This window comes from Centruroides vittatus, unplaced genomic scaffold (genome assembly GCF_030686945.1).
Source record: "Centruroides vittatus isolate TY-2023 unplaced genomic scaffold, ASM3068694v2 scaffold_769, whole genome shotgun sequence".
Classification (NCBI taxonomy): Eukaryota; Metazoa; Arthropoda; class Arachnida; order Scorpiones; family Buthidae; genus Centruroides; species Centruroides vittatus.
In genome coordinates, this window is record NW_027122717.1 from 1,672,557 (window position 1) to 1,730,750 (window position 58,194).

General features: G+C 30.8%; 3 protein-coding genes across 3 annotated transcripts; 1 reads left to right on the forward strand and 2 right to left on the reverse strand.

Moving 5' to 3' along the window:
* The first annotated feature begins 7,582 nt into the window (after window positions 1-7,582).
* Window positions 7,583-46,893, forward strand: Cpr (Cytochrome P450 reductase). The gene is made up of 14 exons (XM_067288162.1): window positions 7,583-7,743; window positions 23,694-23,916; window positions 31,626-31,680; window positions 34,312-34,440; window positions 36,741-36,890; window positions 36,965-37,089; window positions 37,172-37,360; window positions 40,246-40,359; window positions 40,442-40,560; window positions 41,288-41,469; window positions 42,327-42,476; window positions 42,546-42,810; window positions 42,880-43,111; window positions 46,378-46,893. Exons 2-14 carry the CDS (start codon window positions 23,723-23,725, stop codon window positions 46,520-46,522), a joined length of 2,049 nt encoding a protein of 682 aa, XP_067144263.1. The 5' UTR covers window positions 7,583-7,743; window positions 23,694-23,722; the 3' UTR covers window positions 46,523-46,893.
* Window positions 9,641-10,531, reverse strand: LOC136989843 (uncharacterized). Its single transcript, XM_067288126.1, has one exon. The coding sequence runs from the start codon at window positions 10,529-10,531 to the stop codon at window positions 9,641-9,643; it is 891 nt and encodes a 296-aa protein (XP_067144227.1).
* Window positions 46,881-54,076, reverse strand: LOC136989885 (DNA repair protein RAD51 homolog 3-like). The gene is made up of 7 exons (XM_067288179.1): window positions 53,925-54,076; window positions 52,644-52,878; window positions 52,427-52,578; window positions 52,229-52,350; window positions 51,591-51,725; window positions 47,078-47,269; window positions 46,881-47,006 (listed from the first exon to the last, which is right to left on the reverse strand). Exons 1-7 carry the CDS (start codon window positions 54,040-54,042, stop codon window positions 46,911-46,913), a joined length of 1,050 nt encoding a protein of 349 aa, XP_067144280.1. The 5' UTR covers window positions 54,043-54,076; the 3' UTR covers window positions 46,881-46,910.
* Between the last annotated feature and the right edge of the window lie 4,118 nt (window positions 54,077-58,194).

Here is a 58,194-nt window from a genome sequence, read left to right on the forward strand (position 1 = left end):
ATACACATATATACATACATTATATCTACATATAAATTTATACATAAAATAACTAAAAAAAATTATATTTTTCACAATTGTACTCGTATATCGAAAATACAATTACTGTATTTATATCCAGAAAAATTTATTATAAATATTGTTGTCCAATTATTTTACCAAATGCAATCATCTTACAATGGCTATATAAAGGCTTTTAATGGTCTTATTTGTTCCTTTACAGTTTTTTATGCATAAAATGTTCTAAAATGGGTTATTAATTTGTTGAAGATAATAATTGAATAGTTGAATAATTATTTTGAATAATAAATAGTTGAATAATTAATTAATAGTTGAATAAATATGTAATATGTAAGAGATGCTGTTATCTTTTATGATATTTTAACCAAATAATCAATATACTGTAATATGAATTCTTTTACTTAAAAATTATCATAATCACTTAAATCTTTTTTACATTTCAGCAACTATTACTGTAATTATTTAAAATACCTGTAATTTAAAGATTTCAAAGTACAGGATACGAACAGTAGCATAACTAGAACTGATATTAAAGAGACCAGTGGCCAAATGCATAAAACTACTGAACATGGTAGTCGGTCGCAGCTCACCAACGGGCTGGCCATATCGAGTTTTCCGAGTTTTTCATATGTCAATACTAACTAAGGGCCAGTTTCCCATAGAGAGTCTTTTGGGATGCATCCCCTTGAAGATCATTAATGTTGAGTTGCCTTCTTCCATTAATCCAACCCTTACATTAGTAAGATATTTCAAAAAGAGCATAATTTTATGAAACGAAATTGAACTCAAATTTTGATTTTTTAAATACAGTATATTTCATATGTATATTAATTTAATAAAATAATTACTATTAAAATATAATGAAGAAACTAGTCAAATATACATTTACAATAATGATAATAATAAACCAGAAATATAAATATATAATTAATATTTCTGGTTTATTGAAAAATCCACCCTAAAGGCATTTTCTATGAGAAAGCTAGCCAAACGGAAATAATCTTTCATTAAATTTTTTTATATTAATTAAATTAATTTAATCTTTCTGTTTGTGTTGAAGATTATAATATATTTATTAAATCTAATTATCTGCTTAAAATATTACATTATTATTAATTAAATAAGATAATTTCGAAAATATAATGACGTTCTTGTCTAATTATTCTCCGCTTTGAGGTTCATTCCTGTTTGTCATAGATCACTACACTATTGCATAAAAATAACTTTTAATTAAAATTAATTTTAAAAATCTATGTATTATTCGAAATTTTATTTGAAATTCTAAAAATATAATCTGTTAATTACTTTTATCTGTTACAAAGAAAACAAAAACTAAAACAGAATGATAATAGTGAGGTGAAGTGATGCGAAACGAAAATAACAGGAAGTTGAGACTCCAGATATAAAAATGGCTAGAATTATCAAGGATCCTAAATCTTTTCGCACGAGGTATCAGTCTCCAAATAAAGAAGAAAGAGATCACAAGTTTTCATGCACCTGGACGATCAGTATGTCGTTTATCTTTAGATGATCTTCCAATAAATCCAGATTCTTAGACAAAGCGATTATTCAGAAGGAAATATTATCAGCAATATCTCAAATACTTTGCTGGAAAAGTCAATAGAAAAATCAGAAAAAGTGCAACTATTTTGTTGAGACTCCAGTTATAAAAATGGCTAGAATCTTTGAATCTTAAGTCTTTTCTCACCAGGTAAATCACTGAACACTGGAAGTTGATAGCGGGTTCCTACCTCACCAACGGACTGGCCGCTTGTAGTTTTCGTGGTTTTATTCACGTGCCTAACTTAAATAGGGGTCAGTTTCCCAAAGAAAGTCCTCCCAGGAGGCATCCTTCTTTGGCAGATCGCCTACGTGTTGCGTGTTGTGTTGTCCCATCTGTTATCCAATCTTCCTTAGCACTTTCCAAATAAGCAAGTCAGTCTTCGCGATCCAGTATGTCGTTTATCTTTAATCTTCCAATAAATCCACATCCTTAGACAAAGTGATTATTCAAATGAAGGAAATTTAGTGAGAAATATCTCAAACACTTTATCTAAAGAGTCAATAGGAAAATCAGAAAAAAGTGCACCTGTGAAATGATGAGTGTAGAAATGAATAAAAATTTTGATCAGCTTTTTCTTTTATAATAATACTTTCCACACTTAAATAATTTATTATTATAAACATTGGAATGATCACTTTATCCTGTTTAATCTTATACGTGAAATTTGTGTCTTTGATATATATAATGAAATATTTCTATCAAGCAGAATTTTTGGAATATTAGTGGCTATTAGCGAATCATCATTCTACTTTTAAATACACAACGAATTAATCACTTCTGCTTACATTCCTGAAGCATTAACTGTGTTGTTATCTGCACTCTGGTGAAAATAGAGAAAAATTCGTTTGTCAAATATGCAAACCTTAATCCAGTGAAAATAAACATTAACATCGTTATAAGTATATCTTTTGAAGGACTCTTTCTGCTCTAATTGATAAAATTAAGCATAGAATACTAAGGGGATGGAATAAGATGTAACGTAAGTATGGAAGAGGAAAGACTTGATGGAATAAAGCAACGCAACTCAAAGATGATCTGCCAAACGGAAGGATGCCTTCCGGAAGAATTTTCTTTGCGTAACTGACCGTATTTAGGTGTTGACACGTGAAAAAACCCGGAAAACTATCGGACCAGTCCATTGGTAAGGCGCGAAACCGTGACTAGTTAAGTGATTTTATCCACAAGAGGAGAGACAATGTTATGCACATCAGTATCTAAGATTTATTGGGCTACAATTTGAAAAAAATTGTAGACATAAATTCTGTCGTTGTCTGTCTGACTGTCTGTCCTTCCTTCATCTCGACAACGAAGTTAGATACATGAAAGCCGAGACTAGACATGGAAAGATTAGGGGCAGGAGGCCGGATTAACTACATACGAACTTCCGATCTAGACTGGAAATCATGTGATTACTATTCAAAAATTTTCTCCTGAATGGGGTTACATAGATGACTGGCACAACTACATTGCTAACAGGGAAAGTGTAATATACAGGGGGGAAGACATTACTAATTTGAGGCGGAGAACATACATATTAAATTAAATAAATAAAAAATATGATTAACGAGCAATTCTTTATTATGACATCGTCACATTGCAATTTTTAATGATATTTTTAATATATTTAATTTAAAATATATGCTCTCCACCTCAAATTAGCTGTGGTTTGCCCTGTAAATTATACTTTTCCTGTTAGCAATGGAGTCGTGTCCGAAATCTATGTAATCCCATTTAGGGGAAATTTTTGAATTGTAATCACATGACTTCCAGTCTAGATCGGAAGTTCGTATATAGTTAATTGGGGCCCCTGCCCCTAAGGTTTCCATATCTGACATCGTCTTCCATCTATCTAACTCCGTTCTCGTGATTAAGGAAAGACAGACAATGGGAATTTATAGGTCTATAATTTTTTCAGATTTCAGTCCAAAAATTGCAGCCCGATATTGTGACGATGTCACAATACAATAATTGTGACAATTGCTCGTACTATATAAATTTGGTCAGTGATATATCGATTCTATAGCAAAAATTATCTTGCTATTATATTGAATTTAATATTTTCATATGTAAAATTACTTACGAAAAAAGAAATAAATTCTAAAATTAATTAGGTGAATGAAATGTAATGCTATTCTCACTTTGCACGAACAACATTTCATTTATGGTCTGAATATAGTTTATATTGAAAAGAAAAGAACAGCAATTATGAATTGTTTCTATCAAATAAAAACTGCTACAATTACATAAAAATTTTATCAGAAATGGAATAAAATGTCAATATAAATAGCTGCGTGCTCTTAGTAATCGATCGTAAAGCATCGGATTATTAGGAATATAATTATCTTATGAGAATCAGAAATCTAGATAATATGGAAACTATTAATATATACATAGGCCTATACATAATTTTAATAAATAAATAAAAATCAATAATCTTTAAAAAAAATTTACAGTGGATTCCCGTGTAACGTTATTAATTGGTCAAAATAGTTCAGATATCTACTAGCTAGACCCTTGCACAGAATTTTTTAAAGGGTAGGATTCATAACCTAGTTTATTAATACGCACTGTATATAGAATAATATAATACAATAAACTAAGATGTGAATGAATGTCGAGTGAATGAAATCACTGAACACTGATAACTACTGGTCGCGGGTTCGTGCGTAATCAACGGACCGGCCACGTGGAGTTTTCCAGGTTTTCTTCAAGCGTCAAAAACCTGAATAGGGGCCAGTTTCCCATAGAAAGTTCTTCAGAGAGACTCTCTCCCTTGACAGATCGCCTATGTGTTGCGTTGCCCTTATACCATCAATCTAATTCATATTACTCAAAGAGCAAGATTCAAGCTATTATTTATATATCTAGCTCCATTGATAATGAGTACATCAAGATTTCAAAGCTTATTTTATGAAGAAAAACCTGTAATATTTCAAAATATTGATCTTAATGAATAATCTTCAACTTTTTAAGATTTATTTGATACGAACAGGTTTTGATATAATCAATTCAAATTAAACTTTCATTGAATTTTTAAAATCAGAATAGAAATAGAACAAGTTCATTTTCATCTTTAGATAATTTGCAAACTAATTTCAATGCTTTTCATGAAAACAGTTTCTAAAATAACTTCTAACTACTACTTTCGCCATGCTCACAGCAGAAGGGCCGAATTGTGTGGTTTCAGGAATAACCCGCGAAGATAGATCAAGTTACGAATTCGGATCCTCTTATGACTCCAGACTGCCACCTCCATAGGATAAGATCTCCAGGATTAGATTAGACTGATAGAAAAAGACAATGCAGTACTTGGGCGATCTGCCAAGGATAACCACCCTGGAAAACTTTGGGAAATTGGTCCCTATTTAGGTATATTACAAATGTGAAGTAAATCCGGAAAACGTCGTGGCCATCCCCGAGACGGCCAAACCGGTAACCGATTATGTGCTCAGTGATTATATCCACTCGGCTGCTGGTGGACAATGTATTGATGAGGTTGTTAGGCCATACTAATAAAGGTCCAGTTACTCTGACTCTCCAGAATGGCTTAATCCTTGGATCCTGGAGATTCTATCCCACCAGTGGTCGAGTGGATAAAACTAACAAATTGTTGAGGTCGTAACGGGTTTACGCCGCAAAATCGGCTGGCCACATGTCTTCCGGTTTTCTTCACACTTGTAATAACCTAAATAGGAGCCAGTTTACCATAGAAAGTCCTACCAGGAAGCATTCTCTTGGCAAGATAACTCATGTGTTGTATTGCCGTATCCCACTAAAACCAACAGACCGATTATCAATATATTTTATTACATATACTTAAGTTTAATCATTCAGAATATGCAAGCCATTAAAACTTTTTGTTAAATCTCAAGAATATATTCACAAATTTGGCAATCCGTAAATTATTATTATTATTTTAATAAATAATTTAAATTTACTAAATTATTTATTCCTCACTATTGTTAGAGTAAATGAATGAGTTATTTTCGATGAAATTCTGTTTCACAATCATGCCTCTTTAGTATTACTACGTAATTCATAGTTTGCTTGATATATTAGATATTATTTACAGTTTTTACAAAATTTTTTAAGCTTATTAAACCTATTTTCAACATACTAGAGTAGGTTAAAACTATTAAGTATAACCTCAACATATTTTGTATAACATCAAAAATAATAACTCAGAATTCTGTTTCAAATTTAACTTATATTTATGAAAATTAATTAATATAAAGCCAATTATTCCTTATTAATTATAGTCATAAATTCTTATTGTTTTATTAATCGGGACAAGGACTTATTTATCATTAGTTAGTGTCATAAGACTATTAATTTATTAATTCATCGGTAATATTTAATGTTTACTTAATTTATCAACTGTATATTTATCATGTAGATTTAAAAATAATAATAACTTTAAGGATATAAAACAAAAATTTAGTTTTTCTTAATTAATATTATATAGGCCACACTTACTCAAATATGTGTTTATTTTTTGGACAAGATAGCTTTTCTCTGAGATGGCGCCCTTCGTGTTACAAATTTACTCCCTCTCTTTGATCAGAATTATTATAAGGCTATATTGAAAAAAATTTAATAACATAATCTATCAGTGCATCCTCATCAGCAGTACAGATTTCATCAACAGACTTTATTATATAAGTTCAATCATTAGAATATGCAAACCGTTTAAAATGTCTGTTACATCTAAACCATTATATTCATATATTAAAATATAAATTATTATTTTAATAAATGACTTATACGTTAGAAAAATAATTAAAACAATCTTACTTCATTATGCTAAAGGAAAAAAGAGGTAGAGAAATATCAATAAAAATTTGAGAAAGTTAAATGAGGATAAGGACATTAACATTATCTGCCCGTTCACTAATTTCACTGTTTTAAATTTCTTAATCATGTTTCTAGGTTCTGAACATTCAATATTAAAAAATAATAAATATTCATTGCAAAAGTTTTCATGATTATTTTTGTATTAGTCTGATTTACACATAATCTAAACAAGTTTTAGCTTAGGCATTCTAGTTTCAAAACAAATAAACATTTCTTTTCCTAATATCTCAATAAAAAATAAGTACAGATGAAACTTGAATATCACAATGATATCGAAGCATCTTCAGTAACGTAATCAGAGAGAAGTCCGGCCACTTTCTAAATAAAAACCTGAAGAAAAAGCACATATCAATAAATAGGCTGCGGTAAACGTATATAGGTTATGTAAGAGTTTACTCTTCATCCACAGCGCTAATGGCATCATCTACGATGGTGCAAGAGTGAATGTATGTTTGCACGTTCTAATTCGGGTCTCCTCTAATATCAGTTCTAGCAGTTATGCATACTGAGCATCTTATGAGTTTATAAACCGTCATCATAAGACACTGCACGAGTGTTCTTTCAACACTGTTACATCAGATTAGTCAAATCCTTTCATATATTTAATGTTCTAATGCACTGATCTTCTACATATTCACTTATTTTTGATTATGTAACCAATTCAATAATCATTGGCTAAATATATTTTTATTATGATTTGACGGAAATGGAAGGATCTTTAAAGCTATAATAAGCCAAAATCCAGATGAAAATATTACCACCGTTTCTTGAAATGATAGATACATATAGATAGTATAAAATTACATGATCGAGAACCAATCAAAATAATTAACAATGGTACAATTCGATAATATTTTTATACGGATTTCTATCAGTTACGTGTGACGTACTCCATACAACAATATGCCTCGTTATCGAGTTGTTTTTCTAGATGATATAATGGCCTTGAAAAATTATTATTTCTATTAGTTACAGTAATAGGTTAATGACTGTAGAGTTATACAAATTGTAACATTTTGTCGGGTGGGATAAAAACAACCCCCCGAAAAATTACGTTAACAATCCCCGATTTGCGTCACAGCATTTCGTTGGCGCTAGAGGTCGCAACCATCAAGGACTTTTAGTGACGTAATTGCATGTGTACATAGGCTGTATTACGACATACGGGAGTAAAGGGAAACAGCATTTCGTTCTGCCGATGCTGGAAAGGCGTTTGTGTTGATAACATTGTTGGATTATCGACGTTAATATAGATTATCTTTTGATTAAATACAGCCTTTCATTGCTAGGTACCAAAGCGAAAGGTAAGAGATTGTTAAAGCTAAAAATGTTTTCGGAATTTTTATAATTATCAAACACGATCTACTTCAAAAATACGTGTAATTGCGGTGTAAATTGGCATTTTCTTTCTTTAATTCTGTTATACATAAGTACAGTATGTTACAGTTAATTCTAGTATATCTGATCTAAAGTAACTGAGTTCCATATACTCTGTTATGACGAAATTCTTCTTCGATATTTAGTTTCTAAAAAAAGAAAACCGCATAAATCAGTCATTAGGTTAATATTTTTTCTCGTAGTAATCTGATTTCATAAGGATCTGTAATATCGTTTCCATTATCAAGGGTGAAACCTATTTCGATTTATCGTATATGATATATCTGTAAAAAAAAAAGAAAATCTGTATGTATGTATATAACACACATACACTCATATATATAGGTCATTAACAAATTACTGTCGATTTAAAAAGTAAAACAACCTCAACACAATGACCTAATGAAAATATAGGAAAAACTTATTTTTAAATATAATTATTTTTATTAAATTTGTAAATAGATAATTAAAATTATGTAGATTTTTTAATTGTTAAATATAAAATAATTAGTTCAATTAGATTTTATTGCTTATTATTTTAATATTATAATAAACTAAACATTTGTTTTCTATTTTTTAACTGAAATGATCATTCATATTTTTAGGAATTTTTCTCAAAATGTACATTTATACAATCGTGGTGCTTGATTGTCTTGTAAATGTAGAAGTTTATAGCATTATAACTTCTTCTTAGTGTAGTAAAAAGAAAATTTTTGTTGAATGCTTGAATCAAACACAAATATATTTATTATTTTAGAATTGTACTGCTTTCTTTGCTTTTATTCTATGTATTATGATGTTTGGTTGATATTTTCCACTTCCAGTAATAACTTTTACATAGGCTACATGGTAAATTTACTAATTTATTTATTTTATTTTATACATAATTAGGAACTGTCATCTGTCAAAAGATATTCACCCCAATTAACAAAAGCCCCAACAATGAATTATAGTTAAAACCAGAAAAATAACAAAGAATAAAAATCATGATTTATGAAATGATATAATATACATTAATGCATTAATGTATGAAAAAAATATAATGAAAACAAAAAAGTTAAAAAAAACATATTGGACTTAATATATCCAATAATCCAATTATATACACATATATATATTATTGGATTTATATACATAAGATAGTGTAGCTATTATAAAGATTAAACAAATATTGTATACAGGATTATAATAAAAGGATAAACAAAAGATCTTGCATACTAAAAGACCTAAAATCAAAACAAGTAAAATAAAATTTAAATACATCACTGATACTGATACAAAATATTTTGACATTTTCTTTAAAATGGTGAGACTTTCGTACAGTAAATGTTCTACTGGTTTTATACTTTCATCGATACAATAAAAAATAAGTGAGTTTGTTGTTCGGCAAATACCATAATATACATAGACAAATTTTATATGATATATTACTACTAATATAGGCTATATATATAAAAATTGTAAAATACTACTTAGATAGGTTTAGATTCATAAATACTTAACATAGAAAACATCTATACTTCTTCCTGTAGACTGGATGAAACTTAATTCTTTCTTACACGAAAAACCTTGACGATCCAGTGTTTTTATATACAACTGCTAACGTTTTCAACCCCTTCGGGGTCTTCATCAGGCACAGCACAAAGGTAGTTTCAAATGCCCGTGAATGGAACCAAGAAACCAAAGCGAGTTCTATTCCAATTTTTGAAATCAAAGAAATTGGAAGATAAAAATGGAACATTATGCACGAGCTATTATCTATTATCTACGCCTGCGTACTATTTACGTTCACCGCTCTTTAAATTTAAAACAATTAATGCAATATTAAGTTATTTGTGGGTGTGGGATTCCCTCATAGCAAAATTTCCATGCTTGCGAGATGTTGATTGCATCCTTGTAGTTGATGCACGTGTTGTGCAAACCCGCTTTATATATCTCTAGGGTCTCCAGCGTTCTGAGTTGGTCCGTGTGTTGTGACATTCTGATTATACGGGCGTTTTTGAGGTCGGCAGTGATTCCCTGCTGTGTGGCATACGTTGCCAGTGTGGTAGATAGTTTATTATTGGCAATGTCGTACCTGTGCTCTCGGAGTCGCTGATGGAGGGAGCGTTTGGTCGAACCCACGTAGACCAGACTTCTATTAAATCTGTCATCCCACAGGGGAACCTCATATACGCCCGGTGCGTGTTTCATGTCCAAATTGTCCTTCCCATTTCGAAGTAAGCTGTAAACTGATCGCGGTCTCCTGTAAGTTATTTTATTTCGGGTGCTGGATGCGATTTCTCTGTATATCGCATCTAAATGGTGGTTGTACTCAACTATTTTTCTTGCACTAATATCTGCGGATCTTACCCCAGCTTGTAGGTTGTTACGAGTATTTCCCCGTGCGTACTTGCGTGCCATGTTGTACACTATTTTTCTATCATAACCGTGTTGAGATGCCACTTCCTGGATACGGCCTAGCTCGGCCACTGTGTCTTCATACTTCGAGTTGTGCGTGAATGCGCGCTTAATTAGTGCCCTAAAAGCCGCTATCTTATACGAATATGGATCCTCCGAGGAAGCTGGAATGAACAGAGGTACATGGCATTGTTTGTAAAATACTTTATGAGTGATTTTATTATCTCTTATTTGAATGTCCAAGTCGAGGAAATGTGCGGAGGTGTTGCTTTTTTGTTCCAATTTAACTCTTAGCCCATACCCGTTGGTGTTCATTGCATTGATAAACTCATTTATGTCTGGTTCTGCCTTCCATATGATAAGGATGTCATCTACATACCTCCTGTAGAGGAGGATGTTGGTAAGGAATGACGGGATTATTTGTTGTTCAAGTCTCCTGATCACTAGCTCGCATAAGTCACCCGATAGTGGGCTACCCGTGGGATTGTCAAGGTTTTTCGTGTAAGAAAGAACATAGAAAACATACAGGCTGCTATGAATATTTCTGCTCCATTATAATCTTAAGTGGTGCATACCTGTATTTAAAAGAGCTTGTTTGCTGATCTAAAAGAATATTTTTATTGGATTTATATGACTACTTTTAAAACTTTTAAACAAATTACACAAATGATGTATAAATAAGCAATCAAACTTTGTTTCTAGATATATAATTTGGAAAATTCGGTTAATGTTACCTATGGTAGCGAACATGGCGGCTCATCTCTGAAACGGTGGGGACACAGTTCTAACCTAACCTAACCTATTCTAATAATTTGGTTGGCAATAATTATGGTAATTTATTAGAATAGATTAGGTTAGAACGTGCGTCCCCACTGTTTCAGAGACGAGCTGCCATGTTCTCTACCATAGGTAACATTAACCGAAAATTCAAGTAATGATTTCTTGATATAGAATATAAAAATTGCTAGATTTATTTGAATTGTTTAATATGTAAATTAATATCTATTTTATGTTTAAGTAAATGCAGATATGGAAATATTCATATCAGTATATAATTGTGTGCATATTATTTATACATTTGAAAGGAAATTGCAGTTGAATTGATGATAGGGAAAAAGAATTGCTTAAATTTTCAAATTGAATAAACACACATTTTTTACTATTTGATTACATAATTTAATATGATAATCTCTATAAACCTGTTTATTAATTTAAAAAAAATAATTTTTAGTTTATAATTTGTTACGTGAGCAATTTAACTAATGTAGTTTAATTATATTTTACAGATTAGTATTTCTACTTGTAAGGCATTAACAATCAATAAACAATATTTAATAATATAATTAAGATTTCAAATATATTTATAATAGTTAAACTTGTGGTTACAAATATCAAATATTGTTATGGTTACCTCACTATTGTGAAATTTATTAAATCAACACTCATGTTAAATGAATTTATCAAGTGAAGTTATCAGTACTAGTGATTAAAATTAAATCATTTTAAGTTGTTGAATAAAAAAAATATATATATACAAAATCAAGAAATTACCGAAAGTAAGTTGTAGAAAAATTTATGTATTAGAAATTATATCAAAGTAATGTATGATGTCTATAGTTAAAGTTCACCTATTCCAAGTAGTCTACAGCAAAAACTACTTATCAGAAGGTCACCAAATTTTCAATACATCTTAATAAGGCCATGGGAAGAAGAATGAGGACAAAAAAAATTAGTTTAAAATGTCACTACCAGGGGTAACTTATACTTTATTCTGAACATCACAAAGTAGTACAGAAATGATTTGCATAATCAGGGTGAAACATGTTCAATATGCTGTCCGCCATTCTCTGCTACTATTTGAAATCTTACAATAGCATGTTCAATTGTTGAACATAGTGTATCCCTTGAAATGTTGCATAAGTGGTCTGATATGCTTTTTTTAAGATACTGCACTCTTAGAACCTATAACTGGTGTGATATAAAAAAATAAAAATTAAAGGATGTTAATCACCACAAACGTTTTCGAACTGCTGGGAGTTCTTCAGGTGTGAGACTGAATTACTAATGGGACAGAGTGAACCGTTAAAGGAAAAAAAGGGGGGAAAACAGTAATAAGGTGTTACATGAGACGTGTGTGTGTTTGTCTTGTTGACCCAACATGATCTTAAAATTGATGCAGTTATCATTGAGAGACGATTTGTAGATTTGAATGGCCTTAAGGTCATGTTGGGTCAACAAGACTCCGACCTTTAAGGTCATGTTGGGTCAACAAGACGAACACGCACACGTCTCATGTAACACCTTATTATTGTTTTCCCCCTTTTTTCCTTTAACGGTTCGCTCTGTCCTATTAGTAATTCAGTCTCACACTTGAAGAAAGTTCTTCTTCAAGTGTCCCAGCAGTTTGAAAATGTTTGTGGTGATTAACATCCTTTAATTTTTATTTTTTTATATTACATCAGTTATAGGTTCTAAGAGTGCAGTATTTTACACATCCTGGTGTTCTCCAGTGCAGTTTAGTGTTTTTTTTTTAAGATTTGCCAAAGATGTTTTCACAGTAGACCAGTTCTTTCAGATAGTCCCAAAGAGAAAAATTGCATGGATTCAGATCTTGGAACAATGTAGCAACATGCTTTTGTCTTCTGGAGTTTCACAGTCCTGTTTGTTCAAATTCCAACAGTCCTGTTTGTTCAAATTCCACAATAATTTTTTGTAGACCATTAGCAGTGATTGAACCTGTTCGAAGACTGAAATCTCTGCCAAAACTTCTGGTGAATTATTGTTTTGGTAAAACAGTTTCACCAGTAAAGTGCATTCTTGTACTTGTAACATCATTTTCAATGGTGGTAGAATGTCAATGAAAATGGTTCTGTGGAAGATGTTTAAATATCCTATAATGATGTGTGAGCAGAATGTGCTTAGGAAAATGTCCCCAATGATGATATTTGGAACTAATTATTTTGCTCTTTCCTTCCCATGGCTTCATTAAGACACTGAAAATTTGGTGACCTTTTGATGAGTAATTTTTACTGTAGACTGCTCAGAATAGGTGAACTTTAATTATAGATACCTTGTATGTAATAATATTGGAAGAATTTAATTAATGTACTGAAAAATTTGGATTAACTCATATTTGCCCCAGAATAGATCAAAAGGAATGGATCTTTTTGGCTTCTGGAATGAATTCTGGATTTTTTGGCTTCATTTTTTGCAAACAGTTGTTTAATTATAAATCAGACATCACATTCTATGTCGTCACAACATTGCTAACAATATCTATTATATATCTATTAAATACAGTATATGACTTCAAATGTAAGTTGAAAAATATAAACTAATAATTATTTTGTTGATAATATGTATCAGAGCATACATACATATATGCATACAAGTCAAATATTGTCTGGATTACTTTAAATAAGATTATATATAATCATGAATATCGTGATTTTTTGTTAACTTTAAGTTATTCTAATTAATAAAATTATGTCGAGAAATGTTTAGAATATTTGATTTAATTGATTCTTTCAAATACAATCAAATCAGTCTGATTTTATTTTTGTCATAATGCAACTTTCATAAACTTAAAATACAAAGTTTGCATTTTATGTAATCTACTAAATCTATTGCATTTCAATGCAAATAAAAGCATGCTCTTACATGTGAAAATTACTTGTTTTTGTACTTTTGAAGCACTTTCTGCTTCTCTTATAAGATCATACCTTGCATGTAAGGGCGTACTATTATGTGTTACCGGCTTGTTTTCATTTATAAGAGAACTGCACTGCTGTGTCAATGTAAGATCTTGGTTCAGATAAGCAGGATTTCTGAGGAATGTAGTTACCACACAATTCCCATGCCAATTGCTATGGCATACTAATTTAGATGTAATAATTCACACCAATTGGAAAGTCTGTGGCTGTGGAATGTTGCTGCGTTGCCCTTAGCAGAATGGATGCCGCACAGTAGCTGTAGATTAGCTTTGGGTTGTTGCATCATATCAAATAATTCATATGAGCAGAAACGGCAGTTGTGTGTACACTATGTAGTTGATGTATATCTGGTGAATTAGAAAGTGTGATTCTAGCTGGATTCTCAATCTGACATGAATAATCTGGATGTAGAAAAGATAGATGTTGGAATATTTATTGAGTTTAGAAAAGACATGTTTTAGAGTATGTTACAATTTATCAAAGCTTGGAAATAACATTCTGAAGTAATTAAAACATTTTTATTTATCTTTGAAATGCTAGTTAAACAACATATAAAATGTTCCTCATAATAAATGACTCCTTACTACTGGCTGCCAATACTTTCTATTTTTCTTTTTAAAAAACAAAGTTTCAAGAACACTACTACTATCCACTAACTAATGCCGAATATTATCAGGCTAGAAATGGCTATAATATTAGTAATTTATAAGACAATTTGGCACTGTAGTTAGGCATTAGTCACCATCTCTTCCAGTAGTTCTAAATTATTTAATTAAAATTATAATTATTAAATTTATCAAGAGATGGCTAACTCTAGTGCCAGATTGTCTTATAAATTATTAATATTATAGCCATTTCTAGCCTGATAATATTCAGCATTAGTTGGTGGATAGCTTTAAATATATTGGTTTGATGATGATTGTTTATTTACACTACTACTGCATGGTAATGAGCATTTGTAGTGACTGGCCAACTCAAAACAAATTCTTCCATCTTCTGTTGACAGAAGATGGAAGAATTTACCTCACAGGGCATTGTTTTTCTGTGTACAGAAAAACAATGCCCTGTGAGGTAAATGCATAGATGCTGTTTCACAGAAAGTCTGTTCATGTAAACTGGGCCTAAATTAAATGTAAATGTACTAATACAGTAAGTATTCAATGACATTTTATTTTAATAATGGTTCCCATAGAAAAGCCAAATTAAAAAATGCTTCATATATTATAAAAGTTTTTATTAAATAATGGGTTTTTTTAGGTACTTTATTGAATATAGTGCTGATTTTGCCTCATCTATAAGAATATGCTCTAGTAATCTAATATGTGCAGAAATACTTTATTAATATGTGCAGAAATATGTGCAGAAAGTATTTATTTTTTAATAACTTTATATATATATAATTAAAATTGATTTATTGTAACTAAGTATACCAATCAAAACCTTGACAATCCCAGTAACTAATTTAATGTAAATTTGAAAGTAGAAACAAGAGGACTAACACATCAAATGTGCCAAATTTAAGATAAGTTGGTTCTTTAACATTTTGGAATAACCAGTTCCTTAGGGCATAATAACATTTTTGCAGCCTAAACAAAGGGTATAAGGAGATAAAGTCTAGTACAGTGATGTAAGCTTGTTTATTTAATTTGAGTTGCTTCAACTAAATTAATTGTCCAGTGTTAGATACTGTAAATCTGTAATTTTTTAATTGCTCATTAAGTAGATTATGTAATGCATCCTCCAATGTACAGTACATGTGAATGATTTTTGTCCTTTCATGCATATATTACAGGATGCATTACATAATTTACTTAATGAGCAATTAAAATATTACAGATTTACAGTATCTAACACTGTACAATTAATTTAGTTGAAGCAACTCAAATTAAATAAACAAGCTTACATCACTGTACTAGACTTTATTTCCTTATAACCTTTGTTTAGGCTGCAAAGATGTTTTTGTGCCCTAAGGAATTGGTTACTTCAAAATGCTAAGGAACAAGCATACCACCAACTTACATATCAAATTTACCAAATTTAAGATAACTTCTCTTTTTTCCAATATGATATTATCACATACGTCCAACTGTGAGAAGTCCATGAGCAGCCTCTTTTTGGGGGACTTCTGCAAGATGATAGTGCATATGTTAGAACAAAAGGTCTTGCCAACGTTCCTCCATTGCATTCAGACCTATAAAAGATAATATCTGCATCATCTGGAAAACTAAACTAAATATAGATGAGTTTATTCATTACATGAATAACAATCGATAAGGTCTAACTTGTAAGTCTCAAATTTGACCAGTCCAGTGATATGAATGCTCACTTCCTGGATCCTTATCACTACTTTGCTCCAGAGATGATGATAGACTGTTTAAGGGTTGTTACTAATTGCCTCCAGGAAGTTGTGTAGGGGTGGTTCACAACACCAAATTATCAAAATGTTGTTGACATAACTCAAATATAATAAGACATTGTTCTCAAAAGATGGTGGTATGTTCTCCTCCAATTGTCTAACATAAAGTCCCTGGTACTCTTCTGAATTGGAGATAAACAGTTCCTTCAAAAGTAAAGAACGAGGAATGACAGATCAAGTGCGACAATGCCAAGAAGAACGAATGGTACTTGTGATGGTGTTTGATATTTGTGAATAGAAAGTCTTGTAGTTCACAAAAACATGGTTCAATCATGAAAACATATTTGAAATCCAATACTGTAAAGAACACCCATGGTCCCATATTAAGATTGTGTAATCTCTGAAGTAACATGTCAGGGCCATTAACAACAAATGGGGAAGTTTCAAGGCAATCAGAGATAAAAAGATTGCAAATCCTCTCAATATAAATGGTGGGTGATGTGGTCTTATCCACTACTGGTTTCATTTGTATTCTTTTCTTATGTACCTTAGCAAACACAAAGATGTGAGGATTTTCAGGACTTGAAATTGTGGCATTCCACAAACAAATGACTCCAGCTAGAGATGTGTTAACAAAATGTAGGACTCTGGAGTGTAGCTTAAGGGCAAAAAGTACTACCCATAAACTAATGGGCAAAATGTACATTTCAGAGTTAATTAAAGAATAAAGAAGTTCTAATGTGGTCAGGTGTGATAAGTCTTGATTAAGAGCAAAATTGGTAGTTATGTTGATAGAAGAGAAAAATATAATAATCAAAGATCAAAAAGTTTTTATGTAATGTAAACACTATTATTACTTTTTAATGAGTGTATCAAGTTTGATATACTCATATTACATCCTAAGGGGACGGTTATGTGTTACTTTTGATGTATATATACTTTTGCATATATATATAGATGAGCAGTTTTGTATACATGTACAGTAGAACCCTGTTAAATAGTTTCTGAAGAGACCACTCTAAAAAAACTTCTTAGGTGGATAAACCTCTTATGCAGGAATTGTAAAAAAAATAATTTTTTTATCTGTATAATCAATTTTATTTCAATGTCAAGGTAATATAAAGTAGCATATAGTCAGTGGTGATATTCGAAATATTTAACAAAGGGTTTGCTAGCATAAAATTTTTCCCTAACAATCACTGACAGACAAAATGGAAGTTTTGGCTATAAATAAATACAATACTTTTCTTGCGATATATCTGATAATCAGTGGCGTATTTGGAACGTAAGGGACCCTGGGCAAAGACCAGATAACAATAGTATATTAGTGCTGTCAACCTTTTTTGTTTTTTTTTTCTTTTTCTTTTTTAGGCAGAGAAATTTTTCACCCCGAGTGGCACTGCTGATAATAGACAGATGTCATCACCTCTTGAAATACAATATCCTTTTTATTTTGCTGTCCATACCCTGACACGTGTTCCACAGCCATCTTGTTTTATCTCACACACATGAGATTGTGGGATCTCTCTTATGACTGGATCTAGTTTCAAGAACTCTCTTGAATCGATTGTGATTAAACCTCGTTTCAGTCGAGATTGAAACGGTCGAGAGAGATCGCACCAAGACATAGTCCCCGACCTTGCTCACAATCTAGATTGAAATGCTTGGTGCGAACGGGGTATAAGGCTCTAGTTTAGTAGTATTACAGAGTATAATACGTATATTTTAATATATTTTTTAAAAAACAAAACCACTGAGAAATGTTTCATGTGTTTAACAAGGTTCAGAAAACTGAAAATTTTAACAATGGTTTTGGGTGAACCTGTGCGAACCCGCTGAATATTACTACTGTATATAGTGTAACATAGTAGAATAGTAAGATGCACTGACCAGCAGGTGATGAAGTGACTAGTGTCAATATGATGTATCAATAGTTAATGGACAGCACTGGATAAAGAGTATGTCAAAACAATAAGACTCCAGTTAATTCAGCAACTATCTCAGGTGCAGGTGTTTGATATCCAATGTGATGAACATCTGGAGTCACTTCACTAAAACTTTATAATTTTTATAAGTGATAAAGTTATGATGAGGAAAAAGATTATGATTTGTCTTAAACAGAAACTTCTAATGGGTAAAATATTGACAATAGGACCAATATTTTGGAATTTCTTACTTGGAGAAAATGTGTTATGTGGGAAATTTTAACATACATCTTATAGTGTAAATACCTAGACTAGAGAAAAATTGGACTTATTATGTGGGAAAACCTTTCAGGCAGAACTTCTTAAACATGTTCTACTGTATATACACTGTATATCTGATAAATTATAAAAATAATAAAATACTTTTGCCTATTCAGTAAAATGTAACTAATATTACTGAAAATAAATTTAATAAGAAGTTTACCATCACAATGCATTATCATTGTGATTTACATAGGATTGTTTTCTATATACATGTATATGTACAGTACATGTACAAATATTCACATAAATTAAACCTAAATTTATATTAAATATTGTTTAGTTATAGCAAAATTATACAAAAGCAATCAAATATAATCTATATTATATATTTCAAAGTTTACAATAAAATAATAAAACAATTATATTTTTAATTAATATTGTCTCTTTAATTATAATGTTTATTTTTTTGTGTACTGATAAATATCTTATTTCAAGTAATTTTATTTTAAACTTTTTCAATGTATATGTCAATGGCTCATACATATTTTATCTAATACTTTAAAATTGTGATTTGAATGCGATGGGTACTAAAAGTATCAATAGCTGAAAAATTTTTGTTCTATAAATGCTTTGCTGGATATTAAAGAGTTGATATCAAAATTTTCGGACATTATCATCATAAAAATGAAATCTTCACCCATAGCCCCTCAAAAAAGTTTCTCTTGAGGTTCCAAAATCTCATCTCTGTACTTTTTTTCAATAATGGCACTCAGTGTAAAAAATGCTAGTGAGAGCTCTTGCACAACTTTCCTGACACACTAACAGGAACTTTCAGGAAGGATGTCTAATAATTATCAATTATGCTATAGTATACAATTTAAATAATAATACAACTTTTTAATTTTCCAGTTGTTTACTTTCCCTCTGTTATGTGTAACAGATGATGGTCATTCAAAAAATAACCCCTCGAGATTTTTACATTTTTGGACTTGAGACCTTGTAATATTGAAAAATGAAAAAAAAATAAATTGGAGGTTTTTCCTGGATGTTTGGATGGTTGTAAGTAAGTTGGCACAATTTTGTTCATCCACTTTGAAGCTCAATAACTCCTGTGTCTTTTGTTGAAAATTTCTAGTATTTTGCAGAGAGGTTGGTGTATTAGGGACATTGATGCTAATAAATTTTGGTGGTTAAAGGTCAAAGAGTTGAGGATATGGGGGGTCATGTGTCATATCTCAAGTAGGTCAAACTTAATGATTTTACTTATTATTAGCATTTACAATTTTTTTTATAAAACTCATCTCTATCTTAAAAACAAAGTTTTTTGCCATTCTATAATATGAGATTTTTATTTTTAAAATACTTTTTATAACAGAAGGCACCACACATAATTTTAATTCTTGCCAGGAAAGTTACTGTATATCTCGGCAGATAAGACGATAGTTGAATCATAAAAAAAGGTCCCTAAAATCTGGGGTCGTCTTATAGGACAGATACAAAAAAATTACATTGAAATTTATATAAATTAAAACCATTATAGTAAAACGGACAAACCATAATTATTTACTAATAGAGAGTAGAGTATGTTCACAAAATAGAATAGCCATATGATGTTTTTGTGAATAGTCAAGGTCATTACTTGAATGCCCGAATCAATGTGAATATTTGCAACAATCGCAAGGCAGTGCCGCCAGATGCAAGAAAATAAAATTTGATGTCCTTTCAAAAAATTACGAATAGGACATAATTCCGTTTATGCTATACAGTGTTATTATCCAGTGATGATCATTGCTCTAAATGAAATTCACAGGCCGTTGATAGTTTGGGGGTCGTCTTATAGGACAGATATATGCTAAAACAATAAAACTTCAAGAAAAATGTATACCTCATCTTATCTGAAGGTCATCTTATCCGCCGAGATATACAGTGGAGCATCGATTATCCGACCCCCGATTAACCGACTTATCGGTTAACCGACCGCGTTCTAGTCGGCAAATTCAAATGACCGCTAGTGATGTGGCGCTACAATATTTGGTTATGTTTTGGCTACTTTAATATTATTTTTGTTAAATTTTTGCATGTTTTAGCTGGCAGCACTGGCTTGACCATGAAAGAGAGGCTAGTATTTAAACCAGGCTTAATACACTATACTAATAATGTATTTTTTCATACTTTTCGGTCATCCGACTTTTCAGTTATCTGACCAACCCCAGTCCCCAATTAAGTCGGATAATCGATGCTCCACTGTATTAATTTTCGGTATATTAATTTTCTATTGGCTATTAACATGCCTTAAACCAAAACTTATCATAATGACTAAAAATGACTTTAATGCGACTTAAAGTTATTTGTGGTTGTTATAAGTTTTAGTTTTGAGGCATATTAATAGCCAATAAAAAATTAAAATAGTTATTCAAACAAGAAGCAATTTATATTAGAAAAGTTATGTGACTCATTGATGAATAAAATTGCAACCCAATAATAAAACTTACTTTTATTATTGGGTTGCAATTTGAAAAAAATCATGGCTATAAATTCTTATTGTCATCTCTGTCTATTTTTAATCTTGAGAACAGAGTTAGATAGATGGAAGACGAGACCAGATATGGAAACATTAGGGACAGGAGGTCTTGATTAACTATATACGAATTTCCAATGCAAACCAAAAGTCGTGTTATTTCAATTCAAAAATCTTCCCCTGAAAGGTGTTAGATGGATGATTGACATGACTCTATTGTTAAACGGAAAGTATGATATACAGGGGCAAGCCGCTACTAATTTGAGGCAAAAAGCATATACTGTATTTTAAATTAAAAAAATTAAAAATTGCAGCCTGGCATTGTGACAATGTCACAATTAATAAGTTGCTTGTCATTTTATAAAAATATAATTTTGTTAGATTATGATAATTTTTGTTTTTCAAAAAGTGTGTAAAAAAATTGTGTATGGTGCCATCTGTTATGGAATTTTATTAAAAATAATTTTTTTATATTATTGTTAAAAAGATAAAAGCCTTATTTTTGACATAGAAGTGAGTTTAAATAAGTTGTAAATGCCAATAATGAGTAAAATTTTCACTCTCTGTCCTATCAAGATATGACACATGACCCCCTCTATCTCTCTCTTGACTTATAATTCCCAAAATTAAATATATTAATGCCCCATATATAGAAACAATCCTGCCAAGTTTTAAAATGTTTAGTTCATCTAGCCCTGAGACATAATGCAAAATACATGCCAATACATACACAACAATTCTGTTTGAGGTTTTTTGCAGTTTTGATCTCATGGAATCATTAATCTTACTCATATGATAGTCATCATTTCCCCAGTTTGGGTATCAGAGTCATCCTTTCCCTGTGTAAACATCACAAGGAAAATGTTTCTTTAATTCAAAATATCAACACAGCATACATACATTGAAACAAACAATCAAAAAATAGAAATCATTACATAATTTTTGGCAAAATTTTTATAAATAAACTTTCAAGACAACTCGTCATTTAATGGAGTAGGGAAGCAGCTTACCTCCCAAACCCTCATGACAATTGTTTGCAAAAAGATCTTGAATTCAGTTTGCGGAGGTCTTGGTTTCTAATTAGGTGGTAGAGATCTGTGCTTGATGTGTTTTGATCCTCTTCTGTGAAAATTGTTTATTTGGTGTTCTAGACTTTGTGTTTTCTCTAAATTCACAGGCTGTGTTATGCTTTCTGCCTATTGTGAAATATTCATTGATATTACAGTGACCAAATATATTTCGGTCCTTAGGAAGGGGTTCATGGAGTGTAAAAAAATTGAAAAATTCAAAAAGATTGGGGCGGTCAAAATTTGATCAGTTATCATACTTTCCTCATGTTTTATATTCTATAACAGTACAAGAAAGTAAAATGTAGAGCTCAATGCTGCCATTAAAGTATAATGCTACTCCAGATTATGGTACCATCACTGCAAACTGGTATCTTTCCACAATGTTCATGGAGCTGCATTGAGTTTCTCATTCTCTCTACATTCTAATCTAACAAGAATCATTCAGAAGACAGTGCCTAGACTCCTATATATGGATTGGATGAATTTGCTTATTTTTTGGACATAAGTGTATAAAAACAACTCAAAATAAAATTAAACGTAGCTTTAAAGTCATCGTCTATAAATTTATATTTTTCACAATTTTCTTTAAAATAATCTGTTTTAATAAGTTTTAGTTAATATTTGTTAAATTGTATTCATTGAAAAAACAATGATAGATTGTAGGAATCCATGAAAAATTCTCAGAATTTATAGAATTCCCTTTCAAGATCACCATTTTGAGGATGCTTTGGAGTATGTACATATCACTTTGCATACTGGATCATAAAGGAAAATCACTGGATCATTTAAATAAGGACTTTCCACCACTGCTTTAGCATCTTATACATTTGTCTTTGAGGTGGGGCTTGGTATGGACAAAGTTAATTTGTCTGGTTTGTATTTAAAAGGAATGGAGTTATTAAAAATTTATAAATCCACTAGGAGAAATAATTGTATTAATGCATAGGATGAAGAGACCACAGCTAGTGCTTGAAAATTGTTTGAGATCCCTTAACTTGAAAGGGCAATGATATCCTGTATGACAGACATTGCATTTTTATTTCTATTTAGTTAACTTGTTATTGTCTCATATGTTTGACATTGCCTACTTAATTACATACTGTTCTATGAATGTTTAAATTTTTCACGTGAATTTGTGAAAACTGTTGATCTATTTATATGTTCTTTTGACATTTGTAATATTCCTAGTTGTAACCCATTTAAGATCATTAAATATGGTCAAAAATGTTAGCAGTAGATAAGTCTTGCTGGACTGATAATGGTGTTTTGTGTTATTTATATAAAAGTTCTTTCTTATTTCATATGAAAGAGAAAATAGTTATTTTTATGTGAAATTCAGTCATTAAATATACAAAATATTTTATAAAAATAAGGTTTTTTATATAAGTAACTAATACTTTTTCACTTAGTTTTGCTAGTATTACATGTTGTTATAATGAATGGAAGCTATAATAAAATTTCATCAGCAAATTATTATTATTATTTTTTAAAATAATTCATTAATATTCTCTAATCTTAAAATTTATAATTTGGAGGAAAACAAATTAACAAATTCTGTAAATATATGAGGAAACTAAACTAAACTAAAACAAATAATTAACAGGATAATATAAATTTCCTTATTTTTTCAGATATAAAGTGTGTACATAAACCAAGAAAAATGTTTCTCGCAGCATCAGAGATACCAAACTTAACGGCAGCAGAAAGACTAAAACCAACAGAAGCCAGTCAACCGATGTTTGGCATTGTCGACATAATGATATTAGTTAGTTTATTTGGTCTTGCAATCTATTGGATGTTTTTAAGAAAAAAGAAAACGTCTGATATGGAATCTTTCAAAACTTTTTCGATTGAGTAAGTAAGAAATTTATGAATTATTAAATTTAGTAATTTATTAGAATTGGATTTGATTCAATCCATTATATCAACAGTATACACATTATAAAAATTTTCCTCATAGAATTGGATATAATTAAATATGCTTTATAAAGTTTTACATTAACAACTTATAATTATAGCATATTGTTAATTTACAGAACATATATAATTATAATAATTATATTATATATATACAGCCATACATACACACTGGTGACCAAATGAAAAGTTTATTGTGAAGAGTAGAATTAGCATATCATAAACTTGCTACACATCATTAGAAACACTTGAATTTTAGACAATTATTTATTGCAGACTCTAGAGCTAACATTTAAAATTGCTCACTGTTAAGTGATTGTTTGTTGTACTTGAATCTGTTGGAAAATAAAGTACATCTATTGCATTTAGTTTTATTGGTTACACATGTATATAAAAACAAAGAATTGAATTGAATACAATGATGTAAAGTAATTCACAACACATGGATTGACCATCAACACAATTGGAATGTCAGTTAAGTGTTGAAGGTCAATGTAAGAATGATTACATCACAATTCAGTAGATACAACCTTGTGTAAAATTTTACTGCAGTAGAACTTCCAAAGTTTTTGTGCATATTATTTGTTATCTTAACATACAAAATTTTAACATCTTAACATTATTAATTGCAAAATATCAAATAAAAACTTTACAACTGCAAGTTTTTATTTGATCATCTTGTATAGATAATGACACAATTAAGTATCATTATAGTAAGTTAAACATTTGTTATTTTTCTAGCATTTCTAATTTTTCCTCTAATTATAATTATTTTAAAAATAATTTAGACAAGTAATCATTTCAGATATATATTCATTACCAAATTTCTAACTTATGTAAATATTATGTTCACAAACTTTAATTAAATTGGAGAGTGTATATTACTTTATGTATTGTTTGTTAATATATGTATAATTAAGAGAACAATTTGAAAATATTCAAAAGAAATGGATAGTACAATAAATTGAGATTTATGATTTAAACTAAAGATTATCAATACACTTAAATATAGCAATATATATATTTCTCCCAATATTGTGTAAATTTTTGTTGTTACTTTTTAGAAATTTTAAAAGCACATAACAGTATTTGAAGAAAATGGTGGTGAAATATTATACTAGTATTAATCTGCTGTAGTAGTCTCAAACATCTATTCTTCCTTTGGCTTTCTGTCAGTGCTAAGTGGTTATAGGATAATGAGATATATTTTTTGTTCAGATCTTCTTTTCTTTGAATGACTATGCAGTTTATATTTATAATTAATCATTTATTTTGGAAACAGTGTATATTTGATGTAAACCGTTACCTGACGCCTTTGTTGGTAAAACACCCCTATAATAGGTTCCAAAGTAGCTTCTGTCAGGATGATGTGAGAGGATGTGGATGTAAGGAGGTATGTGGCAGACACAGAGACATACACAAATGTACAATTATAATTGTGTTTATTTTTAAGGAAAAATTCTTACAATTAGTTGAAGGCTGATGCTCAAAATGGGTTGGAGTTCAGGTGGGAGACAATGTGAGGATATAGATTGTTGATATTATCGCTCTTGTTGGCAGAATGAGATGAAGATACTCTGGTCTTAGGGGTAGGATGTGTGAGTTTGGGTGATTGTCAGGCCCTTGATGGTTGATAAAATGACACTGGGTGGTCTGGTCAGAAAAGCATGGTGTTTATTGGAGAAGGTAAATCTCTCTTCCTAGTTGGATCAGCAGGTGTCTGTGAGAAGTCAATGATGACATGATCTGCTGTGATGACAGTGATGACCTGAGAGGTTCTCAATGTCAATGAACATGCTTTACAATTGTGGCAACTCATCTGGAGGCTCTTGACAGCAACAAACATACTTTGCAATGGCAGTGGCTCACCCTGACTTCAAGGGTGAGTCGCTGTCCTTGAAGTCAGTGATTTGGATTGATCAAGGTCTTCCTTTTTCATTCATTGGCTCCCTCTCATTGGACTGATTACCTAATTGTCATGTAAAGTGCTTCCCTCATCTTTCTTTTGTATATTTAAACTGGAAATTGCCTGTTTTATGAATCTCAACTTTTTCATCGATCACTTTCCCAGCTCAATTTCTCACCATGACACCGTCTCTCCACTTTGGGTTAAACAAATGCATTATCTTTTACAACTGTTTTCAAAAATCACAAAAAAGGAAAGATAAAAACATAAACAAGTGAGGGGGGCTTCGGATCTCAAATTGATTTAGGGGGAAAAAAGGAGAATTAAAGTAAGTTTTAACATAAACAAGTTAATAAAAATCTTATTGACAGTTGAAACTTTGCCAATTGAAAGCAATCATGAATGCATCAACAGTTTTGCTGTCAAATCATGTTTTGTAAATGTGAATTTGGAAAGAATTAGTATGAAAACTTACTATGCTATAATGAATCACATTATTTTTCACACACACTACTTATATGTTGTAATTATTTCAAAACCTTTCTTGTAGCACAACTGATAAGTAAAATGTATATAAAAAAAATTAGAATGAATAATTAATGTAACTATATTTCTATTTCATATAAATTCTCAATAATTAAGTAATATTAATATCATGTTTATCATCATTTTTGATGATTCGATTATTTTTGTTAGTGGTGTAAGTCCAATTATGATCAATAGTGATATTATTTCTACCAGTAATGTAATCTTGAAATTTTTGAAATAGCAGATATATATATATATATATCAGTGGCGTGCCGTGACATTTGATGACAGGGAAGCTGTGTTTCTGTAAGAAGCCGACTTCCAGGGGCAATCAGTTAACTGCGCGTCAGTGATGGTCTAGGGCAGTGGTTCTTAACCTTTTTATACTCGCCGCCCACCAAATATTTCATAATTTTTTTATGACCCCCATTTTTTAATAATAATTTATATTTGATAATTTGATAATTTATCTATAATAAATTGATTTTTTTATTATTGCTTTATTTTTTATATAATAAATGTAAATCATAACTTTATTATTTCATTATCTATTTAAATAACATTCAAACTTCACAATTAAACACGAAAACTCATTAATTTTTTACAGAAAATAAAATAAGAAACACGTCGATAAATCAATCCAAAGTCGATGCTAAAACTAAACTAAAACTAAAACGCCCACTTGTCGTAAGGATTTTGCATAACTTTTGCAAAAATATTTAAATTTTCAAAGCCTACTATTTTTCCTAATTATTTTTAAAATTCCAAGCATTAATAGTTTCTTAAAATTGCTTTGGAATAAAAGAAGTAAATACTGCGGTGTAAGTAGCATATTTACATTTATTTCTTCTGTACTAACAAAGTTGTATGTAGGAAGAAATACAAAATAAATAAATAAAAACTAAATAGGAAAACTTTATCTTTCTTATTTCACTTTTCAATACGATATTCGGATTATACATCAATTTTCTTTTTATTATATTCCGAAGGAAATTTTGCATAATTTGGCGGCCCCCGGCAAACTTCTTACGGACCCCCAGGGGCCGCGGCCCCCTGTTAAGAATCACTGGTCTAGGGTCCATTCGTATTCATTTGTTCGATAAGCCAGTAAAAACTGTAGACTTCTCTAAATGTATTTTTACTATCACAATTACATTCCGAATCGCTAGCCACGATATAAGGGCTAAAATTAAAAATAAATTATAAAAACTTACTCGGTGAAATAAAATGTGCGATGGATTTACATACCTGGTACAATGTATTGTTCGATTGTATTAATGTACTTTTAAAGAAAATTATAATTAAAATATAGCTTTGTAAAGAAACGTACATAAAAATAACATAAAATAGTCTTTACTTTTTAAATCTTAAAACAATCCACTTAGTCAAATATCTCGATACGAGTAGCTAATGGATGGAACTAGTGCCGGTCCAGGTAGGTGTGTAGTGAGTGTGTGCGTGCCAAATCCCGAGGGTGCCGATACCGGTCAATGTCAAATGCCTCTTTTGTCGCATCACTAGTATATCTCAAAGGACGCCACAGGGCTGTTGTAAATTTTAAACGTTTCTCACCGTAGCTGTAAAAATCTAACTATGTTAAACTTAATAGTCATTCGTTTTCTAACTAATTCGTTTTAATACCAGGTGTACACGGAAATCAGTTTCCCACTGTACTGAGCGAGTGATTGGTTCTGTTAAGCTTTTGTTGAAGTAAAATTCTGGCTCTTTCAACAGGGTTTTATTTATGTCCCCATTCCCTAATCTCTTAATTATTTACTCACTTCTTAAGTAGAAATAAGTCGAAACCGGTTACTTTGTACCTGAATATCTGTAGTCTTGGGAAAACAGTGGAAAGACAAATTTTTATGACAACGGATATATAAATCGTAAATTTAAGGAAAATAAATTCTAGAGCTTTTTTTTTGTACCATTGTATGTACTGTACGTCTCATTCATTAAATTTGGTTGTAAATGATGCTGCCAAAGTAACAGTTAATTTTTAACACTGTACTAGAATTGTACACGTTTTTTCTGCATCCCCTTACAGATGGGACGTACTAAATCGTAATATTACCGGTTTAACATCGAAATCCGTAAGTAATATAAGATGGGAAAGCGGAATAAACGCAGAATAAATATATCAAATATTTTAATGGAGTTTTTTTAAACTCCCGTCAACTATACAGAACTATCATAAAAACGTGCCAGTAAACTCCTATCGGTTGGGTTGTTATAAATCTAGTCTAGGGTGGGCAACCCTTTTTATAACACGGGCCAGAATAAATTTTACGTTTTTTTCCGCGCCGTAGTAGTTAATTGACGCCTTCTTGTGACTCGTAATTTTTTTAGTCTGCAAATATGAAATAAATAAATAAAAAGTTAATTACTACATTTATTTCTCTTATCGTTTTCGAAAATTACAAAGAATTGGAAAATTAACTATTAATTAGTTATTTTTCCAATTTAATAATCTATTAAAGATCTCGCGGGCCAGATAGAAACTTTTCGCCAGCCGTAGCTGGCCCGCGGGTTGCCCGCCGTTGATCTGGTCTGCTCGTGATTCACATAATCGGGCGAGAGTGGCCGAATATCTAGCAGGCGGCTAACAGCCCACAACCGCTCCGGGATATAAAGTCGCGTACTCTTTACGCGTGTGTCGCTTCTACCAGCTAAACCGTGACGTTTGTGCTATGTAAAGCGCATGCGCCAATGCCTATAATCTGGCTGCTTGGAAGTTGACAGGCAGGCGGATAACAGCCCACAACCGCTCCGGGATATAAAGCTGTACTCTTTACGAGTGTGTCGCTTCTACCAGCTAAACCGGGTGAGGTTGGTGCACTGTAAACCGCGTGTGCTAATGCCTATATAATCTGACTGATTGGAGACTGACCCGGTTTCGACATTCCTTCCGCCACCGAATTATTCGAATATACAATAGCAATCTTATCGTTTTTTTTCACATGTAGTATAGAAATTTGTAAAAGATACATAATGCAGTTATAATAAAATATTAATTTTAATTAATTCAAAGTACATTAAAATATGAAAATTTATATTTTATAAAATTCAAGGGAAGGTCATTGGAAGGTGGAATCGGCGCTTCCATCGCTTCCAATGACGGCACGCCACTGATATATATATTCTTTCCAAATCCTATATATATATATATATCAGCTATTTCAAAAATAAATAGCTATTTTCAATCAAAAAACATTATTATACTAATACTTACCAGTATTTTTGAGAACATCCAAATGCAAACTGTAATACAAACTGTCCTTAGTCTGTGGGCACCTTAAAACTTCAATTATGTAAATTCTATTCTACCCAAGATAAAATTATCTGGCTGCTTGGAAGTTGACAGGCAGGCGGATAACAGCCCACAACCGCTCCGGGATATAAAGCTGTACTCTTTACGAGTGTGCCCGCCGTTGATCTGGTCTGCTCGTGATTCATTGCCCGCCGTTTTTTTCCTACAAAACATTTCCTACAAAACATGAAGAATGCTTCTACTTCCCATCAAATGTGAGCAAGATGTTGGATTTCATTGCTGTAGCAACTGTTACTATCCACATTTTAAAACAAGACAACTATAACTAGGTTATCAGCTCCAACCGTACATCTCACTTTTTCTACTTTTTATCTATTAAAAAAAATAAATAAATAAGTAAAATCAGCAAAAGTTTAAAAATTTTTAAGCTTGATAGTCTAAGGATTTTTCCCCCCACTCTTTCTGCCATGTGGGCACTAAGGAAACCATTTTAATCATATCCATCCTGGGTTTGGCCAGGACCAGAATGGAGGCATTTGAATGACGAGGGACTGGGCTCGGTGCATTTGGAATAAATTACCTAAAAAATTCCTGGGATTGCCTGCAGGATTTGATCCTGGGTCTCCTAGAGTGATAGGCCAACATCTTAATCACCTTGGATCCAGTGTTTCTTCTTGTAATGTTATATTAAATGTTTTAAAAAAAATGGAATCAGTAAATGTAAACTCACGCTAAAGTTGTATATTCTTCTGATAAATATCACTGAGTTCAGCGTTAAAGTAAAGTTTTCTTTATGCTGCAAGCACTTTCGACGAAGTTATGTTCGTCGTTCTCAGGTGAAAAAGAAAAAGAAAAGAACAAAATTTGAAAGTGGCATGTGCCGAGTGTTCCAAGCAGACAATGGAAAAAGTTTCGTTGGCGAAATTTTAAAAATAGATTTTTAGCGTCAAAAGTGCTTGCAGCATAAAGAAAACTTTAACGCTGAACTCAGTGATATTTATCAGAAGAAAATGGAATCAAAAATTTAATTTTATTATGAATAAAATTTTATCAAATCCTTAAGGAAAAATTTAAGGAAGTAGATTTTTACGCTGCTTTTCAATAATTAGCAATTCAACAAATAATTTTGTTAAGTATTGACACAGCATTTTTAATCAAAAATTATATCTGTAAATAAAGAAATCACTGAATATATTGTAAAGTTTGTGTAGTAATTAATTAGCAAGCTTATTATTCTCTGTTGCAATGTATGAATTAATAATAATGTTTAGGTAATAGCTCTTAATATTGAGGCTTGACCTGCATTTTGTATGTTCCCCAAAATATTACTTAGCAATTTGCATGAATTTTTGTTAAAATTATTTAATGACCTGTTGCTATTTCTTTGTACATATCCAGAATAAGATGGAAAAGTTTCCAAGTAGGTTTTTCTCTTATCTGAAGACTGTTTAAAAACATTAAGACAGAGTTCTTGAATGTCTTTTATTCATCTTTTTTCTATTAGTTTAAAGATTAAATGCAGATAAGCAATAAACTACAAAAACTAAGGTAAAAACATTTGTTTTTATGTAGTTTATTGCTGGATATTGGTTGTATGTGTAGTGTTTAATCACATATACACAGTTTGAGTAGTTGGATTAAATTGAAAAATTTACTTAAATATGGATCTGGAATTCTTTCTTCTGTGCAATAATCTGACAATATCTGACAATATCTATACAAAATATTAGCAATAAGTTCCTACATTGTTCAGTTTTTATTTTAGAAGACTTCAACTTTAATTTTAACTTCTTCCAGCTTGGCTGAATTATTTTCAGCAAATAGTGGGTTGACTGGATTCACATTATTAACATTGTTTTTTCTTAATAGTAATTGTGTAACAATTGCAGTTAAATCTGAATTATAATTTTGTGAAATGTAAATATCAATTATTATTTTCAGACCAACGATGATGAGAATGGATGAATCAAGTTTCATTAGCAAAATGAAATCTTCAGTAAGTTTGTTTATTTATAAACTTTCCTTGATGAGTTTTTCCAATTTCATAAATATTAATCATTATGCTTTAATTAATTTTCATAATCTTAAAATGTTATGTAAATTTCATTTTCTTTCAGTATTCTTGTAGCTCTTCACTTTATTAGATCTTTATAGACACGAGTCTTATAAATGTTTACCTATTTAATATATATGCTCTTGCCATTTATTGGTATTATATAAATAATTTAATTTGTTTGTTGGAAAATATATTTACTAAATTTAATCTGCAGAAAGGATATATAAGAATATGTATAGGTTATACACCTTATATGAATAGTAGACTATATAATATAATGTTTAAGTCATGATGTTTGCTTAATGGCATAGTTCTTAGAATGTATTCCCTTCATTAAATGACACACATACAGATTGTCCAAAATTTAAATTTTATAAAAATAGTAACAATTCAAACAAATAGTTACATAATCGACAATCACTTGACACACAAACAAGGTACAGACCTCTTTTGTCCTTTCTTTGTATGTTATATTAAAGAGTTTAAAAAATAATTAAAAAAATCCTTAAAAAAGTTAAAAATTGTGGATATAGTGTTGAAATTAACAGAAATTAGGTATATTTATTTGAAATATTAATTGTTATTACAGTATTAATATATTATATATATTTTTTATTCAAATATATTTGGGTTTGCCATTAAGATACTTTATATAGAATTATTAGCTTTGAATAAACAAAGGAAAAATGCATTTTAAATAAGAATAAAGATATGGTTTGTTAGGCCAGTGATATTCAAACTGTGGTTTGCAAACAGTTTATTATTATACTGTGACAAGATTTCACTTAAAATTTCAGTTTTATGTATTATGTTTATAAAAACTATTTAAAAACATCCTTAAAAATATTTTCATAATTTTTGTCTTTCTTTGTAATTTAAATGTTTACTGTTAGGTAGCCTGGTAATAAAAATTTGCCCAGGCAGTTATTTGAAAACTGCCCACAAATCCATTTTTTCAAAATTTACAACTTTGAAATCAAGTTTTTTGTTGTAGTTTTCTTACTAACATGGTCTAAAAGTTCAATTTAAAAAACTCATTTGAGCAACATTTAAAATAATCCCTTTTATAACCAATTCAATTTCATGAAATTAGTTCTTGAGGGATTGGAATGAAAAAAAAAACTGGTCCATGAACACAAAGTTCAAGAAGCACTGCATTAGTAATAGTTTCCTTTACTTAAAAAAAAATAAATAAACTGAATTTAAACATGTCAAATTGATTATTATTAATTTTATAAATTTAACATACAGTATTAAAAAAGCTTTTTAAACATGCATGTACAGTGGAACCTCGCTTAACGAGCACCTTGCATAATGAGTGTTTCACGTAATGAGCAAATCAAACTTTTAAAAAATGACTCGCTTAACGAGCAAAGTTTTGCATAATGAGTGACGAGGAGAGGGGAAAGTCCTGGATTGTGGGCATGCTCCATCATGCTATTATCTACGATTTTTTTTTTTCTGCAAATTGAATTTGCATTCTAGGTTGGTTCATTCCATGCTAGAAGAAAAGATGATGATGATTCACTCTCCTTAACAATGTATATTGTATAATTTTCTTTGAATAAACATTATACATAAAATACCATATTTACTCGCATATAAGACGATCTCGCATATAGGACGAGGTGTGACTTTAAAGATCAAAATAAAGAAAATTAGATTTATTAATACAATTCTAATTTTATTTCGTTTAATCCCAAATAAATTATCATCAAATGCACGTATTAAGGCAAACAAACATGTTTTCTTGACGCTATCACTTTTGTCTACTCAGACCTGCCCTCTGAAGCTGCATTACAATTCTTTTCTTTTTCACTCTTACTCCACAAAGCGTCATTCTCTGATCGAGTGAATTTAAAATGCAGTATTTCTTGAATGACTGCTATCAGCTTTTGAAGATTGCTTTTCCACGCACCTGATATCCATGTAGCAAAACCAAAAGATTATAATGCACATGACAGGAAAAAGTTTATTTTTAATGATTCAGAATGTACAAATATTCATTAAGAATACCAATTTAACAAATATGAAATAACTACATTTATAATCATTGTTAAGTGACCAGCTATTTTTGGATCATCTCTTTAAAAGCAACATTCACCTTCACCTCAATAGCACCCTGCTATAATGGCAGCATGAACTATACACAGTTCACAAAAATTATTGCATATAGGAAATTGCGCATATAGGATGACCAAGGTTTTCAAAGCAGTGAAAAATGAATAAAAACCTCATCTTATATGCAAGTAAATACGGTATTTGAGTATTTTTTTCCGGCATGGTATACATCATCATATTTTGCATTAATTTCTATGGGAAAAATTGTTTTGTTTAACGAATATTTCACATTACGAGTAAGGTTCTGGAACAAATTATGCTTGTTAAGCGAGATTCCACTGTATTGGTCTGTAGTCCTTTTTTCACTTCCTGTTCTTTATACATAATCATGCTAATCCAAACATTCTTGTGTGATAATCACAGTAGTTCAGATTAGTGAGCATGTGCTGTATTTTATATTTTTCACTAGTAAATTATTCTCTGCATATTAATATCTAATTTTTCTTCTAGGGTCGTAACATTGTGGTATTCTATGGATCTCAGACAGGAACAGCAGAAGAATTTGCTGCTCGTCTGGCAAAAGAAGCACATCGCTACGGAATGAAAGCTATGGTGGCCGATCCTGAAGAATGTGATATGGTTAGTTGCAAAATGTGTTTTATTATATTATATACTGTATTTTATGGACTATAAGACGCACCTGCATTTTGGAGGCAATTTTTCGAAGAAAAAAGTGCATCTTATAGTCCATAAAATACGGTAATAAAATTATAACATTTATTACCAGCAATTTTTAACAATTCAGTTAGATTTCAGTTCAAAATTCTTTTTTAATGCTGCTCTATGATTTCCGAGAAATAATTTGCATCTTAAAGATTACTGATTTATGACTTAAAGCTATTACAGCGACTTTTAAGCTGAAGCAGAAAGTAAAAGAAGTGAGGAATTATGAAAAGTAGCAGTTAATAAGCAGATTCTAATGCACATATATAGAATACAATTAACATTTTTAGAAATCATACATTAGTAATAATGTTATGTTTTGTGAAACTGCTTTATCAGAATTATCATATCCTTAAGATATTTTAATTTAGTTTAGTTTTGATTAAGTTATCAATTATCACCTTCAGGTAAATAATACAAAAGTCGGCTTACATATGCCTATTTGCCTGAATATTTTGCTTAGGAGTTACAAGTTCACTGACCTTATTACTGGTAAAACAATGAATTTTTAAAATGTTATCAGTTTATAGGAAATTACCAGCAATTTTTAAATTTTGACTCCAAATGTAAAAATTAGTGGCACTAGCAATTGTTTAGTTGCCAACTCAATGACAAATCAGCAACTAAACTATCTTTGGTGCTCTATGGTCAATTTAATTCTCTTTTTTTCTGTTCTGGAAAGCAAAATTGCTTTCCAGAACAGAAAAAAAGAAAAATAGAGCTTTCTGTTGTTTTTTAGTTGCCACAAGTAAAAAGTGGATAGCATGAATGCACATCCAGATAAATGTATTCCATTTTGTCAACTAGAATTACTATTGAACTTTAGACATTACATGTTAAGAAACAAATTGCCAAACTATCCAGCATAATGCTGTAATACGATACTTCAAAAGTTTTAAATCATTATTTTACAGTTCTTTACAAGATAAATGACAAACTATTTTTATGGTTTAAATAAAACCATTTCATACTTATGTCTTTCATATATAAAAATATATATGAAAATGTATACAAATTAATATTTGGCTTCAAAACTTATGTATTGTACCTATCTATTTTTTACTGATTTTACCAGTAAAAAATATCAAATTACCAGTATATTTTACCAATTTATTTTTTTAAACCTGTTTACCAGTGATACATTCCCTAATGTGGCTGATAATGCACAATCATAATTAGTCTTAACAATTAAATTTTAACATTCAAAGCACTCATTGTTTACAAATATAAACACCAACCGAAATCTGGTATATGGCAAATAGATACTCATAACTGCCGTAAATAATCGGGCTATAATTTGGAAATAATGATTTTTGAATTACAAATGAATTTGACACTAGAGGGGAGTGTTAGGAGCTATCTCATATTAAAATTAATAATTATAATATTTAATTAAATAATTTAGATTAAACTGGAAGAAAACAATCAGCCCGAAGTGGTACTCGAACCCACAACTTTCGCTTACCGTGTGAATGTGTTACCAGTTATGCTACCCAGATCTCCGGTCCGATCCCATCTTCCAGTATATATATATAAGCATAAGATATAACCATTGTCCATTATATCACTCATTATTTGCTTGCAATATAGTAGTTATAAGTGAAATAAGTAATTTTAATTCTGATGAATTACTATTAAGAAATGCATAACTTGAAGATTCATTCATTGTTTTAATATGATTTTTAATGTCACAACGAACAAACTCAGAATTTTCACTAATTATGGTCTTTATTTATTCACTCCAGTTATTGTTATCACTCTGTCAGTCATCATCAGTATAAGCAAGTCCCAAAGCAATCAAATAAGTGGATTATATATATTATGTATATACATAGCAGAAAGGTTTTATTTGCAGATGTTTTCTGCATAAAAGAATTTTAAAAATTTTTGCTTTAACCATCTTTAAGTCTCTTTAAATTAATAAAAGTTTGTATATTCTAATAAATATTAGGATGTTAAAAATTGGAAAAATTTATCATCATATTGTCAATTAATTTGAAATCATCTTAAAGCAATACATTGTCATAATTAATTAATATACATTCAATAAATTTCTCTATAACAAAGTAGAATTCTAAATATTTCTGTGCATCCGAGATGTAATTTTACAACTTTCCAAAAACATGAAAATAATTAACTATGTTCTTATTTTCAGACTGTTTCATCCAGTTTAATTTATTTTACTTCTAATAATTTTATATTTTTATATTTTACAGGAAGACTTAACAAAATTGTCAGATATTGAAAATTCTCTTGCTATATTTTGTATGGCAACTTATGGAGAAGGAGATCCTACAGATAATGCCCAAGAATTTTATCAATGGTTACAAACTGGAGATGCAGATTTATCGGGCATTCGTTATGCGGTTAATATTTAAATTATACTGACTAATTGAATTTTTACTGTGAAGATCATTGTCTAAATTAAATTTCTAAATAGGTATTTGGACTTGGTAACAAAACTTACGAACATTACAATTCCATGGGAATTTATGTCGATCGCAGATTTGAAGAATTGGGAGCCACCAGAGTGGTTGATCTAGGACTGGGTGACGATGATGCCAAGTAAATAGCTATATAATTATAATATGAGTAAATTAAAAGGTGTACATTTTTAATTAATTTTAATTAAAAAATATTATTTCAGTATTGAAGAAGATTTCATTACTTGGAAAGAAAAATTCTGGACAGGAGTTTGTGAATACTTCCATATTGAAAAAACTGGTGATGATACTACTCTAAGACAGTATGAACTTATTGTTCATGATGATTTGCCTAAAGAGAAAATCTTTCATGGTGAAATTACTAGGTTGGGATCATTCAATATTCAAAAACCGTAAGTATTTAAAATGTCTGTATAAAACAATAAGATAATAAAGGGATATTATGTACATAAGTCATATTTGAAGTACAGTAGAGCATCGATTATCTGATCCCCGATCAACCGTCACATCAGTTAACTGACCGCGTTTTTGTCGGCTAGTGATGTGGTGCTACAATATTTAGCTATGTCTTGGCTACTTTAATATTATTTTTGCGTGTTTTAGCCAGTAACACTGGCTCGACCATGATAGGGAGGCCAGTATTTATTTTGTGCAAAATAAAGAAATAATTTTTAATGATACAATAGTGACGATTATTATTTTTTTTTTAAAAATTGTTAGGCTTAACATCAATGATAATGCAACGTGAAGTAAGTTAATAGCAATATACTAATATACTAATTACATGGGATATACTAATATATTATTAGTATAATATATTAATGTATTTTTTCATACTTTTCGGTTATCTGACCAACTCCAGTCTCCAATTGAGTTGGATAATCGATGCTCTACTGTACTTTGTATTCTAAACAAAAAAAATATACATTCAAACTTGATTAGAAGATGAGTCTTGCTAGATAAACATACAGTACTATTATGAACTGTGTACTATAATTCTTAGTTACTATACAAAAATATAGATAAACATTGCTCCAGACTATATTTTGCTTCTGCTACATATTAGCTAACTACAGGTGCATGAGAGTATAGGTAATTGGTAGTGGGCTATTCAATGCCATAGTCCTCAGCTCTTCCATAGAGCCAAATCCCATTTCAGTTCCAGTGAAAGATAGTGGCTCAGTTTAAATTTACAAACTTTCATAGGAGCCAACAAGATAGGATTTGGCCTGATGAAAGAGGAATCTGGATGCATTTAAGATTTCTGTAAAGCAATTACTATATTTATTTACAATAGTTGCATTACAATACTTACAGATAATGTTAAATTAATTTACACAAAATCTAACATAAGTAACGGGTCTTTCAACAAGAGGTATTATTTTAAATTTCATGCCATTTTTCAACTGTCAACATACAACTGTTATTGTGGTAACATTTGACAATTAAAAACTAGGTTTTCAGATATGGATCGATATACACTTGCACAATGCAATGAAATAGTGAAAATTCACTACAAAAATGGTGAAAATATTGCAGAGACGGTTTGTAAAGTTTGTACTGCTTTTGGTCAAGCGCCTTCTCACACATCTATAGCGAGTTTAATCAATAAATTTGAACATCTTGGACAAGTTAGTGATGTGAAGACTCCAATTTGTGCTCGTCTAGCCAGGTCGCTGCAAATATTGCTGCTGTAGCTGAATGTGTGGCTGAAAATCAAGGTTTGTTCATTTTGAGACAGTCACAAACCAGTTTGCACTGCATTTTGCATAAATATCTTGGCCTATATGCTTATAAGTTGCAGTTGACACAAGAATTGAAGCCAGTAGGTCATGCAAAATGTCGTACATTCGCTGATTGGGTGCTGGAAATGCACGAACAAGATCATGATTTTTTAAACAAAATTATTCTGAGTGATGAGGCTCATTTTCATCTATCTATGTACGAAAACACGAGAAATAGTCAAACAACCTCTCCACCACAAGTGAGTTTTTGGGCAGGCGGTGTAATTGGGCCATACTTTTTTGAAAATACTGCTGGTTCCACCATTACAGTGAATCGATTGTGTTACTGAATGATGTTGACCAGCTTTTTTGGCCTAAAATTGATGCTATGGATGCGGATGACGTTTATTTTCAGCAGGACAGTGCCACCTGCCCCACAGCTTGTGAAACAATGGCTCTATTGCGTGAAAAATTCCCTGAACGTGTGATTTCTCGAAATGGAGACTTCAATTGGTCACCGAGATCGTGCAATTTAACACCATTAGACTTTTTTCTTTGGGGCTATGTTAAAGATAAAGTCTATGCCAATGCTCCAGCAATGATTCAAGCACTCAAAAGACAATATTACAGCTGCTATTGGCGAAATACAACCGCTATTATGTGAAAACGTGATGAAAAATTTTATCAAAAGAATGACTGTTTGTAAGAAGAACCAAGGCAGACATTGTGTTCCATTACTAACCTCAGAGTTTGTACTTTGGATTAAAATAAAAATATCACTTTTCACAAAAATGTTTTTTTCTGTTGATTTAAAATGACACCTCTTGTTGAAAGACCCTGTATATGATCTAGTTTTGAGGCACTACAGTTGACAGTGAATGTAGTGATTTCCAGTTACATGGAGTTTGGTCTCTGCAGTATGCATAGCACTACTTTTCTTTAACATTTCAGATAATTGAATTTCCTCTGTAATTTTTTCAATTCTAAGACACAGAATTCAATTTCAAACTTGTAGTAAGATTTTTTAGATGGGGAAATTTTTAAGTAATCAATTTTATTAAGTTTGTATTATTTCTTTAATTTGTTACTTAACAAATGTTACCCATTTCATGGTATTTGTATGTACAGAAAAGCATGGAAACAAGCTATCAATGATTATTTATTTTAATGCTGCATCATAATGTCTCAAAGACTGTTTGAATTAAATACTCATAACCAATAAAGATGCATCTCTGTTTTGGACAAGTAAAAATGGGGTAAAGAAAGATTTTATGATGATGAAATATGGTATATGTTAACTCGGAATTTTAGTAACTAGACATTAAATCAATTTAATATTTATGGCTACTTAAGTTGCCAACATCAGGTTCAGAACATGAATTTTATTCTATTTAAATCTTATATTACAAAACCTGATAGTTAACCAACCAAATTGCCAATTATTGTGTAAATTAACGATTTTTCAACTTAATATTACAAGCAGAAGTTACACAAAAAACCCATACAAACTTAGTTTAATTTTTAATTGATTTCTTTCCATGTATATTTTGCAGGCCATTTGATGCTAAAAATCCTTATTTGTCTACTGTAACTGTGAACAGAGAATTGTATAAAGGAGACAGATCATGTATGCATATTGAACTTGATATAGGTGATGGAAAATTCAGGTAATAAAGTCAAACAATGATGATTACTTATTGTCATTCTTTAAAACAAAATAAATTTCAAAATATATGATTATTATTATAGGTATGATGCAGGTGACCATGTTGCAGTTTATCCAACTAATGATCCATCCTTGGTAGAAAAACTTGGAAATCTGTTAAATGTAGATCTGAATACAATTATTACTTTAAAAAATTTAGATGGTAAGTTAATTTCTAAAATATTTTTACATTTGTATGGATTGAAATTTTCAAGTATAATTTACAAATAAGCTTACTAAAATTATTTTATATAAAAAAATATATCATTAAGTTAATTGATTACTGTTATAATGAATTCGAAAAATATCAATATTCTTAAATTTTACAACACTCTTTGATGTTTCTGCTAATCTAAGAACAGGTAATTTCAATATTTATAAGTCAATAAAATACAATAATAAAGGTTTGTAATTTGAAATAAAAGAATTTTCACAAAATAAAAATGTGTATTTTTCATCCCTATATAATCTTCAAATATATTTAAGTATAGTATATTCTTACTAATTCCAACTGATTTGTTAATACTGTCTTTGGTTAGAATGTAACATTGTTTTGAAGCATCCTAATATGGAAGTAACTTATGCCAAATTTGTACTGAGAGGTAGTTCTTTGTAGTTTTCCATTTTATACAAGAAGTTATGACCCAATTGTAGAATTCTCAGAAAAGTAATGCCCTACTATCCCTGTCACAATGACATGGAGAGGGGGCACAATGTGTTAAAAAAAACTTCAAGATAATGTAATATATTCATGAGATTTTCCTGCAGTCAGTCTAAATTAATATTTTTTTGCTATTAATCAGAAATTTTTGTAGTTTTATATAAAATATAGTTTAATTTTTATGCTTACATTTTTTATTCCATTTAGTTTAATAGAATTATCATTTCAGAGGATAGCAGTAAGAAGCATCCATTCCCTTGCCCATGTTCTTATCGAACAGCTCTTCTCCATTATGTGGACATAACAAGTATCCCACGTACTCACGTCCTAAAAGAAATTGCAGATTATGCTAGTGACGAAGAGGAAAAGAAAAAGTTGAAACTTATGGGATCATCGTCAGAACAAGGAAAGGTAGTAACTCATATTTTGTATCTTATACCCTTCAGATTTGCTAAATAAATAATAAATTCAAACATAATTGAAAATAGTAATTTTAGCCATATCTGTTGGCTCCATTATTGTCAGAGATCAACAGAAATGAAAATTGGATATTTATTTTATTTACTGATGTTTTTGTATTCACAATCAAGAGTTAAAAGTTAACCAATAAACAAACATTTTTATCTACTCAATTTGGTCATCACCGAAGTAAGTCATAAATAGGTGGGCCACAAATATTTTGTAATTCCATACATATAAGTGGGCCTACTTTTAGTAAGTAATATGTCAAATCTATTCATGGGGGCCATAATTTGCTTTTAAGTATGTCAGTGGTATCCAAAGTGAATGGTAATTGGTTAACTCCTAAATCCAATTCTTGATTCTTTGGTTAAAAAAAAGAAAAAAAAAATTCTGTGGGTATGTGCATTTGTGTATGTTGTTGTCTATTTTGTTTAATATCTCATGATGAGATAAAGATTAAGAAACAAAATTTCAGATAACTTGGGTATAGAGCATTGATACTATTAAATTGAATATGGCTGTGGATAGTTTATTTAATAATAGTCAAAATAGCAGTATATAATAGATTTATGATCCCAAATGGAATTAAAACTCATTTAACACATTAGATTTCAAGAAGAATTCACATTTGTTGAACATTTCTTTTCTGTCTGGAATTTGGATGAGTGTATATTATTATACATAAAAAAAATTAATTTTATATTTGAAAATATTTAGATTTAATATTTTTTGGTAGCAATAATATGTATTTTAAATATTTTATTAAATATTCATTTGTTAATGTTTAATTATTTAAATTTTTCCAGACATTATACTTAGACTGGGTAGTTAAAAACTGCAGAAGTATAATTCATATTTTGGAAGACATGCCTTCCGTTCGTCCTCCTCTAGATCATGTGTTAGAATTGCTTCCACGATTACAGGCTCGATACTATTCTATTTCTTCTTCACCAAAAGTAAGTTGCTTTTCACATTTCCAGTAAACATTTTATGTTCAATAATAATGTTGTCATCTTCATTTCTAGGTCCATTCCAATTCAATACACATTACCGCTGTACTTGTAGAATATACTACGCCAACTGGACGTCAGAACAGAGGAGTTGCGACTCGATGGTTGAAAACTAAAGTCGTAGATAATGGCTTGGTAGAAAAAGTACCTATTTATGTAAGACGGTCTCAGTTTCGTCTTCCCTCTAATCCTAAAGTTCCTATTATTATGATTGGACCTGGTACTGGTTTAGCACCATTCCGTGGATTTATCCAAGAAAGAAGTCAGGCAAAAAAAGAAGGTTTGACAATTTTTGACACACAATTCAAATTGTTAACTGACAATATTTAACATCAGAAAATATTTTTAGGTAAACCAGTAGGAGAAACGATTTTATATTTTGGATGCAGAAAAAAGTCAGAAGATTTTCTATATGAAGAAGAATTAATAAATTATAAAAATGATGGAACATTAACAAAACTTTATCTTGCATTTTCACGTGACCAACCGCAGAAGGTATACGTCACCCACCTTCTTCGAGAAAATAAGGAAGAAATTTGGAACATCATAGGTGAAAAGAATGGCCATTTGTATGTTTGTGGGTATGTATATATTCGAAGTTATACTTGTAATATTGGATTGAGAATTTTACCTTCAATTTCTAATTTTATGTTTATACAAATAAATTGGTTTTATGAAAAACAAAAAGTTCTGTTTATTTCTAGTAACATTAAACCAATCAAAAGTAACAGCATGAGTTAATGAAATTTAATTTTCAATATATCAGGAATAAGCACCTCACTTTTCTATTTAATAGCAATAAAAAAGCAGTGTAACTAGGTGCACTTCCTAGTAAAGGAAGTGCAAATTCAATACAGCTAGATAAGCAAACCTGTTTGAAGCAAAAAAGGGCTACTGTAAATCCTCAATTGTCCAGTGGATGATTAAGTAAAATGTTTTTTTTTTAGTAGCAAAACATAATAGCCAGTTTTCACTGTACAATTTTATCCAGCAAAACAATTTTTATACACCATTGCCTAGCAACAACCCATTTTGCAACTTCATTAAAAATAGCCAATAGAAAACAACTATTAAAAAGTCATGACAGCTTGTAACAAAAACTTTATTGAGCTGGTGGGAAAAAAAACCATTTTATAGAATTGTTCTTGGAGATAATATCACAATAATAATATATGGACAGAAATTAAATTTTATTGTTGGTAATTCTAATATGATAGGACATCAAAACAGATACAGATAACAGACATGATTGAAACTTCCATGTAAGGAATAAGGTGTTAAGTGTATGCATATGTATATTTTGCTGAGTGCTTTGTGATATTTTGATATCTTCCATGTAAATCACCTATGGTTGATTAATGACAACCTTAAATCCTCATCTAGCTTGCTTTACCAGAAAATGTGCCCTTTCTCTGTAATATATTTTGAATAAATTAAACTAGCCTCTTACTATTCATATATATATAATTTTATTTGAATCAGTATTCCAAATTAAGTGGGAGGATAATCAAAGTTTTTACCTTTAATTGATTGTTGAAAATTTAAATTTGCATTTCTATTTATCATTTAATTTGAAAGCTTTTGTAAATAGAATAAACTTCAGGTAATAATTTTAAAAAGTTGGCTGTCTAATATGGAAATGCTGAGAAAACTATTATTTCATATATACAGTCTGTTAATTTTACTTTGACTAACTCATTTTTCAATTTAAAAAATTATGTAATGGGATCAGTTATCTACTTATAAAATCAATTAGATATATAACTATAATTCTAAAATTTAAAAAATTCAGAATATAGTCCATGAGTATAAAACACCATCTGCACCAACTTTGAGGTATAATAATAAGTGTTAAAACTTGTTAGGGATACATACAATAAAATAAGTTTTTGTGTGTTGTCAGTTATAAAACGTAAAATAACTTATAAGAATGCAATGTGTAATATATGAAGTGTTAGGGTGTAAAAGACGATAAGTACCATAATGAAAGTTGATATTCCATTTTCTCTACGGAATTTTTCTGTTAAGTTTATATATTTAAATTGAAATACATTACTGTTAATTATCTGCATTTTATTCCAATAAAGCAGAAAACTACTTAAGACATCTAAATTTTCTTTATGGCGTTTACCATTTTTTACACCCAAACTCTTCATACATACAATGTCTTTAAAAATTCAATTTTTTTTTCATATTTTGTCTAAGGTTCAAATTAACATGTACAAGTCATGGAGTATTCTGCACCTCCACTCTGACCCAGTAACTAATTCCTGCAGAAAAGACAGCACTGTATCAAGCATTTCGTTATACCATGACATGACAGTTCACTGTTAAATAGTACCATTGAAGAAAGGCATGTGGCAAGAAACTGCCCAAATAAAATCATTTTTAATCATGTAGAGTGATTAAAATTACAAAATACAGGCATACCCTATGTTACAGCCTATGATAAAAAAAACTGTAGATACGACTGTCAGATCACAATGGGGTAGAAATATATGACTTAGCTATCCCACCTATACAGCTCTGTCTATTCCAAGTGTTGCCATGTGTCTGAGTGAAGACTAAAAATGTCAGGGTTTTAAGGACATTTGGAAAATCATCAACAATTATTTTAGTTATAAAATCCAGCTATATCACTAAACAAACAAACAGTGATATAATTACTGTTCCAGAGTAGGAGTCCAGATACTGAATTTGAGAACAGCCTTTATTTAGGGACCAGGATTTTTTAACAAATCCTTGAGCAAGTAGAAAATATCAGAGATACCAAAGTACCATAACATAAGTTTTAAAATTGAGAACCATCACACATTGTCAAATGCCCCTTTGATATCTAGAAATATTAAGAGATATCAATTTCTTCCTTTCTTCCTTCCTTGCTGTAGAGCAGAAGTTACCAAACTATGGCCTACCACCACCCTGTGCCACAAATGAGGTAAAATGTAATTATTTATATGAAAATATCACACTTACTTTTATTTTTTCTACATAGTAAGTAAAAATGCCAGAAGTGGTCCAATCTGATTTTTGCATTTGACAGTAATATAATTTTTAGGGAAAATCAGTGAAATAAAAAATTTGGCAACTTTTTGCAACTCTGGATAACAGTGTTTTTTGTTTCCAGGAAAAGAGATTACAAGCTTTCTGCAGCAATCATGTTTGCGTATTAGTAAATAAATGTTGTCGTCACTAATAAATATTTTTGTGTACTCACTGTACTATATTGAACAAAATGGTTATGTGACTATTTGTCATTTTCTCAGTTAAATGGCTGCGTGAAAAAAGTTTGGTGACTCCTGCTGTAGAGTATCATACAATTTAACAAGGGCATCCTCTGCAGAATGTTGGGACATGAAACCATATTGGCCATTACTCAAAAACTTTCTTTAAACCAAAAAAAAAAAAAAAAAGTATGGGAAAGGCAATTCATGATACAATTTCTACTTGATGGAACACATTACAGGCTTACCCCAGGTTACATGCATGATGTCTTATTTACTTTGGGGTGCTTATCACAAGCCACCACTGGTTTACTGACCTTACATAAACTGCTGATGTCAATAGCATAAATGCTTTTCTTCAGTTTGTGTATACATTGGGGATTGGTCTCATACCCTTTTCTTTTTAAATATAATGTAAATTTTATCAGGGATATCAGTTGAGCATCCTGTATTTCATATGGTTGAAAAATAAATTCTATATATGTGTGAGATAATACAAAACTTATGACAAAAACTTTAATTAAAGTTTTCTTGTTATAGATAACTGGTTATAGTATGCATATATACATTTTGGGAGTTGCTTATAAGAGTTTCTGAATTTAAAATTGTCTTTTATATTATAGTGATGCCCGAAACATGGCTCGTGATGTACATAACATCCTGGTAGACATCATACAAGAAGAAGGAAAGAAATCGAAAGCCGAGGCAGAAGCATTCGTTAAAAAGATGGAATCACAGAGAAGATATTCAGCAGACGTATGGAGTTGAACATTATAAAAATGCTTAGGTTTTAACAAAATTAAAAAAAAAAAACTTCTGCAGAAGATGTGTTGAAGATACATTTGCTAATATTTAACACTGACACAGGCAAGAAAAAAAAATGCACAAATTTCAAAGTTCTTCATGCCTTAAAAAATCCAAAGGGTTTTCTTTTATATAAATTTAACTTTTGATATATTGTTAACAGTTAAAATATCATTCCATTTTAGAAATTCTGTAATAAGTAATGTTATCATGAATCTTTATATCTGAAATAAATTATGTAAACAAAATGGTAAAGGAGATGCAATTGTCATTAAGTTTTGTATTTGAATATGTTAATAAGTATTTTTGATAAAAAATAAAATTTATGAAATGTTCTTTTTGAATTTAATTATTATATTTTTGACTTTTTTAATTGATTGGCTGTATCTGGAGATGAAAGTTCTCTCTTTGTTGGCACTGAATTTTCTGTATCTCTTATTCCTGCAGTCTAAATGCAAATTATATCAAAATATTACTTAATATTAGTTTTTGTATTAATAATAAGAAAGTAATGCTTACAGTTATTTGAAATTGAACGATGGCTTCTTCTCTCCAAGGTGATTTCAATAATACAGCCCAACGTTTATTTTCTTTCCAATAGAGTATAATGCGAATAGTACACATGTGACCCCAGCTCTCCCCTAGAGAAGGAATCAGGTGAGATTTATTTGGGCCAATGATTTTAGTTGTCATTTGATTAGTAACAACAACCTGTAACATAATAAAAAAATTAGTAGGCAGTTCGTAGTAAATGTGCTAATATATGATATAATTATGTTTTGATGGGAACAGAAATATTGTGTAAACTGAAAACTTTACTGAACTAAATTATATTGTTTTAGTAAATCCATTTTTAATAGAAAAATATCACAATGTCTTATTAATATATTACAGTATGGAATGTGTTAATTTATAGGATCCAAGTGTATTTTTGCATGTATTTTAAATGTGTATATAGTCTTGAAATATGTAAGAGTTTTCAGTTTTATTGCATGTATATTTCAAATATACAAGATATTGACCTAATATAAAATACAGTCAAACTTGGTTAATTTGAAGTTCAAAAGGAATGCAAAATAATGAAATTGATTAATTCAAATTTTATCAGTGTACTTTGGTTGTCACATTTTCTTGTTAAGCTTAACACTGAGTGAAAAGTGATTTTCAAATTTTGAGCAATCATTTACAAGCAAAAAAAGCATTGTCAGTAAAAACAAAATACTTCCAACATTCTGTTTTTAACCACTGTTGCATATTTGTTATAAAAATTAAAGATATGTTAAAAAGAAAATGATGCTGAGTGAGAGAAATGTTTAAAATGTACTAATTGCAAGAATATCATGCTAATTTGAAGTCTATTTCATTGTGTGATGATTTTGTAACCATCTTAAAAACCACTAGAAACACTTGACAACAAATGGCACCAAAAATTTTTTTGGTAGCTGAAAAATTTGATAGTTCTGAACTTCTGAGTGATTCACTAAATAGAATTTGCCAGAAATGACATCACATGACATGTTAATCACTGTTTTTCGCTTTCACCAGCAATTTGCTCTCAGTATGAATTATTATTGTTGATGTTTAATCATTCTATGATTGCAAAAAAACAAACAGCAAGAAATACAATATTGTAATTGTTTTCTTATTTGAGAAATCTAACTTTTGTTTCTTTTTGCCTGTTTCTACACAATACACAAAATCTTCAGGTCTATCCAGAGAATGGAAGATAATTAATAAATATTAGTTTGAGCTTTTACAAACCATTTTCTTTATCTAATATGTCCACAGCTTCTGCAGTTGTTGGTATAGGGAAGTGTTTTGCATAAATAGGTTCATTTTCATCATCTTCATCAAAAGATTCTATAACTTTATTCTCACCTCTTCAACAATTTCTGTATGCATAAGTTATTCACAAATTGTAACTTCAACATTTATGTAGGAATCATAAGTGATATCAGTTGCTACATTAACCAACTGTTCTGGAATTGGCATCACTACAAGTTCTTCTTGAATGATTTAAGAGTCACTTTCTTGATTACGACTAAAGCCTGCTTTACAAAAACAACTTATGATTGTCTGTGATGTGATTCATTTCCAAGCTTTGCTTATCATTCGAGCTGCCTTTGATATCAAAGTGATCAATTTTTTTTGTGTATTGTAATTATGTTTTCTGAGATTTTCCAAACCACTTGTTGACAATACAAATGTTTGATATTCTGAATGACATGTTGATTCATTGGTTGCACAATGGAAGTCATATTAAGTGGAAAATATGCAATTTTAATGCAATTCAACTGAAGAACGTTATGAAACTTTCCCTTTAGCACTGTAAAATAATTTATCCAATGCTACAAGTCATTTTTAAAACAGTCCACTAGTCATCTAAGTCTTTCTTGAAGCTCACCAGTAGCCAAGCGGTTCCATTCCCTGAACACTAGGAGTTCGGTCGTGGGTTAGACTTTCTAGAATTTCAAACACAGTAAGCGTTTAACAACTGTGGATCACCTACTGCTTTCTATCTCCTTCTCACCCTGCTTCCACTGTATTTTATATAGCTTATCAGTAAACCACAAACTACTGTAGGACACAAAAGGAGAAAGGATGGCTGCAGAGAAGGCAAGAATTCCAAGAAAACAGATATTCTGCAATAGGAAAACTCTGGTAATTTTTGAAATATAAGGCTACTCCAACATTAAATTATCCAAAAATTAGAAAAAAAATTGAATTAAACAGATAGTTTTAACATTACATGTAATAGGAAACTCTAAGGGAATCTATAAAATTCCAATTATCCAAAAAATTGAATTAACCAAGTTTGACTTTATTCTGCATAATTCACAGACTAATTTTTACTTAACTTATATGCCAAATTTTAAGAGATTGTGCATTCTCATTTTTAAAATATACAGAAATGAATAATAAATATACAGAAATTTCTATAAATTTATTATTCTACAATTAAATTGCTGAGACAGTGGAATTTTTTTTAATTACCATAATTTTGTGCACATAAAGAGCATCTCTAAACACTTCTGGCAGTTTAGAAGCTATCTCAAACAAAATAAAAACTCAGAAAGTTAATTGCAGTATATCAATAACATTTATAGTATACTGAACATTTGAGATTGAGACAAATCAGAAGGCAACACTTAATAGGAATGGTTGCTCTGCCAGATGCAAATAAGCTACAAAATGAAGTTGTTACTAATTTTATTTAGAAAGTTGTATACAGATGCTACAATTTCAAATACCTAAGTTCAAGAATTGATGGCTTGGATCTTATTTCTGAAGTGAACCAACATCTGATAAAATTGACAATTGTTTCTAAACAGGATACTTGGTCATGGTCTGACCATAAAATTGGTTTCTTTAAGTTATTATATAGAGGACAGGCTTTATCAATTTTTGAGATACAGATTCAAGTAGGAGTTTGTAACAATATCAAAGAATAAATTGACATACAGAAAATAAATGGGTGAGAACTAATGAAACTATAGGTGGTTTTGGAAAAAATTACAATGGTAGATGAATAAATCTGTGGCATAGAAAAGATTTTTTACATTTTTAAAAATGTTCTTGGTATGTTTAGGACAAAGGAAAAGCTGTTAAATCAGCTTGTAATTGCAATTTAAGATCAAGAGATATCATTACACTACCTGTACCTGCTTTCAAACAGTGTTTAAAACATACAACCTGCAAGTTAGCCACAGGAAATTATGGCAATTAAACGTTTCTGCTACTTATTTTGAACAAGAAAAAAAATTAAAGGAAATATATACTTAATGCTTAGAAAATAAATTTTGATCATTAAATAATAAAATTTATCTATCTATTATTGTTGTCTTGTTTTTTCAAATGTTTAAACTAGTAGTTACTAAACAGAGAATTACCCTAAGTTCCTTTATTTGGGCATATTGTGGGTTCTACTAGGCCAGACAGAGAAGAATGAGGCTCAATATATCCAGGTTTTTCAACTGCCTGAATTCAATCTCATATTCCCAGAGTGGTGCTGATGCCTTAAGTGTCTCATCCATTTGGCCAATATTACTTAAAAATTAATACAATGTATATACAGTTTTCTGCCTTGTTTATTTTTCATAAAATTTAATAAATCATAAAACATTTTATTTTTAAATTATCTTCTTGCAAATTCTTGTATTTTCATGTTTACAAAATGTAAAAAATGTAAATGTGCTTATATTTGAATTATAGTTCTTGTATATGAATTTTGTTCTATTTGTATATAGCAGACATGGGCAAATGCGGTTCCGAGAGCTACATACGGCTCTTTCTGAGTTACATGCAGCTCTTGCTAAAAGTGTTAATTTCTGTTTATTATTTTTATTTTTACAATTTTATTTTTATGATTTTGTGAAAATATGTTTATTAAAAAAATTCAATATTTGTTTTATATTATATTTATATTATATAATAAAATTGTGTGCCTTACCATACTATCCGCCAAGACAGTACAGAACTGTGGCTCCCATGCATTTTGCAAAACCTACATTTCGGCTCCCACTGAACTCTCGCTTGCCCACCCCTGGTATATCCTGAAGCATTTTTTAATGTCAAAAATATTAGAATTATATATATTTAATTGGAATATTATTGTATTAACTTTTCTGAGCTCTTAACACCCAAAAAACTTTAAAAAGTTAATCTTACACTCATAAAGGAGGCAAGAAATATCTTAAAACTGTTAAATATTTTAGAATTTCCTATCTTCAAATCCACTTGAAAACTAGTTGAACAGTTTTCAAGTGGATGTGGAATGTTTCTATCTTTTAATGTCATTCATGGAGATTGTTTATAAGCTCAGTTAATCCAAAAAACTGAATTTCACTGGAATATTAATTTATTTAGTAATATTTAAGTGAGAAACAGCCTGAATTTCTATTTCTAAAACATAAACAGCCATAAGAATTTCAGCATTATGTGTTATCACACATTCTCATAACAATTTCACAATCATATACTGTATATCTGATCCCATCAACACAGAATTTAAAACAATACTAAATCAACTTACTGCAATATTATACTCAGATGCTAATTTTATCAAAGATTGTGCCATCCCACATAATAATCTGGTCCTCAAACTGTAGTTTTTATCAAAGCCATAACGAAAATGGAAAGAAATGCTATCAATAACAATCAGACGTATCTTAGAAAAAAAAAAATGGAATCAATTAAATTTATTAATAAAATGATAGTTGCCATAAAATTAGCCTTATAATAACTTACCAGGCTATAATATGGCTAATTAATTATTAAAATACTAAGAAATTTGGAGTGGAGGTAAATGGTTAAGCCACCATCTTAAGTTTAATTTAATCACTGGAAAGAAATTTAATTTAGAATATTTTGAAAGATTGACCTGGAGCAGGATTTGAACCTGCAACTCCTGCTTATCATGCAGATGCATTACCAGCTATGCTATCTGAACTTTCATCCAATGTTTTCTTTCAAATTAATTTAGAAGACAACCATACAGGTCGATTACTTGAGACAGTGACTTAACTGCCCATCTTAGTCTGAATTGCTTAACATGTTAATAATTAACCATATTGTATTCCGATAAGAATTATTTGATTATTAACATATATCATGTTTGGTATTATACATACTCCAATTTTCAGTTTTTATTTGAAAAAACAAAATTATTACCTTAGAATGTTCCTGTAAGAATTCAGGTAAAAGGGTTATCACAGCCAAAAGTTCTGAATAATCTTTACATTGATGAACATGAACATTTTTCAACATATTATCCATACTTATATTCTCTATTTCTGAATATGGTAAAATACATATTATTGAATACTTTATTTACAATAATTAGTTAAAAATAACTCAGAAAATTCTTACTAGGATCTTGCAAACTTAAGAAATCAATAGCTGCTGATGCAATATCAATAAGACGTTCAACAACAAAACTACCTTCTGTATCAATTAACATTGCTTCTCCTTCTAATCCTCCATATTGCTTTGGTAACTGCGAATTGATGCATAACTGTAAACTATGAACAAAGTGATCTGAAGAAAATTAATTTGAAATATCTATAAATATGTAGCTATACACTACCTCATTTGCGTTTTTCCAATTCCCGGAGAACCACAAATTTCTACTACTTTCATTAATGGAATGCCTCCTCCTAATATATCATCTAGCTTATGACAAGTTGTTGTCAAATATAAAGATTCCTGTTGCAGTAACTGAAATGCAGTATTTGACGACAAGACATTTTTGCCTGAATCTTCATTGTCAGCAGTTACAGTCTTTAAAACATCTAATGCTTCTTCTTTGAACAAGCCAGTATCTTTTAAATATGAAAATATAAATATCATTTACAGTTAATTAAAATAGAAATTTGTTATAACAGTAACATTTATAAAACAGCATATAATTTAGTGTCATATATACTTTGTATAATGCAGGAATTGTTAGGCAGAAGGACAATCTAGAATAAGATTACAGAGATAATCTAGGCCAGTGGTTCTCAAAGTAGGGTCTATGGACTACTGACAGTTGACAGACTGACCTAGTCATTTTTCCAAAATGCAATTCTATGCTGTTTATAGCAAGAAAAAAAAAAGAACATTTTCTTGCATCACATATTTCTAACATTAGATTACTAGATAGACAAAATATTTTGGCATCCAATATATCAAGGTAGTATTTACAGTATAAGAAGTAAACAGACTTTCTGCAGATCATCTGTGATTCTGTGTAAGTCCACAGATTGAAAACTTTGGAAACCACTGATCTACACTAGCTGTAGAGAAGTGTCATATGACTAATATACTAAAGTATAACTAAACAATTGCTAAACTGATTAAAGGAACCAAAATTTTACATGTTTTGAACTGAATGGATAATTCTTGTTCATAGAACTGTTCTAATATTCAAATTTCCTCTCAAATGTTCAAAGGAACTTTAAAAATGTTTTGTTTGAATTTTTCCAATTTGGATGTCCTGGGAATCTGATGATGGAACAGGAGTCTCAAAAAATGTTTAATCTAATAAAATTTTGGCATCTTTAGCCAGTAGTATATATTTTTTTATTCAATAAAACTTATGTAGGAATTTTTTCCAGAAGCAACACTCAACAAGAGGTGCTCTTTCATACAGCAATATGCATTTCAGGCATTTTTTAAAAAAATTTATGAAATATTATCTTGAACATGACATTACATGGAAAGTCCTTAAGAAGTTGGATTGAAGGAGAACAAAAAATGCTGTCCTTCAATTGCTTGAGAGCTTTAATTGAGCCATGTAAACAACATTACCGACAACAGTGCCATCTAGTTTAAATTAAAGCGCTTATTTCAGAACATGTTTTTAGCTTCTAGACATTACGTTTACCTTCACATATTTCTTCAACGGTGTTAAGGGCAATGTCTTCAACAGTTGTGTAGCCATTACTGATTAATTTGTATCTCACATGAGGTGAAAGAAGAAAAGAATCGATACTCCGCAACATACTTTTAAATAAGTCCACATGCTAACAAGATTTATACAAAAGGCGCCAATAACTACTACTAGCTTTACCGCCGGAAACCGTTACTTGAAATTTAGCCAAAATATAAATATTTAAAAAAGTGCAAATTAGAGTGTTTGAAAGAAAAGGATATAAATTAATAATTATAAATTATTATTAATAAATAATTTTTGTTCTAAAAAAGAACAATTACAGGTTTTTAATGTATTGAGAAAAACTCAAGTTCAGTTCTAGAACGGAACGGAATAGTTCTAGAAAGTTCAGTTCTAGAACGGAACGGAATAGTTCTAGAAAGTTCAGTTCTCAGGATGGCATTCGAGAACAGAGAAGGATTCGAACTAAGCATAAAAGGATTTCACATTAATAAAACGGATAAAAGTTGGGAATGGTTAAGTGTTACAAGGAAAAAAGAAAAGATAAAAGAAAGAATTATTTTAGGAAGCTGCTGAATGAGGAAAATCCAAAAGTGCTATGTGAGGACAGTGAGGCAAATGAAGGAGTGACCCAGATATAAGCAAGGAGGTGGAAAAATGAAGAATGGGAAAGCAACAGGAGCTCATCAAAGATATTTGGGCGAATACGGTGTTGATATTGAACGGGATCTTAAAAAAAATCTGTAGCAGCAAGACGGTACCAGAGAGTGGAGGAAAAATATTTTGTTGCCAATTTATAAAGGGATAAGAGTTATGCAGGAATGTGGGAATGGCTCCCGGGCTCTTTTATGGGAAATTAGCTCTTATTTAGGTATTACTAACGTGAAAAAAAACCCTAAAAACTACACCGTTGACGAGGCGTAAACTTACGACCAATTACTTGTGTTCAGTGGTTTTATCCACTCGGCCAATGGTGGATGCAGCGATTTAAGAGTAATAAGTGACAAATCTAAATACCATGTAGAAAAATTAGTTAAATATCTCGCTATTCCGCAGGGAATGTTTTGACGTCACTACGTGACTATTTCTTCTAACTAAGTCTACACTAAAATCTTTTACTTAATCTCTTTTACTAAATTTCAATCTACAAGGTGAGTCAGAAAGATGGCTACACGTTTGATCTCATGGTATGCTGAAACTATTTGATTTACCGGGAACCGATTAGTGGCATTTGACGAAGTCACCTTTCCGAGTAGTTACGTCACCAGTGCCTAACGTCGGCATCTAAGAGAGCACTGAGAATACAGCAGTAAGTTATAGTTGCAACATGTTCAGCATAATCAATCTATGATGTGCAATTGTTTACAAAACAACCGGGAGACTGAGACTGGTGAAACGTGACTTTAAGTACAAATTGTGCACTATATCCATCATTGTGGATAACAAAAGTATATTAAAACGAACTAACCTTTTGTTCGTTATGTTGGAGACACTGAAGCCGTGAGCGCGAATACGGACCAATCCAAAATGCATTCTTAAATAGGCGAAATAAAGAGAACTGTTTTAATCTCGGTCTCTGTTAATTATCCACAATTAAGAAAGACGTGATAGCTTAACCCAACCGATAGGAATTTACTGGTACATTTTTATGATAAATCTGTATAATTGACAGGAGTTTAAAAATCCATTAAAATATTTGATAGTTTTACTCCGCTCTCCCATCTTATATTACTTACAGATTTCAATGTTAAACCAGTGATATTACGATTTCGTATGTCCCATCTATAAGGGGATACAGAAAATAAACGTGTACAACTCTTGTACAATGTTAAAAAATTAACTGTTACTTTGGTAGCATCATTTTACAACTAAATTTAATGAATGAGAGAGATGCACAAAGTAGAGAAAAAGCTCTAGAATTTATTTTCCTTAAATTTACGATTTATGTATCCGTTGTCATAAAAATTTGTCTTTCCACTGTTTTCCCAAGGCTACAAATATTCAAGTACAAAGTAACTGGTTTCGACTTATTTCTACTTAAGAAGTAGTTAAATAATTATTAGATTAGAAAATTAGGGACATAAAACCCTGCTGAAAGAGCCGGAATTTTACTTAAAAGCTTAACCGAGCCAATCTCTAGCCGAGTACAGAGGAGACTGATTTTTTCGTAATATTACATGTAAGGGGCCGTCCATAAATTACGTATGGGCGATTTTGGCCATTCTAGACCCCACCCACCTCTGTGTAAGAAACCATAATATTTTCTTGATCCCTCCCTCCCCTTCCCTATCTTACCTAATATTTAGGCATAATTTTATACAAAGATTTTAACAAAAATAAATTTTTTTAATGAAATGCTAAAAGCTTTAAGTCCAAAATATATAATTATTAATTAGTTAATTAATATGTACTATTATTATAAAAGACTACGTGAACAAATTTAAAAATATAAAAATTTAATAAATTCGAACGAACTATTTATTTTAAAAACTTTATTTTTTAATTATTAACAATCTTTTTATTATTACCATTAATCAACGTCATAATATTCAAATTTCATTCGTTATTATTAAACACAGAACGTCCTCAATATATGTCATACTACGGCCGGATGGCCGAGCGGTCAAGGTGGCAGCCTACCGCTCTGGGGGACCCGGGATCGAATCCGAACGGGTCGAATAATCCCCAGGAATTTTTCGGGGGTGGTCCGTTCGGATATGTCGGGCCCCGTCCCTCACCACCCGGTCGCCCCATTGTGGGCCTGGCCGAACCCATAATGGGCCTACTAAAAGAGGCCCTCTTAGTGCCCACAGGGCGGAAAGAGTTAAAAAAAAAAAAAAAAAAAAAAAAAAAAAAAAAAAAAAAATATATGTCATACTTAAGTTTCTAAAACGCGTCGTAAACGAAATGGTGTACATCGAATATAAACTTCTCGGCGAAATAATATATTATGTGACATTGCCGACGAACAAAAACAATTTATGTGCAAGTGCCATAACAAGGTAACGGCCGAATGTTTGAGCGATTAAGACTTCAGTCTACCGCTCTGACATCGAATTCGGGCTGTTGAAAAACCCAGGGCGGTTTGTACCTGACGTGTCGAGTTCCGTTCCATGCAGTCCGGCAGCCCCCATTGTAAATTTTAAAAAGATAAAACGGGTAAGTTTAAGACAGTTCTCGATGAACAAAACCAGCTGCCATGATGCTTGCAAGTATGACAGAATATAAGATAAACACGAAGATCTTTAACGAGTTAGCAATACTAAAATACGAGAGAGATTTGTGCGCAGATAATTTCTTACCACACTAAATTTAATAGAAAAATTTAACACAAAGCTATTATTGATGCGAATGTGTGAAATTCCATTTAATCCATGCAGATCGTGATTACCAGAGCCCCTTCGGCCGCCAATTTAAAGTCTTTTAATCATTAAAATTGGCGTTTCCACTTCCCGGGACGAGGACCCAGGGGTTGGATTTGTGGGAAGCGAATGTTCGGGTTGTTTCATTGTGTGGAATTACAGAGAACGAGACGCTTGACGCGTAAGTGCGTGAGTTCGAGAATTCGAGTAAAGGTTAAACGTTGTATATCTTCGTGTACAGTGATGTTATGTCCATGCGTGTGCGTGTGTGTGTGTGTGTGTGATCCAAGAACATCTTCGGCGTGTCTAAAACCAGAAAAACAGTAAATTACGATACGAGAATAAGATGTGTTGAAAACTACACGAAAGAGTTCTTACCATCGGAGACTTCGGAAAATATTCACATGTCTACTCGGTCCTCTTCGTGGTAAAGTTGGGGAGGGAGAAGAATCTCCCTCCCAAATGTTCCTACAAAACACAAGACAGTGAGAAAAGGAGAAGTTGATTTATTCACTACCTAAGGTGAAGATCATTACCTTTCTCAGACAGTCTTTCTTCCCGAACAGTGTTATGAGAAGAGCAAAGGACCTGACCTAGCCTAGCCTACCGGAAGCTCAGTCCTCATAACAGCTGTTTGGGAAGAAAGGTCGGCCGAATGTCGCGTCCGGTGAGTAAAGGTGTCACGTCCGGGTGGTCACAATCGGGAGTAAAATCCGTTGTCGTCGACCGAGTGCCAAGTTCGGGAGACAAGTCCGTGGGTCACGACCGGGTAAGAGAGGTCACGTCCGGGAAAAGGTGTCGAGTCCGGGTAAAGTGTCGAATCCGGTAAGAAAGTCGCATCCGGGTGAAGAAGAGGAAATCGAAGAGGATCACCGCCTAGGCCAAGGGAACCGCAGCCG

Excerpts from the sequence above, each read along its gene's own strand:
- LOC136989843 (XM_067288126.1), bottom strand. The coding sequence starts at position 10,531 with ATGAACACCAACGGGTATGGGCTAAGAGTTAAATTGGAACAAAAAAGC.
- Cpr (XM_067288162.1), top strand. The coding sequence starts at position 23,723 with ATGTTTCTCGCAGCATCAGAGATACCAAACTTAACGGCAGCAGAAAGA. Across the intron at positions 23,917-31,625 it reads TTCAAAACTTTTTCGATTGA|ACCAACGATGATGAGAATGG; the intron begins GTAAGTAAGAAA and ends TATTATTTTCAG. Across the intron at positions 37,090-37,171 it reads CTGGGTGACGATGATGCCAA|TATTGAAGAAGATTTCATTA; the intron begins GTAAATAGCTAT and ends ATATTATTTCAG.
- LOC136989885 (XM_067288179.1), bottom strand. The coding sequence starts at position 54,042 with ATGTTGCGGAGTATCGATTCTTTTCTTCTTTCACCTCATGTGAGATAC. Across the intron at positions 47,270-51,590 it reads CATCTGAGTATAATATTGCA|GTTGTTGTTACTAATCAAAT; the intron begins GTAAGTTGATTT and ends ATTATGTTACAG. Across the intron at positions 47,007-47,077 it reads TCGTTCAATTTCAAATAACT|ACTGCAGGAATAAGAGATAC; the intron begins GTAAGCATTACT and ends ATTTGCATTTAG.